This window comes from Balaenoptera ricei, chromosome 4, assembly GCF_028023285.1.
Source record: "Balaenoptera ricei isolate mBalRic1 chromosome 4, mBalRic1.hap2, whole genome shotgun sequence".
Classification (NCBI taxonomy): domain Eukaryota; kingdom Metazoa; phylum Chordata; class Mammalia; order Artiodactyla; family Balaenopteridae; genus Balaenoptera; species Balaenoptera ricei.
The window spans coordinates 33,347,518-33,419,606 of record NC_082642.1 but is presented as its reverse complement, the minus strand read 5'-3'; the positions used below and the strand labels follow the sequence as shown (position 1 = coordinate 33,419,606).

At 38.9% G+C, this 72,089-nt stretch overlaps 1 protein-coding gene and 1 pseudogene across 1 annotated transcript; both read left to right on the top strand.

Annotated features, from left to right (window-relative positions):
* Positions 1-40,362: 40,362 nt before the first annotated feature.
* Positions 40,363-41,829, top strand: LOC132364330 (nuclear receptor subfamily 2 group C member 2-like; annotated as a pseudogene).
* An 18,321-nt stretch (positions 41,830-60,150) lies between these two features.
* SGO1 (shugoshin 1) lies at positions 60,151-70,221 on the top strand. The gene is given in 8 exon segments (XM_059921947.1): positions 60,151-60,292; positions 60,378-60,574; positions 64,167-64,243; positions 66,289-66,347; positions 66,857-67,672; positions 69,705-69,894; positions 70,102-70,192; positions 70,195-70,221. Coding segments are annotated over 8 exon segments (1,599 nt in total).
* The last annotated feature ends 1,868 nt before the right edge of the window (positions 70,222-72,089 follow it).

The window sequence follows — 72,089 nt, the reverse complement described above, 5'->3', positions numbered from 1 at the left end:
AACCTCAATGTGATGCAAAACAGTCAGGATGGAATCGAATTTGACCTAATTACAAGAGTGGCTTTTCATCATGTTGGCGCTGATTAAGGGCTTAGTTTACATTTAGGGAATGCCCCCCCTTTAAATGGCATGTGCATTAATCCATCCTATGTTGCTGATAGGAAAGCTCAGTCGTAATGCATTGTCAGGTATTTTTATCTCATGCAAGAGCTTGCTCTCATGAGCAATTATAACCTAATTAAAGTCATTAACGTTTACTCTTCTGGGAAATACAGTTATCCATAGGTATCAGAATCTTTCATGCTTTTCTATCTACTATACAATTTATATTTTGTTTCTCACTTCTGAGACTCTTCAGGAGTTATTTTCCTGTCACCCTAAAATAGAAATGTACCCTGTGGCAATGTTTTCAATATAGCTATTTGCAGTTAAATTGAATAAAAAATGAATAATGTGTTTATTAAAAGTATCAGGAGCGGAGATGCAACTTTTCTCATTATGTTGTATTATTGTTTCTGCTGAGATACAAAATATTAATAATTTTATAACATAAATAGTAGATTAAGCTTTGAAAAGTCATAACATCTACTGGAACATATCTGGACTGGAAACTCTTTCAGCCAGTGGCAATATCCTTTAAATCAAAGTAAAATATAAATAAGGTACAAACTTTTAAAATTTTATTTTCCTGGGAAGTGTTTTCTTTTTTAAAACTAGAATACATTCTTATACCGATATTATAATATTGCTATAAATATTATATAAATGCACTCTCCAATATACCTGCAGGGTCCTTTACCAAATAATATACATATTATAAAAGTAAGAAAGATAAAGAAATCATTTTATACTATTTGCTTAGCATTGTTCATGCTACATACTCTATTTCAAAAGACAAATAAGCTTAAATATTAATGGACAATAATGACTTATACAGATTTTTTAAGGTTTACCATACCAGACACTGGTTTAAAATCTTTGCATCGCCTCAGTAACTCCTCACACCTTATTCATATTATCCTCTTTTAACAGAAGGGGAAACTAAGGCCCAGAAAGGTTAAGTAATGTGCCAAGAGTCAACCAGCCAGTAAATGATGGGGCCAAGGTACAAACCCACACAGTTTGACTCTAGTGCTCAACTTCTACTGGCTTTTCCTTGCTATTCTCTCTCTTAAATTTAGGGCTTCTCCCTTTTCAAAGTTGTGGTCATTCACGTGCTATCTACAAGTTTCGAACGCCCCTGCTACTCCTTCCCTGCTTCTGGGACAATATTGCAAGGTAGATTTTTTAAGTCTATATTCAGACACCAAGCCTGCCACTTACATTTCATGGATCTAAGCATGTCTTTTAAACTCTCTAAGCCTCAGTCTCCTCATCTGTAAAGCAGTAGCTACTTCATAGAACTGTCTGGAGGATTAAACATGGAATGCATGTAAAGCACTTCACTAAGTGCCCGGCTGATAGCAAGCACTTGATAAACATTGACTATTATGATTACCATGGCTTTATGTTCAACAAAGGGCAGTCATGCATAGGGTCCTCTGTTAAGGAGGTTAGAGATTTTCCTACATCATCAAACCAAACACAATTTCATATTTGATACAAAGCTGTGTTGGTTTTGGTTTGGGTTTTTTTTTATTTGATCACTAAAAGGGAGGGTCTTTCAATAACGTGGATAAGCTCCGTGAAATAACCTATGATCTTCCTGTTGGAGTTGCAGATCTTTCTGATAGGTAAAGAATACAAATTAAGCAATAGGAAAGTATCTGTGCCTTTGAAGCCAATTTTTTTTTCCATTTTTATTTATTTTTTTAACATCTTTATTGGAGTATAATTGCTTTACAATGTTGTGTTAGTTTCTGCTGTATAAAAAAGTGAATCAGGGGCTTCCCTGGTGGCGCAGTGGTTGAGAATCTGCCTGCCAGTGAAGGGGACACGGGTTCGAGCCCTGGTCTGGGAAGATCCCACATGCCGCGGAGCAACTGGGCCCGTGAGCCACAACTACTGAGCCTGCGCGTCTGGAGCCTGTGCTCCGCAACAAGAGAGGCCGGGATAGTGAGAGGCCTGCGCATCGCAATGAAGAGTGGCCCCCGCTCTCCGCAACTAGAGAAAGCCCTCGCACAGAAACGAAGACCCAACACAGCTAAAAATAAATAAATAAAAAATTTTAAAAAATCTATTAAAACAATTCTTTAAAAAAAAAAAAAAAAAAAGTGAATCAGCTATACATATACAAATATCCCCATATCTCCTCCCTCTTGCATCTCCCTCCCACCCTCCCTATCCCACCCCTCTAGGTGGTCACAAAGCACCTAGCTGATCTCCCTGTGTTGTGCAGCTGCTTCCCACTAACTATCTATTTTACATTTGGTAGTATATATATGTCCATGCCACTCTCTCACTTCATCTCAGCTTATCCTTCCCCCTCCCCATGTCCTCAAGTCCATTCTCTATGTCTGCGTCTTTATTCCTGTCCTGCCCCTAGGTTCTTCATAACCTTTTTTTTGTTGTTGTTAGATTCCATATATATGTGTTAGCATATGGTATTTGTTTTTCTCTTTCTGACTTACTTCACTCTGTATGATAGACTCTAGGTCCATCCACCTCACTACAAATACCTTAATTTCGTTTCTCTTTATGTAAGCCAAATTTTTTAAATGAAATTTTCTAATGGTATATCGAAATAATGACAGTGAATCACAAAAATAAGTAAGAATTAAAGTCCTACTGCCTTTATTTACTTCAGCACTCTTTATTAAAGCCAACAAACAATTCTTAGACAACAGTGTCTTGAAATTAACACCCTTATGTGTATGTTCTCATTTATACAATATTTTTAAGAATATTTTTACCCAAACTTACTATCCCTTGATTTGTGAGTGTTGTTAGCAATAGTGGTTTCCAGATTTTTAATAACCCTAAAGACAATGACAATTTTAACCATGTGAGGTGCATTATGATAGGATGATATTTTAAAGGTAGAATTACTGTGGAGCTAATGAAGTTTACATTACAGGCTCCCTGTTTGTCTGGGGCCCTTACAGAACCTCTGGGGTGTTGAGTTGGAGATACATTTAGTTTGAGTTTAGTGGGAATTATTTATGTGGTTTGCAGTCACCTCCCTGCACAGTTATAATTGGCGTTCCTGATGTACAAATTGATTCCAAAATACTCCTACGGCCCACTGTAGTGAATTATCCAGCATCATTTTGCTAAGGTGAGAGACAGAAGTCATATAGTGATATGAACATGGGTATGGTATCCAGGACTGCACAGCAGAGAAAAAGCGAGATTTTAAATATATGGAGCCAGAAGATAGTCTGTGGAAAATTATTATACGGATGTACTGGCAGTTAATTAGCAAAAATATTATTTCTCTAGGTCTTGTGATGTTTTAGGGGTTTTTTTCAGCTTTTCTACATTTTCAATTTGTTATTTTTTCCGAATTTTAAATAAATGTGGACTTCCATGCCCAATTTAGCATTTATAATTGTGTGTCCTTTCATAAAAAAGAGCTCTAAACTGTATAGGGCTTCAAGGTCAAATCCCACAAAACCTGGACCTACCCTGAGAATAATAGAAGGCTAATTATCCTATTTCCACACTTCTCCCAGAGAGGGTCACCTACAGGGTCAAATGAAATATTTCTCACGGCAAAAAAAAAAAAAAAAAAAAAAAGGAAAACAAGTCTTCTATTAAAAAAAAGAAAAGAAAAAATACAGGTATGAGAGTAGCAGAACCAAGGCAAATTAAGAAATCTTCAAAAACCCTCAATTATTCTTTTTCACATGTCATTATAATCATCCACATCTACATTAATTTCATTATTCCATTCATACAAAGTATACAATGATTTTATCTTGGCTAAGACATCTTAAGTATGAAAGATACTGATGTTATTTTAGAACCAATTTTTGGAATGTATCCACTACCTGAGAGGAAAGGTTGGCAAAATGTAACCTTGATAAAGGCACAAAACTGACCTACCCACACAGTAATATAAATATAAAAATCTGTCTTTGATTTTTCAATTTAAGGAAGATCAAAGTAAGAAAGACTGTGATCCAGAATTTTCCAAAAGAGTTCAGTTCGTTCCTGGCAAGGAGCTCCCAAGTCTACAGTAGTCTTTATTTAGTGGCCACCTGAAAATGTTATCTTAAAGGTGTTGGTCAATATTTGAAGTAGCCCTAAAATCTCCAACCTGCTCAGAGAATCCCCAAGGCTGGTATCTATCAACAAACACTTGTGTAACATCTACCAGGCATTTTGTTCTTAGCATCATAAGCTACCTAAAAGCCCATCTTGATCTTACAATAACTGACATGGCAAGTGAAATAAGCATGGACTTTTAGGTGCCATACGAAATGTGCTAAGATATCATCCAATCAGTAGATATTATACCCATTTATCAGACTCCTGGGGTGGGAGGAATTACAGTGTTGAATTCAGCTTGATAAAAAGACTATAGTGAATATAGTTCCCTGTGCTATACAGTAGGTCTTTGTTGTTTATTTATCTGAAAAAGAATATATATATGTATGTATGCATGTATGTATTGGGTTAGCCAAAAAGTGTCTTCAGTTTTTAAGTAAAAATAAAAGACACATCTTTCATTTTCACCAAGAACTTTACTGAACAACGCATTCACACTTTTGTTCCACTACCTTCTGCCATTTCTCAGGCAACTTCATAATTCCATCTTTCCAAAACTTTTTATCTTTTTGAGCAAAGAACTGTTCCAGGTGCATTTTACAGTCTTCCAGGGAATTGAAATTTTTTCCATTAAGAGAATTTTGTAAAGACCTAAACAAATGGAAATCCAAAGGTGCAATGTCTGATGAATAGGGTGGGTGAATCAGAACTTCCCAGCCAAGCTGTAACAGTTTTTGTCTGGTCATCAAAAAACATGAGGTCTTGCGGTATCCTGATGGAAGACTATGCATTTTCTGTTCACTAATTCTGGACACTTTTCGTCGAGTGCTGCCTTCAGTTGGTCTAACTGGGAGCAGCACTTGTTGCAATTGTTTCATTTTCCAGAAGGAGCTCATAATAGAGGACTCCTTTCCAATCCCACCATATACACAACATCACCTTCTTTGGATGAAGACCGGCCTTTGGTGTGGTTGGTGGTGGTTCATTTCCCTTGCTCCAAGATCTCTTCTGTTCCACATTATTGTACAGTATCCACTTTTCATCGCCCGTCACAATTTGGTTTTTTGGGGGTTTTTTTTGTTGTTGTTTTTTAACATCTTTATTGGAGTATAATTGCTTTACAATGGTGTGTTAGTTTGTGCTTTATAACAAAGTGAGTCAGTTATACATATACATATGTTTTCATATCTCTTCCCTTTTGCATCTCCCTCCCTCCCACCCTCCCTATCCCACCCCTCTAGGTGATCACAAAGCACCGAGCTGATATCCCTGTGCTATGCAGCTGCTTCCCACTAGCTATCTATTTTACATTTGGTAGTGTATATATGTCCATGCCACTCTAAAACTTTGTCCACAATTTGTTTTAAAAATGGAACGTTTTCATTACGTTTGAGTAGAGAATTGCATGTGGAAATACAGTCAAGAAGGTTTTTTTCTCTTAACTTATGTGGAACTCAAATGTCAAAGCGATTCACATAACCAAGCTGGTGCAAATGATTTTCAGCACTCGATTTGGGTATTTTGAGTATGTCGGCTATCTCCTGCGTGGTATAACGTTGATTGTTCTCAGTTATTGTTTCGATTTGATCGCTACCAACTTCAACGGGTCTACCTGGCTGTGGAGCATGGTCCAGAGAGAAATCTCCAGCACGAAACTTCACAAAGTACTTTTGACATGTTCCGTCAGTCACAGCGCCTTCTCCATACACTGCACAAATCTTTTTTTGCATTTCAGTTGCATTTTCACCTTTCTTGAAATAATAAAGCATAATATGCCAAAAATGTTGCTTTTACTCTTCTATCTTCAATATTAAAATGGTTACACAAAAATTCACCAATTTTGATATGTCTTTTTTTAAATGGATGCTGATATGACAGCTGTCACATACAATCTAACAAAATTGTTTCCAATGAAGTTAAAGACAACTAAGCGCTACTAGAGCCATCTTATGGAAAAAAACCAAACAAACCTTTTGGCCAACCCAATATAACTGAACCACTTTGCTGTACACCTGAAGCTAACACAACATTGTAAACTAACTATATGTTCATTTTCTTTTAATGGTTATTAAAAAAAAAAAGACTAATGTATTGACTGCAACAAGCAAAAGACTTTTGTGCCCAATAAAGTTGACGTTTACTTAAACTCTGGCACAATAATAAAGAATCATAAAAACAGGCTTCCCCAAAGGCTATGTATCCCAATATTTGGCAACTGGGGGCATTAGTCTTAAATTTTGCCATTAAGCCATTTTTCCCAAGAAATCGGCTGAAAGAGCATATTGGAATTTCATAGTATTCTAGCTCCACCAAGTGACGGTTTCATCTTGTTGCTGTGTTCCTGCTCATTTGATAACCTCTGAAGAGGATGCTAACAAAATAATACTTTCTACATAAAATATACTCATCCAGCTGATCAAACTTGAGGGTATTTTTCTCTATTCATTCATGGTTTGAAAAAAATCTTGCATTTGAACTTCTGAAATTCTATCCTTCACTCTGCCTTTCTAAAATATCAATATATCAGCTTGAAATACAAAATCATATAATAACAGGATTTCTAAAATTCATTATTTCACTTTCCATTCTGAGTTTATCATTACTTTTGTTGAGGAAAAAAAATGAATGCAAGTTTCTTATTTCCCCCAGATATTTGTGTTTTAGAAATTAAAGTTTATATAACACAAATTAGTCACCTTATTCTTAAAAAAACTATCCCCATGGAGGAAAGCATCATGGACACTTTTAAAATATAATTTTTGAAAAGCAAGGGTTTCTCTAGCTCAAAATTCCTGTTTCTCTAGCTCAAAAACTACAGAATAATGGGAGAGGCCTTTTTTGTCAAATAAAAAGCTATATTGTATTTCTATTAATAAAAAGTAATATGTTCATTATTCAAAAGAAGTAATTAACTCCTGACATGGAAACATATTTTTAAAAGAGAAAAAAAATTAGAAACTATTTATAATTCCTCCAGCCAAAAGCAGCCAATATTACATTCTTGGTAGATAATATCAGGCTATTTGTTATACATACATTCACATATGTATCTGAGGGGTACAAAAATAGTATCAATATAGTACAAGTAATTTTCTAGTTTTCTTTTTTCTTTATGGAGGTTATAATGTATAACATTATTTTATATAAATGCACAGTCTTCCAAATATGAAAAATATTAACCTTTGTATATCAATGTCTCATTAAACATTTTTGTTGCTGCCAATTTTTCCCTATAACAGACAGCTGTAAATATACAACTTTGCAGAGTATAGTTATATTAATATCAAAAATAATCTTTAAAGCAAAAAGCATTATTAGAAAAAAAGAATTACTACTTCATGAGTAGAGGGGTCATTTCACCAAAATGATATAAAGATTTTAAACGTGTACACACCTAAAGCATAGTTTTAAAATAAAAGCAAAAATTGCCAGAACTAAAATTTGTTGACATTATATAAAGAGTTTTTATATTAGGAATTTTACATTATATAAAATGTATGTTATATATGGAAGTTTTACACACTTTTAGCTATTGCTATATTAGATTCTTATATACTTACCAAAAAACAGTAAGAATATAGAAAATTTTAACAACTTAATTAATAAGCATGTTTAAAAGACATATAAAGAATACTAAACCCAAAAATGAAAGAATACCTAGCCTTTCTGAGAACATAATAATGTATATAAAATTGACCATTTGTTATTAATAAAGAAAAATTCAATAATTTTTAATAATTGTTTCCATGTGAATCATAATGCAATTTTTTTTCTTTTTTTTTAACATCTTTATTGGAGTATAATTGCTTTACAGTGGTGTATTAGTTTCTGCTTTATAACAAAGTGAATCAGTTATACATATACATATGTTCCCATATCTCTTCCCTCTTGCATCTCCCTCCCTCCCACCCTCCCTATCCTACCCCTCTAGGTGGTCACAGAGCACCGACCTGATCTCCCTGTGCTATGCGGTTGCTTCCCGCTAGCTATCTATTTTACGTTTGGTAGTGGATATATGTCCATGCCACTCTCTCACTTTGTCACATCTTACCCTTCCCCCTCCCCATATCCTCAAGTCCATTCTCTAGTAGGTCTGTGTCTTTATTCCCGTCTTGCCACTAGGTTTTTCATGACCTTTTATTTTTCATAATGCAATTTTAAAATGACATTACAAAGAATTTTTTTAATGCATTTGGAAATTAAGAAATTTTCTAAATAATTCAGACTAAAAGAAAGCATCAACATGAAAATTAGAGAATACATAGAATTGAATTTTAAGTAAAATAATATCTATTAAAATGCTATTATTTAGCTTGTTAGAAAAGAAGAAAAGCTTAAAATTAATTCATTGAGCTTTAACTTAAGATGCTAGAAAAAGAACAAAATAAAATGGTTAAAAAGATAGAAAGAAAATAAACAGAAGTTAATTTAATAGGTTAAAAAAATCTGAGAAAGAGGATCAGTGAACTAAAAGTTGGCTCTTGGAAAATGCTGATAAAATTGACAAACTTCTAGCAAGACTGATCAAGAATAAAATAGATAACCCTTCTCTAAAAATGTTAAAAATAAAAAAGTGGAAATTATTACAGATGCATCATTATAGAGATTAAAAAGAGACTATTATGAATAATTTTATTCCAATAAATGTAAACACTTAGGTGAAGTGAACAAATTCCATACATACATATATATTTATATATGCATATATACACATACACACACACACACACACACACACACACACAATCACACATTTTACCCAAACTGAGTCAAGGAGGAATTTTTTTTAACTAATTAATCAAACTAGTTAATTAAAGAAATGGAGTCAATAATCCAAAATATTTACACACACACACGTGCGCACACACACACACAAACACACACAGGCCTATACATTTTAACAGGTGAGTTTTAACCAAAAATTTAAGAATTTCCTGGTCCAATCTCACATAAATTCTTACAGAGACTAGAAAAACAAGGTATACTCTCATTTTATGAGGCTAGTACAACATTTTTTTTTTTAAGAAACATTTCTTTGGTTTTTTTTTAATTTATTTATTTATTTATTTATTTATGGCTGTGTTGGGTCTTCGTTTCTGTGCGAGGGCTTTCTCTGGTTGCAGCAAGCGGGGGCCACTCTTCATCACGGTGCGTGGGCCTCTCACTATCGCGGCTTCTCTTGTTGCGGAGCACAGGCTCCAGACGCGCAGGCTCAGTAGTTGTGGCTCACGGGCCTAGTTGCTCCATGGCATGTGGGATCTTCCCAGACCAGGGCTCGAACCCGTGTCCCCTGCATTGGCAGGCAGATTCTCAACCACTGCGTCACCAGGGAAGCCCAGAGGCTAGTACAACTTTGATACCAAAGATAGTATAGCAGAAAAGGTAATATCACTAGTGAACATAAATAAAAATATCCTAAATAAAACATTAGCAACCTGAATCCCGCAAGTAACTAATTTAAAAGATAACACAACATGACTATGCTGTGTTTCCTCCCAAGAAATAAGGTTGGTTTCACATTAGAAAACCTATGAATACAATTCACTATATTGACATTGAAGGAGGAAAGGACATATGATTATCTCAATAGAATCATAAAAAGTATTTCATTCATTCATTCACTTAAGTATTTATTAGTGCTTACTATGTACCAGGCACTATTCCAGCGGCTGGAAAAAAATCCCTGCCTCCATGAAATTTGTATTTCAATGAAAATACAATGAGATACAGCAGATGGAGAAAAATTAAGCAAGGGAGAGGATTGTAGGATGCCCAAAAGGGGCAGGATCTTGAAATTTTATGTAAGATTGTCAGGTAAAGCCTCACTGAAAAGGTTACATCTGAGAAAACCTGAAGGAGGTGAGAGACTATGCCCCAGAGATATGTGGGGGTCTGAGAATTCTGACAGAAGGCCCAGCCAGGGCAATGGCTCTGGAGAGGAGGGTGCCTGAAGGATCTGAAGAACTTCGTGTCTGGGCAGAGTGGAGGGACATTTGAAGGAGTTGATAGAGCATACATCAGAGAGTAGGAAATGAGATCAGATTGCATAGAGCTTTGTAAGGACTTTGGCTTTTACTGCCACAGAGATAGGATGCCACTGAAAGAGTTGAAGCAAAAAAAAAAAAAAAAAAAAGTGACAAGATGTTATTATACTTTAACTGGATCACTCAGATGACCAGGATCACTCAAACAACCGTATCAGAATAGATTGTAGGTGGGAAGGATGAACCAGGGTGACTAGTGAAGATGCTACAGCAATAATCCTGGCAAGAGATGACAGTGGCTTAAACCAGGATGAGAACACTGAGAAGTCAGTGAATTCTGAATATATTTTGAATGTAGAGACAACATTCTTTGCTGACAGATTGGTTATGGGGTCTAAGAGAAAGAAGAGTCAAGGGGAATTCCAAAAGTTTGACCTGTGCAACTAAGAAAATGCAGCATTTATTCATTATTTAATCATTTAAATCAAAAAAAAACCTTTCACCAAACTACAAAAATAAAATATCATTGCATTCAAAAAGAAAGTTTTAGGGCAACCACAGACAGGGGATAAATGGAAAATAAACTTTTTCACCTGAATAGAGAATTGCATACATTCAAACTCCTAAAGCAAGCAGAGAAATGGGGAGTTATCAAGACACTTAGAGCTACAAGACTGAAATTTGCAAGCAAAGTGAGTGCCAACTGGGACCACATTTCCTCAACGCTCCATTATGGCTGTCTCACATCAGTCCCCCAGTGAGAAATGGTCTGCCTTCCAAACATTTTTAAGTCCATTTTTTTTTGGAACTCAGGATATATTATTCTCATAAAAACAATGTTACAGGCAGGGTAGAACAGCCCTCAGAAGTCCACTTAACTCATACCATAGATGAATTATATCGTTACTAATAGGCCCAAAGAACCCAACCATCATTGACAGTATTGTTCCTCAAGGAAAACCAGGGCCAACTTCTACCCCAGACACCATAGTGCTAGTTTCCTCTTGATGTACACCTAGGAGTGGGAAGGTAAATTGTCCCCACCTGCTATCCAAAGCCACAGCAGGGGAGATTCCAGTGGTTCCATAAGCATCAGGAAGAAAAATTAGGAAATAAAAAAGCATCCCCCAATCCTAGACCTCCGCACCCTCTTACCCCAACAAAATCTCCAGCTAGACAGTCTCACCGTAACCAGTGGCAGCCAGGAAGAGTCCCAAGCACACCTGGATGCCTCCAGGATCAGAACTTTTGGTCCAGTCCCAGTGAAATGGAGCAGGACCCTATGGTCCTTCCTCCCCATGTCCTCAGCCCGCCTTTTGTCTGTGGAAAAACTACCCAAACAATAAGTTTAATCAGAGAAATGAGAAAATGCAGAAACAAAGGAAAACAGGCAAGCCAGACCAAATAATAATAGTTCAGTCATTAAGCAAAGTCAAGGACCTTTAGTTCTCTTCAAGGGCTATAGATAATATTCTAAGCCGTATCCTGTGAGCTGTCTTGTAGATACTAAAACCCTCATCAGGTGGAAGAAGTTAACTACATGATGACCAGACTGTAGCCACGACATAAGCTGCCACAATTCCGACAGCTGGCCTCAAAAAATGGGAACAAACTGACCCTGGAACTGAAGACTAACTGTACTTAAAACACTCAAGATGACGCTAATCAGACCACTGATGACCAATTTCAAGATGACCGTCAGAGCGGCCTGTGCTGTTTCTGCACATAGCCCCCTCCCTCTGCCTATAAAAGCTCTTGCCCCTGATTGTCAGCGGGGGGAGTGAGCCTTTGGACAGGAGTCCGCCACCCTCACCCCCAAGTTGTGGCCTCTGAAATAAAGCAAACTTTCCTTTCCACCAACCTTGCCTCTTTATTGGCTTTTGAGCAGCGAGCAGCAGGACCCCACTTTCTGTTACACCAGCTTGCTCTGTGAAGAGGACTTCTGGCAACTAGGCCTGGAGATGAGTCGTCAGGTCAAGATTCCTGTCTAAGATAAGTTTTTGGGTTCTGTATTCAATCAAGAGCTATCTGAACTGTAGCATATAAATATTATCAATAGGAGATTAGGGGATAATAAGGTATTCCCTTTGCTGATGCAGAAGAAACCAAGAACACATTATTGGGCCAGAGAGGCCCACTGGCCTGTCCTTCACAGCACAGGACAGTGGGTAAATGGACTTCCTGCAGACGCTCTACAGCGCCCTTGGGAGACAAATGGGTAACAGTCACAGTTTCCCCATTTTTCATGAAGAGGAAATGAAGCCCAGAAAGTATAAGTGGCGGACTTCCAGAAAGGTTTTCAAAAAATAAGAAGCGAAACTTCCAAAGTCAGACTCGCCTCTCTCTAGGTGAAAAGTCCTGCATCAAGTGCAAGTATTTCCTCTTGAGACTTACTGAAAATTCTTTTGGGATTTGTTGATGAGAGCTAAGCATTGCTCAGGTCTCATGGGGTGGGGGAAAAATGATAATTTATAACTGTGACATTTTGCAAATGTTTCAACCTCTGCAGAGCTAATTATGTTTCCTAGGGCTTTTCCTAGATTTTTCTTGACTGTTTGAATTAGTGATGAATTACTTGGCATAGCTCTTCTGATTACATATGAAATTAAATCTTCTTACTTCTAGTGGGTTTTACTCCCTTTACTTCTTTTCTCATTATCTGGACTACTCAGAAAGAATACTGATATCTACTCTCATTTCACACAAATGTGTTAGATAATTTTTATGCATACATGTCAGACTTACCAAATTCATCTTCCAACTCTAGAAAAAATAACCTTGTAGTCTACTTTATGCTCAAGTTATCGTTATATATCTTTATATATATAGATACAAAATATCTTTACATTTTATTAGGTAACTCCACCTTTCCGTCACAAACAGGACTTCTCAGAAATCTTTTTGGGGCTGTAAGACGTAATACAGTTTTCAAAAGAACTACGACAAATACACAATGTAGAAAAGATAAAGAGAAAAATGGACATGATAGTGACAATAGATGCCTCTTATTCTTCAGTTATTTAATCTATAAGAAATTCTTGTTACACTTTCATCTGGCATCTCAGTTGAAGTTCTTCTTTAAGGCATTCAGCAGGCGTGCCTTCTAGAAACTTTTCCTCATTCTAGTAAAAAGAGTAATGTACACTTTAGGAGGGTTCATTTTTTTTTTTTCAATTCACTTCTGAAAAGAGATGCCAGCCTTCTCTGACTTCATATGTAATCAGATGGAAGGCCCTTAATCCGCTGTCTCCCAGTGTTAAGCAGGCAGTTAGCTAGGCAGGAGCAGAGAAGGGGGTGGGGACACAGGCCAAATGGCTGGAAACCACGCATCTTGTAAACAGCGGGGGTCCTTGGGCAAACAAAGAAAAGCGGGAACCTCCAGACTGACAGGAAACCACATATTTTGGGGTGATAGCTGTCCTGCAGGCAGACAAAGAAAGGGGAGAAAAGGCAGGAATCTCTGGCATTCGAATGTAACTTTTTGCTCATTATGACTTCATTACAATAAAATTAGCCTTGCAGATAAGAAGTTCCCATCATGCACCACGGCAATGACACTTCCCTTCAAGGCTAAATAAGGACACAAATCCCTCCTCCCCTCGGGAAGGTGGAGCTGGGCTGAAACTCAGGGAATACGACCCCCCACACCCCTCCCTCCCCAGTGACTATTCTGCCTCTTCCTTTCTGTGCTCCACATAACCGGCTTGCCAAAGACACTCTGGCCAACTACTCACCTGAGCCTGCCCACTCTCCCCTTGAAAGCGTATTATGGCTTAAATAAACCCTCACTTTGCTTTCTTGACTCCTCCTGTCTCATCTCCAGATACTTTCTGCAATGAGACAGGAACTTTTCACCAGGAACATCTTGGCAGAGGCAGCCAGGAGAACTCCATGAGCCTCAGCCTCTCGCCTCCCTTGTGCTTGAGGCACTGCCTGACTTCCCACTTGTCTCTCTCTCCCCCCCCCCACCCCGCCCCCCCCGATTCTCTGTCGCATTTTGGGACCTACTGCAACTACGTGGCCACAGGTGGAGCCATAAAATCCCCTAGGGCGCTTGTCCCAGGAAATCTCCCACCAGAGGAGTGGGGTCGTGGAAGGGACTAGAGAGAGGATAAGTCTGTCTGCCCACCTCAAGGCGAGTTCCACGCGACGTTTTAGGCACACAGTTAAAAGCATAACACCGCCTCCTCCCCAGGGCTACCCTTATAGGCTTATTATTGGTCTACCTATGCCTGACTATCCTTCTCTCCTCGCTGCACCCCTACCTCACTCTTACTTTCGTGCCTTACTGTGCTGGAAACGGGAGAAAAGAAATCTGCCAGGCATTTTCCAACCTCGCCCTAGGTTTTGCACTTCTCACTGTACAGGGCACGTCAGGAAAAGTTTCCAGACATCTTCACAGGCAGCTAGGGACCTGAACCATAGGAGCTTTGCCCTCTGGGTTTGCCTTATCCACCAGTTAATTAACTGTCATCAGGTCCAATTGTGTGGGAATATAAAATGCAACCTTACTTAGAGTTTGTCCCGTGGTTGCTGCCTCTTCAGTCCCTTCAGGAGCTCCCTGGCGCCGCGGGCAGTCTGTGCGTGTACCCCCAGGCGTTGGGAAAGGGGACGGTCCCCTGCTGCACAGTTGGGACCCATGGTGGTGGGACCGTGAGGGTGCCACTCTTCATCCCCCAGCGCTGGGCCGCAGTCCATGGACCGCCAGGCAACGGGAATCTGTCCCTGCCCCCATCTCCACCCCCGCCTCGCCCTGCAGGGCGGGGCAACTCACCGCAGGGAGCGGGGCGCACATGGCCACTCTCTGGGGATACATGCCCAGGCGGTGACCTGCCCTGCGTCTGCCTCAACTATAACACCATCCTACAGGGACTTCCCTGGCGGTCCAGTGGTTAAGACTCTGCGCTTCCACTGCAGGGGGCTGGAGTGGGTTGGATCTCTGGTCAGAGGACTAAGATCCCACATGCTGCGCAGCAAGGTCACAAAAAAAAGAAAAACGAAAATACCATCCTACAGTTATAAAATACCATCCTCTTTTGCAAAAGGCAGGGAAAATGGACAGAAGTTCCTTATGTTCAGGCTCTTACGGCACTAAGAAAGAACCCAGAACTATGCAAGTCCTATGTTAGGGAAACCTTGCTGGCTGGGACTCATTCAGGCTCCACAAATGCCCTCTCTAGTGATATCCCTGGAGGAACCCAAGCCCCATCTTCAGCCTCTCCCCCTTCCGTACCAGAAGGGCAGCCAGAGCTTCTTTGCCCCCTTCAGGAAGTAGTAGGTGGGCCTCAGGCCAAAGTCCACACCCCTTGTTCTTTGTCTGACCTCAACCACTGCTGCACTTGCTTAGACAGTTTCTCAGAGGACCCTAGCCGGTTCGCCGAAGAATTCCAGGGACTGACTCTCTCCTTTGACCTTACCTGGAAGGACCTAAATATTCTTCTTTTCCACTGCTGCACCACTGAGGAAAAGACGCTTATTTGGCTCAAACACATGCTGATGGATTACACGTTGCCCAACCTCATCAATACCCTGTGTGCCTTACCCCAGTGCCTCTAATGGATCCCAGCTGGGACTAACGGCCAGGCCAACCTGGTATCACTGGTAGGGATCACATGATCCTTTGCCTCATTGAAGGGATGAAATGATGCATAATTAAACCTGTTAACTATCATAAGGTTAAAGAGATCACCCAAGGCCAAAATGAAAATCCAGCCCTATTCAGGCCCAAATGCCCTCAGAAAGTATAGGAATGTAGACCTAAACATTTTAGAGGGACACACTGTATTTGTAACTCACTTCATTAACCAGTCTGCCCCTGACATCACTGGAAGCTTCAAAAGCTTGTCATGGGACCCCAAGACCCCCTCAACCTTCTTACTGATACGGTCTTTAAAAATAGAGACTAGGCTGAAGAGGAAAGGAAGGAACAGCGTGACTTAAGAAAGCAAAGATGGAAAGCCAGGCTTCTGGCAGCCATCATGACAAGACCTAAAACACCTCCTGGGAGGAGCTTCAAGAGGCTGAAGAGTAAGACGCGGAGATCACCTTCCTCCCCACAAATACATCGGAAATACATCTACATCTACAAATACATCTATGTGGAACAACTCCTACAGAACACCTACTGAACGCTGGCAGAAGACCTCAGACCTCCCAAAAGGTAAGAAACTCCCCACGTACCTGAGTAGGGCAAAAGAAAAAAGAAAAACCAGTGACAAAAGAATAGGGATGGGACCTGCACCAGTGGGAGGGAGCTGTGAAGGAGGAAAGGTTTCCACGCATTAGGAAGCCCCTTCACGGGCGGAGACTGCTGGTGGCAGAGGGGGGAGCTTCGGAGCCAAGGAGGAGAGCGCAGCAACAAGGGTGCGGAGGGCAAAGCGGAGAGAGTCCCGCACAGAGGATCGGTGCCAACCAGCACTCACCAGCCCGAGAGGCTTGTCTGCTCACCCGCTGGGGCAGGCAGGGGCTGGGAGCTGAGGCTTGGGCTTCGGAGGGCAGATCCCAGGGAGAGGACTGGGGTTGGCGGCGTGAACACAGCCTGAAGGGGCTAGTCCACCACAGCTAGCCAGGAGGGAGTCCGGGAAAAAGTCTGGAGCTGCCGAACAGGCAAAAGACTTTTTCTTGCCTCTCTGTTTCCTGGTGCACGAGGAGAGGGAATTAAGAGCACTGCTTAAAGGAGCTCCAGAGACGGGGGCAATCCACGGCGATCAGCGCGGACCCCAGAGACAGGCATGAGACGCTAAGGCTGCTGCTGCCGCCACCAAGAAGCCTGTGTGCAATCACAGGTCACTATACACACCTCCCCTCCTGGGAGCCTGGGCCGCACTGTCAGGGTCCCGTGATCCAAGGACAACTTCCACAGGAGAACGCAAGGCGCGCCTCAGGCTGTTGCAACGTCACACCGGCCGCCGCAGGCTTGCCCCGCATCCGTACCCTTCCCTTCCCGCGGCCTGAGTGAGCCAGAGCCCCCAAAGCAGCTGCTCCTTTAACCACGTCCTGTCTGAGCAAAGAACAAACACCCTCAGGCGACCTACATGCAGAGGCGGGGCCAAATCCAAAGCTGAACCCCAGGAGCTGTGCGAACAAAGAAGAGAAAGGGAAATCTCTCCCAGCAGCCTCAGGAGCAGCGGACTAAATTTCCACAATCAACTTGATGTGCCCTGCATCTGTGGAATAACTGAATAGACAACGAGTCATCCCAAAATTGAGGCAGTGGACTTTGGGAGCAAAGATATATATATATTTTTTTCCCTTTTGCTCTTTCTGTGAATGTGTATGTGTATGCTTCTGTGTGTAATTTTGTCTGTATAGCTTTGCTTTTACCATTTGGCCTAGGGTTCTGTCTGTCCGTTTTTTTTGTTTGTTTTTTGTTTTTTCTTAGTATAGTTTTTAGTGCTTGTTGTCATTGGTGGATTTCTTATTGGGTTTGGTTGCTCACTTCTTTCTTTCTTTTTTTTATTACTTTAAAAAATGTTTAATAATTATTTTTTATTTTAATAACTTTTTAATTTAATTTTACTTTATTTTATCTTCTTCTTTCTTTCTTTCTTTTTTTTCTCCCTTTTATTCTGAGCTGTGTGGATGACAGGCTCTTGGTGCTCCAGCCAGGCATCAGGGCTGTGCCTCTGTGGTGAGAGAGCCAACTTCAGGACACTGGTCCACAAGAGACCTCCCAGCTCCATGTAATACCAAATGGCGAAAATCTCCCAGAGATCTCCATCTCAATGCCAAGACCCAGCTCCACTCAACGAACAGCAAGCTGCAGTGCTGGACACCCTATGCCAAGCAACTAGCAAGGCAGGAACAGAACCCCACCCATTAGCAGAGAGGCTGCCTAAAATCATAATAAGGCAACTGACACCCGAAAACGCACCACCAGACGTGGACCTGCCCACTAGAAAGACAACATCCAGCCTCATTCACCAGAACACAGGCACTAGTCCCCTCCACTAGGAAGCCTACACAACCCACTGAACCAAATGTAGCCACTGGGGGCAGACAGCAAAAATGACGGGGCCTACAAACCTGCAGCCTGAGGAAAGGAGACCCCAAACACAGCAAGATAAGCCAAATGAGAAGACAGAGAAACACACAGCAGATGAAGGAGCAAGATAAAAACCCACCAGACCTAACAAATGAGGAGGAAATAGGCAGTCTACCTGAAAAAGAATTCAGAATAATGATAGTACAGATGAACCAAAATCTTGGAAATAAAACGTAGAAAATACAAGAAACGTGTAACAAGGACCCAGAAGAACTAAAGAAAACATAAACAGTGATGAACACACAATAAATGAAATTAAAAATTCTCTAGAAGGGATCAATAGCAGAATAACTGAGGCAGAAGAATGAAAAATTGACCTGGAAGATAAAATAGTGGAAATGACTACTGCAGAGCAGAATAAAGAAAAAAGAATGAAAGAAATGAGGACAGTGTCAGAGACCTCTGGGACGACATTAAACACACCAACATTCGAATTATAGGGATCCCAGAAGAAGAAGAGAAAAAGAAAGGGACTGAGAAAATATTTGAAGAGATTATAGTTGAGAACTTCCCTAATATGGGAAAGGAAATAGTTAATCAAGTCCAGGAAGCACAGAGAGTCCCATACAGGATAAATCCAAGGAGAAACATGCCAAGACACATATTAATCAAGTTATCAAAAGTTAATTACAAAGAAAAAATATTAAAAGCAGCAAGGGAAAAACAACAAATAACATACAAGGGAATCCCCATTAGGTTAACAGCTGATCTTTCAGCAGAAACTCTGCAAGCCACAAGGGAGTGCCAGGACACATTTAAAGTGATGAAGGAGAAAAACCTACAACCAAGATTACTCTACCCAGCAAGGATCTCATTCAGATTTGATGGAGAAAGTAAAACCTTTACAGACAAGCAAAAGCTAAGAGAATTCAGCACCACCAAACCAGCTTTACAACAAATGATAAGGGAACTTCTCTAGGCAGGAAACACAAGAGAAGGAAAAGACCTACAATAACAAACCCAAAACAATTAAGAAAATGGTAATAAGAACATACATATCGATAATCACCTTAAATGTAAATGGATTAATTGCTCCAACCAAAAAACGTAGACTGGCTGAATAGATACAAAAACAAGACCTGTATATATGCTGTCTACAAGACACCCACCTCAGACCTAGGGACACATGCAGACTGAAAGTGAGGGAATGGAAAAAGATATTCCATGCAAATGGAAATCAAAGGAAAGCTGGAGTAGCAATTCTCATATCAGACAAAATAGACTTTAAAACAAAGACTATTACGAGAGACAAAGAAGGTCACTAAATAATGATCAAGGGATCAATCCAAGAAGAAGATATAACAATTGTAAATACTTATGCACCCAACATAGGAGCACCTCAATACATAAGGCAAATACTAAGAGCCATAAAAGGGGAAATCGACAGTAACACAATCATAGTAGGGGATTTTAACACCCCACTTTCACGAATGGACAGATCATCCAAAATGAAAATAAATAAGGAAACACAAGTTTTAAATGATACATTAAACAAGATGGACTTAATTGATATTTATAGGACATTCCATCCAAAAACAACAGAATACACTTTCTTCTCAAGTGCTCATGGAACAATCTCCAGGATAGATCATATCTTGGGTCACAAATCAAGCCTTGGTAAATTTAAGAAAATTGAAATCATATCAAGTATCTTTTCCAACCACAGCACTATGGACTAGATATCAATTACAGGAAAAAATCTGTAAAAAATACAAACACATGGAAGCTAAACAATACACTGCTTAATAACCAAGAGATCACTGAAGAAATCAAAGAAGAAATCAAAAAATACCAAGAAACAAATGACAATGAAATCACGATGACCCAAAACCTATGGGATGCAGCAAAAGCAGTTCTAAGAGGGAAGTTTATAGCAATACAATCCTACCTTAAGAAACAAGAAACATCTCAAATAAACAACCTAACCTTACACCTAAAGCAGTTAGAGAAAGAAGAACAAAAAAACCCCAAAGTTAGCAGAAGGAAAGAAATCATAAAGATCAGATCAGAAATAAATGGAAAAAAAATGAAGGAAATGATAGCAGAGATCAATGAAACTAAAACCTGGTTCTTTCAGAAGATAAACAAAATTGATACACCATTAGCCAGACTTACCAAGAAAAACAGGGAGAAGACTCAAATCAATAGAATTAGAAATGAAAAAGGAGAAATATCACCTGACACGGCAGAAATACAAAGGATCATGAGAGATTACTACAAGCCACTATATGCCAATAAAATGGACAACCTGGAAGAAATGGACAGATTTGTAGAAATGCACAATCTTCCAAGACTGAACCAGGAAGAAATAGAAAATATGAACAGACCAATCAGAAGCACTGAAATTGAAATTGTGATTAAAAATCTTCCAACAAACAAAAGCCAAGGACCTGATGGCTTCACAGGCAAATTCTATCAAACATTTAGAGAAGAGCTAACACCTATCCTTCTCACACTCTTCCAAAATATAACAGAGGGAGGAACACTCCCAAACTCATTGTACGAGGTCACCATCACCCTGATACCAAAACCAGACAAGGATGTCACAAAGAAAGAAAACTACAAGCCAATATCACTGATGAACATAGACGCAAAAATCCTCAACCAAATACTAGCAAACAAAATACAACAGCACATTAAAAGGATCATACACCATGATCAAGTGGGGTTTATCCCAGGAATGCAAGGATTCTTCAATATATGCAAATATATCAATGTGATACACCATATTAACAAACTGAAGGAGAAAAACCATATGATCATCTCAATAGATGCAGAGAAAGCTTTCAACAAAATTCAACACCCATTTATGATAAAAACCCTCCAGAAAGCAGGCATAGAGGGAACTTACCTCAACATAATAAAGGCCATATATGACAAACCCACAGCCAACATCATCCTCAATGTTGAAAAACTGAAACCATTTACACTAAGATCATGAACAAGACAAGGTTGTCCACTCTCACCACTATTATTCAACATAGTTTTGGAAGTTTTAGCCACAGCAATCAGAGAAGAAAAATAATTAAAAGGAATCCAAATTGGAAAAGAAGAAGTAAAGCTGTCACTGTTAACAGATGACATGATACTATACACAGAGAATCCTAAAGATGCTACCAGAAAACTACTAGAGCTAATCAATGAATTTGGTAAACTAGCAGGATACAAACTTAATGCACAGAAATCTCTTGCATTCCTATACACTAATGATGAAAAATCTGAAAGTGAAATTAAGAAAACACTCCCATTTACCATTGCAACAAAAAGAATAAAATATCTAGGAATAAACCTACCTAAGGAGACAAAGACCTGTATGCAGAAAATTATAAGACACTGATGAAAGAAATTAAAGATGATACAAATAGATGGAGAGATATACCGTGTTCTTGGATTGGAAGAATCAACATTGTAAAAATGACTCTACTACCCAAAGCAATCTACAGATTCAATGCAATCCCTATCAAACTACCACTGGCATTTTTCACAGAACTAGAACAAAATATTTCACAATTTGTATGGAAACACAAAAGACTCCGAATAGCCAAAGCAATCTTGAGAAAATAAAACGGAGCTGGAGGAATCAGGCTCCCGGACTTCAGACTATACTACAAAGCTACAGTAATCAAGACAGTATGGTACTGGCACAAAAACAGAAATATAGATCAATGGAACAGGATAGAAAGCCCAGAGATAAACCCACAAACATATAGTCACCTTATCTTTGATAAAGGAGGCAAGGATATACAGTGGAGAAAAGACAGCCTCTTCAATAAGTGGTGCTGGGAAAACTGGACAGCTACATGTAAAAGAATGAAATTAGAACAATCCCTAATACCATACACAAAAATAAACTCAAAATGGATTAAAGACCTAAATGTAAGGCCAGGCACCATCAAACTCTTAGAGGAAAACATAGGCAGAACACTCTATGACATAAATCACAGCAAGATCCTTTTTGACCCAGCTCCTAGAGAAATGGAAATAAAAACAAAAATAAACAAATGGGACCTAATGAAACTTAAAAGCTTTTGCACAACAAAGGAAACCATAAGTAAGACAAAAAGACAACCCTTAGAATGGGAGAAAATATTTGCAAATGAAGCAACTGACAAAGGTTTAATCTCCAAAATTTACAAGCAACTCATGCAACTCAATATCAAAAAAACAAACAACCCAATCCAAAAATGGGCAGAAGACCTAAATAGACATTTCTCCAAAGAAGATATACAGATTGCCAACAAACACATGAAAGAATGCTGAACATCCTTAATCATTAGAGAAATGCAAATCAAAACTACAATGAGATATCATCTCACACTGCTCAGAATGGCCATCATCAAAAAATCTACAAACACTAAATGCTGGAGAGGGTGTGGAAAAAAGGGAACCCTCTTGCACTGTTGGTGGGAATGTAAATTGATACAGCCACTATGGAGAACAGTATGAAGGTTCCTTAAAAAACTAAAAATAGAACTACCATGTGACCCAGCAATCCCACTACTGGGCATATAACCTGAGAAACCCATAATTCAAAAAGAGTCATGTACCACAATGTTCATTGCAGCACTATTTACAATAGCCAGGACATGGAATTAACCTAAGTGTCCATCGACAGATGAATGGATAAAGAAGATGTGGCATATATATACAATGGAATATTATTCAGCCATAAAAGGAAACGAAATTGAGTTATTTGTAGTGAGGTGGGTGGACCTAGAGTCTGTCATACAGAGTGAAGTAAGTCAGAAAGAGAAAAACAAATATTGTATGCTAACACTTATATATGGAATCTAAAAAAAAGAAAAAAATGGTCATGAAGAACCTGGGGCAAGATGGGAATAAAGACACAGACCTACTAGAGAATGGACTTGAGGATACGGGGAGGGGGAAGGGTAACCTGGGACAAAGTGAGAGAGTGGCATGGACATATATACACTTCCAAATGTAAAATATATAGCTAGTGGGAAGCAGCCACTTAGCACAGGGAGATCAGCTCGGTGCTTTGTGACCACCTAGAAGGGTGGGATAGGGAGGGAGACGCAAGAGGGAAGAGATATGGGGATATATGTATATGTATAACTGATTCACTTTGTTATAAAGCAGAAACTAACACACCATTGTAAAGCAATTATACTCCAATAAAGATGTTTTTAAAAAATCCAAACACCTCCTTGTCACCCCAAAAGTACTCCCTGAAGACTCCTGCCAGGAAAGAGAGGCTGTTTTAGCTGTGAGAGCCCCAAACACTGGAGCAAGGAATGCTCAGGAAGCAGGTCCCAGCCTGTTAGGGAAACCACTGACTGAAACCGCCCACCCTGGCCAGGCACCACAGTAACCATCTGCATGAGTTATTTTACGACAGGAAATCCTGGTGAGGAACACGGAACTAACAAGCCACCACCAACCAGAAGAATTCGGCAAAGGTCAAAAGGAGAGAGACGACACCAGTCCATAAGTCAATATGTCCTAGCAACCTCCCAGAATCCTCCTTGCTGGAATCCATCTTGGCTGAGCAATGCGCACGCCACCAGGAAGGACCCTGAGTCTGAATGATAGGCCAGAGACAACCCAGAAACTAACCCCATCACCATAAAACCCGAGACTGTGAGCCACGTGGCAGAGCAGTTCTCCTGCGTTCCCTTACCCTCCTGCTCTCTGCTTGGGTGCCCCTTCCCAATAACATTTCCTGCTTTGTCAGCACATGTGTCTCCTCAGACAATTCATTTCCGAGTGTTAGACAAGAGCCCACTCTCGGGCCCTGGAAGGGTCCCTCTTCCTGCAACAAGCCTACACCCAAGACGCCATGCCCACTCTGCAAGAATATGGGCCACTGAAGGAGGGAATGCCCCCAGCTCTGAAGGGAGTGAGGAAGCTCCCCGACGCCAGTCATGGCAATGGTTGACTGGGGGACCTGAGACGTCCCAAGGCTCCCAAGAAGACAGTCATCATCACACAGGAGGAACCACGGGTGACCATTGACATGGCAGGTAAACTTGTCCAGTTTCTAGTGGACATGGGAGCCACTTACTCTGTCCTGACTTCTCATGCTGGACCCCTTGCCCCTGAAACCTCTATTGTTGGGGTAGAAGGAAAACGAAAGCTAAAACATTTCACCACCCCTCTAACCTGCACCTGGGGAAAGACCCTTATAACTCACGAGTTTCTTGTCGTGCCTAATGCCCCAGCCCATTATTGGAAAGGGATTTTCTCCCAGCCTTGGGGGGCAACTCTTACTCCCCCTGAAAACCAAAACCAAGGAATATTTTTTTCTGCTCTATGTATTATACAGGACACAAAATATTCCCCCAGAAATTTAAAAAACTTATAGATCCACAGGTCTGGGATCAGGGAATCCCAGGAAAACAAAGTTTGTCACTCCTATAAAAATCACTTAAAGGAGGCTAATAACCTCCCTTCCAGGCATCAATACCCTCTATTTCCAGTAAACTCTCTATTTCTCTGCTCTTTTGCTTCTCGTGAAGTCACGTCTCCTTTAACCACACCCATCCTAAGGGTCCTCCTTGTTGTTCACATCAGCACAGCTCCAGTTGACAAGCATCCACTATGCCAGGGGTCCCCAAGAGCAGAAAGTGAGCGGCGGACGAACGAGTGAAGCTTCATCTGTATTTACAGCCTCTCCCCATCGCTCGCAGTACCGCCTGAGCTCCGCCTCCTGTCAGCATTATGGTGAGTTGTATAATTATTACATTATATATTACAATGTAATAATAATAGAAATAAAGTGCACAATAAATGTAATGTGCTTGAATCATCCCCAAATCATTCCCCCACTCCCCAGTCCATGAAAAAATTATCTTCCATGAAACCGGTCCCTGGTGGCAAAAAGGTTGGGGACCGCTGCTCTGTCCAACTCCATGAATGCCATTGCTAAAGTTACTAAGTCATCTGACTGTTGGATCTGCCCCGGCAACCACACCTCCCCAGAGGACTTATATCTTTTAGGACTCCCCGCCTCCTTGGGCGACCTGATGGACTAACAGCAAAATATGCTGGGTTCTCATTTACCACCCAGTAAGGAAGGAAGGACTGGGGCAGGAACCAACTGGGGGCCAAATTCTCTGGAACAGACACCCGCCTCCAAATCAGAAGAAAGGGTATTTCAGCTTTCAGGCAAAGCTAGCCTCTGTTTTTCTGGTATTAGCATCCAGAGACAAAAATTAAGATGGCTTAATGAAACATACTACAATCACACTCTAATTTTTAGTAATCACAGGTGGGTGACAGACACCAACTAGACTGCCAATATCCAACATGTGGGGGATGTCACTATCTGGTGGAAGAACCTAGTGACTGGAATAAACAAAACTAAAGCTCACAATAAAAACATGATAATGGTTAACAATACACAAGAGAAAGCCAACACAGGGAGTAGACAATATTCCAAACTAATGTTTAATATAACTAATAACTATATTCAGATGTACTCCAATTTCTCCCTGTTACAGCTGCTGTATCAAAACTTGAGGTGCCAAGGGAGAAAAAAAAAAAACACCACGGCTTCAAAAATCTCCAACTTTAAATGACGATGCGTCAGGATTTCAACACATCCCACCTGAAGATGGGGACCATCAACACCCACTGGGCAAGGTTGCTGCTTCCTTCTACTCCCCACTAACCATCTCCGCCACTATAAACAACCCCGAGACCCCTCTCTCTGACAGAAAAGCAAAGAGATCTGGACCCTCAGGTAAGGAAAATGCCCATGCTCAGCTGGAAGCAGTTACAGAAGAGGGACTATTGACCCTTGACCCTTAAAAGATTTTAAGGGTCCAGACTCCTTGGGGGTGGAATGTTACAGCAGGCAGGTAGCTAGATACAAGCAGAGAAAGGGGGGAATGGGCCAGGTGTCAGGAAACTACATATCTTGTAAACAACAGGGGTCCTTGGGCAGACAAAGGAAAGCAGGAACCTCCAGACTGACAGGAAACCACACATTTGGGGGTGATAAGTGTCCTGGAGGCAAAGGAAGGTTGGAAAAGACAGGAATCTCCAGCATCTGAATGTAACCTTTTGCTTACTATGCCCTCAATACAATAAAATAAGCCTTGCAGATAAGAAGTTCCCATCGTGCACCACTGCTATGACACTTCCCATCAAGGCTAAATAAGGACACAAATCCCTCCTCCCCTCGGGAAGGTGGAGCTGACATGAAAATCAGGGAATACAACCCCCAAACTCCTCCCTTCCCAATGAATGTTCTGTCCCTTCATTTCTGCCCCCCACATAACCAGCTTGCCAAAGAAACTCAGCACAGCTACTCACTTGAGCCTGCCTGCTCTCCCTTTGAGAGCATACTATCACTGTCAATGAGAAGGTTGAGGGACTTCCCTGATTGTCCAGTGGTTAGGACTCTGTGCTTCCACTGAAGGGGGCACGGGTTTGATCCCTGGTCAGGGAACTAAGATCCCACAAACTACACGGTGCAGGCAAAAAAAAAAAAAAAAGAAGCAGCAGAAGTTTGAGAGGGGTTTGGGGCCCCATGGCAAGTTTTTGTAGCTTCCAACGAATGTCACCAGGATAAGTAGCAAGAAAGAGTCATTAAAAACAACACAAATGCCAAAGAAGAACAATAAGAAAGGCTGGCCATTTTCCCAGTCTGAGGTACAGTTCCTTATGCTCCTGCTGTTGTTTGGAATGTGTGGACCACACTGGCAAATAGATGAAAAAGCCATAGGAGGTCACACAATCACAACAGTCAGCAGAACAATGGAGAGGGGAGAATAAGCCTAACCAAGGAACACAGGAAGGGACCAGAGGCAAAATGGAATTCCTTCCATTAATCACAAGAGTCTTTGCTTCTTTCTTCCCCATGACACACCATTCCCCCCCAAATCTGAAAATGATATCTAAGAATAAAATGTGCATTTTAGTCTGGAGTCATTTTGTCTTCCACCAGAGGACCGGCCACCCATGGACACGGGGGCAGAGGCAGGGGGAAGGGAAGCTGCTGTGTTTGCTCTCCTACGGGAGAGGGGCAGCTGCTGTCACAGACACCTCCACTTCAGTGAGAAAGGGATGACCCCAATCAGAGCTGGAGAGAGCTTCTGCTATAGCCAATGACTGGTGAGAAAAAAGTTAAGTCCCATATGTCTCCTACCTGCAAGAATATTATTTCAATATATAATTCAATTCTTTATTCCCTCAGCTTCTCCACTACCAGTTTTTCATAAGATATATATATACCAACATATATAATAATGAATAGGTATGTCCTATGATTTGAAGCATATAAAGTATAATATTTATTAAAATATTTCATATTTATACAATAAAGTATATATTCATTTATTCAACAAATAAATATGAATACATGTAATGAATGGGGTGTGGTCAGCTCTTCCCCAGTCTTGCTTCAAATCTTTACTGATGTTTGTGCTTAACAAAGCAAACAGAAACAGTTTGAAATAAATCATGAAACCTTTCAGGGATATAGCCATGTCAAAGAATACTGATTTATGGGACGAGATGGACACAGTATATGGCTAAGTTTAAAACAACAGTTTATCACTAAGGCTACAAAACAGCATGTCACAGTGTGTGACTTTTAGTTACAGTTATCTATTCATTCATCCCTTCAACAAATGTGAATTGACCATCTACCAGCTGCCAATCACTGTTATACTCACAAAGATCCTTTGGCCTTGAAGAGTTACATTCTAGAAGGGGGTCTGGGGGAAGTAAGCCTGGCAATAAACAATAGATGGAATTAAATAAGTATGTTCTCCAGTATGTTAGAAAATCCTGAATTCTGTGAAGGAAAGCAGAGTGGAGCAGACTAAGGAGGCCCAGAAGTGGTGGGTTTAAGGAAGTGTGGAGTGGGTTTTGGATTTAAATAGGGTTGTCATGCTGGGCTCTTTTGAGAATGTGAGATCTGAGCAAAGACTAGAAGGTGAGGGGTATTTAAGGAGATGGTCCTGAGGCAGGAGATAGTTGGGCTCCAGGCTAGACATTTACAACCAGCCCCCTGTTTACACTTCCAGATAGAAATAACAACAGAAACAAGGTAAATAGCTGGACTTTGTCTCCAGTGGACACTTTAAAATAACAGTCATGGCAGGGGCAGAGAGGAGCTAAACCCTGCTTGGGTAAAAGATCAAGAGGTCACGTATTTCTCATTCTCGGGGCCACGGAGGCCTTGACTGCACATGCACAGAAAGGCTCCTCGGGGTCAAAAGGGGGGGCCCTGAGTCAAAGAACAAAGCAAGACAATTAGCCAGATGGAAACAAAGACCGGGAAGACAACCCCTCTATAAATGATTTAAACTTCCCAAAGGCACGACTTTTCTCCGAGCTCACCTGTGCATCTGTCGGCAGGTACTCTGCTTTTGTAATAAACACCTTTCGTTCCTCTCTACCTTCCGTCTCCTTGTCAGAATTCTTTTTTTCAAGGCAGACAAGGGCAGGAGCCCAGACTCTAGCCACTGGCCCTCGTGGTCCAGTGGTTAGGATTTGGCACCCTCGCTGCCACGACCAGGGTTCAATCCCGGGTCAGGGAACTAAGGTCTCGCTTCCAGCTGCTACTCACTGGTGTCTCTCGGAAATCAGTCCTACTTGCGAAAGAGCCAGGACAAGGGCCTGAAGATACAGTGTGCCTGGAGTGCATAAGTGACAGCAATGGGGCCAGGGGGCGCTCATGCTGGAAGAACCAAGAGCAGAAAACATGTCAGAAATGGATGGGGAGGGCAGATCCTGGGAGTTTTATAAGACACTGTGTAGTATTATTATCTCCATATAAACACTAGAAAAGTGTAAGCCAAAAAGGTTGATGTTTTTTTTTTGAGTGACAGGATGACAAATACTTCATACTTTCTACATACTTTGCTTTCCAGCTATACTGAAATATCGTTGATATACATCACTGTATAAGTTTAAGGTGTACAGCATAAAGGTTTGACTTACACATATTGTAAAATAATTACCACAACAAGTTTAGTTAGCATGCATCATCTCATACTGATACCATAAAAAGGGAAAGCAAATAAATTCATTTGTACTGTTTTTTTAGATTCCACATATAAGCAATATAATATGATATTTGTCTTTCTCTGTTTGACTTACTTCACTTAGTGTGATAATCTCTAGGTTCATCCATGTTGCTGCAAATGGCATTATTTCATTCTTTTTTATGGCTGAGTAGTATTCCACGGTATATATGTACCACATCTTCTTTATCCATTCCTCTGTCAACAGACATTTAGGTTGCTTCCATGTCCTGGCTACTGTAAATAATGCTGCTATGACCATTGGGGTGCATGTATCTTTTTGAATTATGGTTTTCTCCGGAATATGCCCAGTGGGATTGACATATACACACTGCTGTATATAAAATAGATAACTAATAAAGACCTACTGTATAGCACAGGGCACTCTACTCAATACTCTGTAATGACCTATATGGGAAAAGAATCTAAATAAGAGTGGATACATCTACATGTATAACTGATTCACTGTGCTGTACAGCAGAAACTAACAGAACATTGTAAACCAGCTATACTCTAATAAAAAAAAAAAATTTTTAAGGGAAAGCAAAAAAAGACAAGAAAGATTTTTTCCTTGTGATGAGAACTCTTCGGATCTACTCATTTAACTTCCCTGTACAGTTGACCCGTGAACGACATGGGTTTGAACTGTATGGTCCACTTATAAGCAGATATTTTTCAATAAATATACAAAAATAAACATGTAGAATATCATGCACAAGACTTGAAGTGAATAGCCTGTCTTACATAGGCATATTTATGTAAGTGATAAATATGAGGTGAGTGATATTTAATATAAAATGAATAATGTGTTAGTTTTCTTACTGTTTTATAACTTTGTTTTCAAAGAATTACATTACCGTACAGTATGTCTCTCTCTTGTAATTGGAGATATTGCATTATCAGCCTATCATCACAGGTAAGTGGGTTTTTTTAATGTAACAATGTTTCCATTACTATATTATGAATATGACTATAATACTGTACACCATAAAAATTTTATAACGATTCATTCATTAGTGTACAAGCGAGGCTACTGTGAAACAACTGATTACACTAGGCTACCATAAAGCAATCATGTTGCTACTGCTTCAATATCAATGCATGAATTGATATACCTGTAAATAAACATAAATTTCTCTTTCACATTATCTTTTCACTTTGAAGTTTAGTGTTAGTCATAAGCATAACATCTACAGTGTATTGCATCACATAAGACAATATTGCTGTAGGTACTGACAGACAGATGATCTATCTTGTAGACAGACACAAATCTAACAGTATCGATAAACACAGTGCAGTACTGTAAATGTATTTTGTCTACCTTATGATTTTCTTAATAACATTTTCTTTTCTCTAGCTTACCTTATTATAAGAATACAGGATAATACATATAACATACAAAATATGTGTTAATCAACTGCTTATGTGATTGGTTAAGCTTCAGGTGAATAGTAGGCTATTAGTAGTTAAGTTTTTTTTTTTTAATTTATGTATTTATTTATTTATTTATTTTTGGCTGTGTTGGGTCTTCGTTACTGCTCATGGGCTTTCTCTAGCTGTGGTGAGCGGGAGCTACTCTTCATTGTGGTGCGCAGGCTTCTCATTGCAGTGGCTTCTCTTGTTGTGGAGCACAGGCTCTAAGTGTACGGGCTTCAGTAGTTGTGGCTTGCAGGCTCAGTAGTTGTGGTGTGCAGGCTCTAGAGCACAGGCTCTGCAGCTGTGGTGCACGAGCTTAGTTGCTCCACAGCATGTGGGATCTTCCCAGACCAGGGATCGAACCTGTGTCCCCTGCATTGGCAGGCGGATTCTTAACCACTGCACCACCAGCAAAGTCCTGTAGTTAAGTTTTTAAGGAGTCAAAAGTTACAGTTAGATTTTCCACTGTGTGTGGGAGGTAGGCGCCCCTAACCCCTGCATTGTTCAAGGGTCAACTGTATATTATATAGCAGTGTTAACCATAGTCATCACACTGTACATGACATCCTAGTGCTTATTTATCTTATAACTGGAAGTCTGTACCTTTTGACCACCTTCCTCCAATTATGCTTCTTTGTGTACTGGTTTCACAATTAGGAAAAGAAGGAAAAGATATATATCTGATAAGGGGTTAATATCCAAAATATATAAAGAACTCATACAACTCAATAGTTAAAAAAAAATAACCCAATTAAAAATGGGCAAAGAACCTAAACAGACATTTTTCCAAAGGTATATAAAAGGCTAACAGGTACATAAAAAGATGTTTAACATCACTAGTCATTTGGGAAATGCAACGAGCTTAAAACCACAATGAGATATCATCAAAAAGACAAGAAATAACAAATGCTGGTGTGGATGTGGAGAAAAGGGAACCCTTGTGCACTGTTGGTGGGAATGTAAATTGGTGCAGCCACTGTGGAAAACAGTATAGCGTTTCCTCAAAAAATTAAAAATTGGACTACCATATGATCTGGCAGTTTCACTTCTGGGAATATATCCAAAGGAAATGAAAACACTAAATCAAAAAGATATATGCACCCCCATATTCATAGCAGCATTATTTACAATAGCTAAAATACTTAGGAAGCAACCTAAGTGTCCATCAATGGATGAATGGATAAAGAAGTTGTGGTATATATATAATGGAATGTTATTCAGCCATAAAAAAAATGAGGAAATCCTATCGTTTGTGACAACATGTATGAAACTTGAAGTTGTTATTGTAGGTGAAGTAAGTCAGAGAAAGACAAATACTGTATGATCTCATTTATATGTGGAATCTAAAAACAAAAGAAAGAAAAACAGAGCAAAACAAACAACAACAACAAAAAACTCATAGAAAAAAATCAGACATGTGGTTACCTGAGGCAGAGGGAGGAGGGGGAAGGATTGGAGGAAGGTGGTCAAAATGTACAAATTTCCAGTTATAAGATAAATAAGTACTAGGAGGCAATGTACCAGATGATGACTCTGGTTAACACTGCTGTATGATATACATGATATTTGTTGAGAGTAAATCCTAGGAATTCTCACCACAAGAATTTTCTTTCCCTTTTTCTTTTCTTCTTTCTTTTCTTTATAGTGTATCTATATGAGATGATGGATGTTAGATGAACGTATTGCAATAATCATTTTACAACATATGTAAATCAAGCCATCATGCTGTACACCTTAAACTTATGCAATGATATGTGTCAATTATTTCTCAATAAAACTGGAAAAAAAAAAGTTTTTTAAAGTATTGATGCCTGGCTCCACTCCCCAGACATGCTGATAAATATAATAGGACACAACCCAGGCATCAGGATTTTTTAAATCTCCCCCAGGTAGTTTTATATGCAACAATTGAGAGTCCCTGACATTTGAAGGGCCAAAAGAGGGCCCGATGCCTGTGGGGAATTGGAAGGAAATGTAATGGGAGGAGTCAACAGATGCCAATTATATGCCAAATTTCCATACTAGGAAGTCTGGATATATATACATAGATAGATATAGAAAGAGTTAGAGATAGCTGATAGGTAAATGGATGGATGGATAGATAGGTAAAGAGATAGATAGATAGATGATAGATAGATAGATAGATAGATCTAGCTGCCTGTAAAGGTCTCATTTCTTGAATAGCTAATAGATATCTCAAAACTATGATGTAAAAATCCAAACTCCTGATTTCTACCCCCACCCCTACCAAAAAAATCTCCTTTCCTCCTTAAGTCTTTCCCATCTCAGTAAGTCTCAGCTCCATCCTTCCTAAAGCTCTAGGAGCCATCCTTGAAGCTCACTATTTTAGGCATCCTTATTTAATCCTTACTCTTCAGTAGTTCTCTTACCTAAAGCTCTTGAGAGTATACTGCTGCTTATTGAGCACGCTGACTCACAATGGTGGTACAGGGTTTCCTTATGTGCTTTGTAATTTTGTATTGTGAGCCCTTCAGCACTCTTTGGGACTGTCTTGGTGGGTATCTCGTGCTATCTGGATTGAGGGTACTCCTCCTGAGAGGCTTTACATTTACTTTGCCAAAAGCCTACGTTTTTCACATTAATTTATTGACTTGAGGTTTCCAGAACCATACAGCTAGAAAGATTTTGATCCCAACTCTGGGTGAGGATAGGGATATAGTTGTGAATTTTCAGGAAAGACTTTTTCTATCTAAAATCTAAATGAAGACGTACAAATGTCCTTCAGACACCATTCTGCACCACTGGATAAGTTTTCTAGTGTGCATCTTCAAAGGCCCCAGCTTTCTGTGGGGGTCTCAAATGCAACCTTTAAACTCATAGAATCCCAAGTCATTATCACCTATGCTTGTGTAGGTCCTGAGATGAACCTCTATGTGACTGAAACAAGGATTCCATGTTACCCTCTCCTGATCCCATTCCCAGGCTTGCAGTGTGGTTTGGCTCTGGATTTCAGTTTATACTTCATTTTTAGCCCATTGAAAATGTCCTTACATGCTTTCTGGCTCGGTTACACATTTTAAAATGATATCTTTTTATATTTCCTCTAACATGTGCAAGTGTTTTCTAGCAGGAAGCTTTCTGGGTAATCTAGTTTGCCGTATTGCCAGAAATAGACATAGCAAGTGGTAGCATGATGCCATAAACATTAATAGGCTATGTTAAAATGAAGCATCTCAAACCTGAAGAAAAACCATTACGATTTTTCAGGGATTTATAAAATCATGCAACACTACATATGGAATTTTACAAAGTGTCATGAAATGTGGTAATAAATATTTAGAAGTTTCTTTTGAGGTTTCTCATTTTAAAGCAAAGGTATTTTACAAATCAAAGCCACATTCATTGGGGAAACACTTGTTCTGTCACAGTTAAAGGCTGAAATAATACCAAAAAAAGCATATGGTGAAACCCAAAATGTATGTCTTTGTCAGCCAAATATTGTTGGATGATACATGGAAAGCATTACAGAAGAGTAAAGAAACAAATGTTGGAACAAATTACATAGTGTTGAAGGTTTGCTATATATTTGGATGAAGCATTGATGTTTCTAACACATTTCAGCTTATGGTATTTTCTGGATTCTGTTTCCAATAACAAAATACATGAAGAACTATTTTTTGTGAGCCATGACAATAGAGGATGAAATAATATTTTCCCTCAGTTATAAATAACTTCTTTTAGAAAGATTACAATACATGGAAAAGAGCAGGAAACTACTTGAATTGGAATTTTAGAAATTCCCAAGCAAAGGTACAGATAAAGTACCCCACATGAACTGCATTCCCTCTATCATTCAAAGGCTAGCTATTGGCAGCAAAGATGGTGAAGCCATAAGACAGCAAAGTGCTACAGGATGTCGTGGGTGAGGTTAGACTTATAAAAACAAGACATTTTAAAATGTAGGGGACTCTTTGCATTCTTGTAGAGAGGGTAACTTTCTTAGATCAGGTTCCCTGGGAAGCAGATTCTGAGAAAGAGTATCACATAGAAATTTTATTGGAGAATGCCCTTGGGACCAACTGTGGGGAAGTGAAGGAGGCAGGATTAGGCAGAAGGAGAAATTGAACTGAGATGCAGTTCCCACAAGGTCCTCAACCCATCCCCTGCGTAGCTCTGGAGCTGGGATGGCCCCTCAATGTGGTCCCATCTCGCCGCAAGCTGGCCCAGCCCTTAATCCAGACCCGACCAGTTATTGAATGAGAGCTGCCCCTGGGAGGGGATGTGACCTTGGGTGAGGTGTCTTTCTTCCACTGAGAGCTGTACCTAGAGGATGACCTGCCAGCCACCAACATGACTTGAAGGGCTGGGAGAAGTGCCCTACAGCGTCCACCAAAGCCACCACGCAGAGGATTGAAGGAGAGACTGTGGCAAAGTGCCTGAAAGAACTGGCCAACTGAAAGACGAGTTCTTCATTTGCCTCTTACAAAGAAATCAAGTGATCCAAATGTGCTGACCTTGGCTATAGTGACAACTAGAAGACACAAGGATGTGACACACCACAAAAAATTCAGTCTAACAATAGACAAAAACATAACTACTTTTTTTTTTAACATCTTTATTGGAGTATAATTGCTTTACAATGGTGTGTTAGTTTCTGCTGTATAACAAAGTGAATCAGCTATACGTATACATATATCCCCATATCCCCTCCCTCTTGTATCTCCCTCCCACCCTCCCTATCCCACCCCTCTAGGTGGCCACAAAGCACCGAGCTGATCTCTCTATGCTGTGCAGCTGCTTCCCACTAGCTATCAGTTTTACATTTCGTAGTGTATATATGTCCATGCTACTCTCTCACTTCATCCCAGCATACCCTTCCCCCTCCCCGTGTCCTCAAGTCCATTCTCTACATCTGTGTCTTTATTCCTGTCCTGCCCCTAGGTTCATCTGAACCATTTTTTTTTACATGTTGTTTCCAAAAATTATGTAGCCTAAAAAACTCTAATGCATGCACACTTAAGAAACCTGGAAAATTGTTTCAACTTGTGCAAAAGCTTCAATAGTTTCAGTGCATGTTAAACCTAGATGTTAAACTATTTCAAAAAGATACATGCACCTCAGTGTTCAGAGCAGCATTATTTACAGTTGACAAGGTATGGAAGCAACCTAAATGTCCATCAACAGATGAATGGATAAAGATAATGTGATATATATATATATATATATATATATATATATATATATCGTGGAATACTACTCAGCCATTAAAAAAGAATGAATTTTTGCCATTTGCAGCAACATGGATGGACTTGGAGGGCATTATGCTAAGTGAAATAAGTCAGACAGAGAAAGACAAATATTGTATGATATCACATATATGTGGAATCTAAAAAATACAACAAACTAGTAAATATAACAGAAAAGAAGCAGACTCACAGATATAGAGACCAAACCAGTGGTTATCAGTGGGGAGAGGGAAGGGGGAGGGGCAATATAAGGGTAGGAGATTAATAGATGCAAACTATTAAGTATAAAATAAGCTACAAGGACATATTGTACAACACAAAGCATATAGCCAATATTTTATAATAACTGTAAATAGAGTATAACCTTTAAAAATTGTGAATCACTATATTGTACACTTATAACATATAATATTGTACAGCAACTACATTTCAATTTTTAAAAAAAAGAAAAAAAGACCTAGATGTTAAAACTTTTAAAATTATAAACCTTCACTAGATAAAAATTTCCTAGTTATTTTTTAACAATAATATTTAAGTAATTTTGAATTAGCTTTAAACAATGACAATTACAATTTGGAAAGCGTAGTCAAAGATATGCTTTTTCCATTTGGATTAACATATTGTTGGAAGAACTTTTTCAACCATGACAGCCAATAAAATCAAGTATCTAAATAAATTGAAAACATAGGCTTTTGAATTTCTACATCACAAAATGTTAAACCAGGTTTTTTAATTAAAGTATCTGATCATGCAATGATGCGAGGCTTAAATTGCATACTTATTCAGAACCAGGATAATTCAGCAGCTCAAAGCTCCTGGGCTCCCACAGTTCCCCAGTTGAAATGCCCATTCTCTTCTTTCTAGGCTCCAGCTCCTAGACTGTGTCTGGTTATCCACCTTAACACTTAGTATAGCAGCCTCCAAGCCTTTATCTCCATGTATCACCATCAGTAAAAAAATGTTTAAGCATGTAGCTCCTTTTATTTGTTCATAAATTATACACATGTTCTACACTACTGACAAATTATCTATCTTATGTAACATATACAAAAATAGAAATTTAAACAGATAAGACAATTCTTGTCCAAAATGCATAAATTATGAAGAAACATCAAGCAACTCGAAATGAAGAAAGAGTCTCTAATGTAACTGGTATTTACTCTTCAAAAATGTCATGGTCCAGCTACATGTAAAAGAATGAAATTAGAACACTTCCTAACACCATACACAAAAATAAACTCAAAATAGATTAAAGACCTAAATGTAAGGCCAGACCCTATAAAATTCTTAGAGGAAAACGTAGGCAGAACACTCTACGACGTAAATCACAGCAAGATCCTTTTTGACCCACCTCCTAGAGTAAGGGAAATAAAAACAAAAATAAACAAATGGGACCTAATGAAACTTAAAAGCTTTTTGCACAGCAAAGGAAACCATAAACAAGACAAAAAGACAACCCTCAGAATAGAAAAAAATATTTGCAAATGAAGCAACTGACAGAGGATTAATCTCTAAAATATACAAGCAGTTCATGCAGCTCAATATCACAAAAACAAACAACCCAATCCAAAAATGGGCAGAAGACCTAAATAGACGTTTCTCCAAAGAAGACACACAGATGGCCAACAAATGCGTGAAAAGATGCTCAACATCACAAATCATCAGAGAAATGCAAATCAAAACCACAATAAGGTATCGCCTCACACCGGTCAGAATGGCTATCATCAAAAAATCTACAAACAATAAATGCAGGAGAAGGTGTGGAGAAAAAGGAACCCTCCTGCACTGTTGGTGGGAATGTAAATTGATACAGCCACTATGGAGAACAGTATGGAGGTTCCTTAAAAAAGTAAAAATAGAATTACCATATGATGCAACAATCTCACTACTGGGCATATACCCTGAGAAAACCCTAATTCAAAAAGAGACGTGTACCACAGTGTTCATTGCAGCACTATTTACAATAGCCAGGACATGGAAGCAACCTAAATGTCCATCAACAGATGATTGGATAAAGAAGATGTGCCACGTATATGCAATGGAATATTACTCAGCCATAAAAAGGAACAAAATTGAGTTATTTGTAGTGAGTTTGATGGACCTAGAGTCTGTCATACAGAGTGAAGTAAGTCAGAAAGAGAAAAACAAATACCATATGCTAATGCATATGTATGGAATTTAAAAAAGCAGTACTGTTGAACCTAGTGGCAGGGCAGGAATAAAGACACAGATGTAGAGAACAGACTTGAGGGCACGGGGGTGGGGGGGAAGGGAAAGCTGGGATGAAGTAAGAGAGTAGCATTGACGTATATACACTACAAAATGTAAAATGGATGGCTAGTGGGAAGCTGCTGCATAGCACAGGGAGATCAGCTAGGTGCTTTGTGACCACTTAGAGGGGTGGGATAGGGAGGGTGGGAGGGAGACACAAGAGGGAGGGGATATGGGGATATATGTATATGTATAGCTGATTCACTTTGTTGTACAGCAGAAACTAACACAACATTGTAACGCATTTATACTCCAATAAAGATATGAAAACAATTATATTTTGGACAAACAATATGGGAAAAAGTACTTTTTATAATAACAAAATAGAAAATTAAAAATTTTTTTTTAAATGTCATAGTCATGAAAGACAAAGATTTAGAAACTGTTCCAAGTTGGAGTGACAACTAAATGCAATGCGTGATCCAGGGTTGGATCTTGAACTCATAAAGGAAATTTTGGAGAAAATAGGCAAACTTTGAGTGGGATCTGTGGATTATATGGTCATGTTAGATGAATGTCAATTTCATAGTTTTGATTTTTGCATTGTAAATACACTCTAAATATTAAGGGTTACAGGGCATTATGTATGCAACTTATTTTCAAGTAGTTCAGGAAAAAATAAAACCCACAGTCAATGTATGTGTATGTATTCGTGTGTGTGTGTGTATGTGTGTGTGTGTATGTGTGTGTGTAGAGAGACAGAGAGTAAAAGAACACAAATATGAACAATATCAACACTTTGAAAATCTGGCTGAAGGATATACAGAACTCTATAGATCTTTGCACTACTTTTGCAACTTTTCTGTAAATCTGAAATTGTTTCAAAGCAAGAAAGGTTAAAAATTTAATACAAACCAAACCAAACAAAAAATCCTTTGAAAAGATGACACAAAAAATAGAAACTAGTTTTAAAGTTTCCAGTTATTATTAGTACAATACAATGTATTGATTTTATTAAATTACTAATAACTTTAACTAGTTTTAAAATATTATAGTTATTATTAGCACAAAACAATGTATCGATTTTATTAAAATACTAATAACTTTTTCAGTATGAGACCGTTAATAGTTATAGATATTTGTCCTGTCCTCTTCTTTATGAAACTGTTCCAGAGGAAAACCTTCAGTGAACTTTTCATTCATAAAAAATTAAATGAAATTTCCAGATCATAAAACCAACCCCTCTCTTAAAACATTAGATTTAGTCATTTAAAAGTAACTTTTTATGGGTTAACATTTAATATTTGAGAATTAATGAATCATAAACAATTTAACAAATACATTTAACATCTATTTCCAACTGTTTGAAAGGTTTAAATTATTTTATTTAAGATAATGTTTATATTTTCCCAAGAAATAAAATAGAAATGATTTCCTATAAGACACTTAAAGTCATGTTCTAATCCTTTTCCACATTTCTGGTTCTCTCTTCCCTGTTAGTTTCAAAATAGGGTGACATCCTCAGAGTAGTCAGGATTTGGAATATCATGTAGGAGGAAGTGGCAATAGTTTTAACTGCAAAAAGTTGTTCTTCCTGAGACCTTCCCCTCTACCCCCTCCTTTTTCGGATCCCCAAAGAATGGTAAAATGATACAGTCGAGGGCTTCCCTGGTGGCGCAGTGGTTAAGAATCCGCCTGCCAATGCAGGGGACACCGGTTCAAGCCCTGGTCCGGGAAGATCCCACATGCCACAGAGCAGCTAAGCCCGTGCGCCACAACTACTGAGCCCGCGAGCCACAACTACTGAAGCCTGCTCACCTAGAGCTCGTGCTCTGCAACAAGGGAAGCCACCGCAATGAGAAGCCCGTGCACCGCAACGAAGAGTAGCCCCTGCTTGCCACAACTAGAGAAAGCCCGCACACAGCAACAAAGACCCAATGCAGCCAAAAATTAATAACTTAAAAAATAAATTTAAAAAAAAGATACATTCGAGTTATTAGCGTCATAGAATAATCCCTCGCTGTCTCCTTACTTCAGCTCTTCTGACCTTTCTTGACCGGCTGACTCATGAAAAGGAAAGCCTGCCATCCCAAAATTCAGAGGGTTGGGGACTGTGCACTGACTTCAGAATAGCATGTGAGGGATTAATGCACAATCGCTTTAATTACACAAACAGACCACAAAATGCATATCAACATAGATTATGTCTTATTTGAGTATTTGTATTTCATTAGTGTGTAATACAAGTTATAGTGAGGGTTTGTGTACTTCTGAAATAAGGTTCTTGAATAACATTGTGGCATGTCTCCCCAGAGCAACAGCCCTCAAACACTAAGAGCCGTTTAATGAAGGTACCTACCAACAGCCCAAGTGCCCCAAAAACTCTGTCACAAATCTACTGTGTACACAACATTACTGGGTACTCTGTTCTACACGTGGAATTTGACAAAGAAGAGAGCCATGTGCAAGAAATCACACTTCAGCAGTCTGCCCACGTACAGGTGTGTACACTCCTCCACAGATGTACAAGATCAAAGTTCCCAGACTCACAGACATAGAAAACAAACTTACTAAAAGGGGAAGGGTGGGGGGAGGGATAAATTAGGAGTTTGGGATTAGTGAACAGAAGCCCGTTGATGTGCAAAGGGAAAAACCAAGCAATTGTGCTGCTTCAACTGAGAAAAATCTTTATCCAGAAGGATCCAGAAATCCTCTGATGGCCACTCCCACATTTGTGGCAGATAAAGTAGATCAAGACAAATAGGTCTTGATCCGGGATGCTTGTGAACTGGATGCAGCCTTTCATACATGAGGATGGTACCCTTCTCCTGACCACGGATTCCGAGGCTGAAACAAGCAGCTCTGGGCACACTGGCAAATGGAGTAACCTCCTTTGTCAACCTAAGTGAATCTCTTAACAGTGGTGATGCTTCAGAAATACAGCAGGAGGACCAATCTGCAAGTGAGATTACTCGGGCATGTGATACCTTCGCTAAAGCACCTAATACGACAGACAGCTCCGCGCCTCCAAGCCTGGTAGGTGGGATAGACACCAGTGGAGGAGGGAACATCTATGTCATCAGTAGAGACCAGTCCACACTCATCGTTCAGGTCCAATCCCTCCTCCTTTTAAACACTCACATCACATGACCAGCCCAATTCTAGAGTACCTCAACCTGTACTACCTCTGCAAGTCTACGTTCTGCCTGCTTTTCCTCTCCATGCAATGGGCCAGGTCAATCCCAGCCCTTCAGGCACTTGGGCAGGACTGCAAAACCAGCCTGTTGCAAGCCTGCTGAAATGAGCTCTTCACCCTTGGACTGGCCCAGATCATGAGTCTTTCCATTACCTTGTGGCCATAGTCAATCAGCTGCAGAAGATATCCAGGAAGATAAACTTTCTGGCAAGCAGATAAAGCAAGTCATGGAACACATCTGGAAGCTTCAGGAGTTGTGTAAAAGTGTGGCAAAGCTGGGTATAGAAGACATCTATGAGTCTGCATACCTTAAAGCTATAGTTTTCTTTACCCCCCATCATCCAGGTTTGGCCAGCACAAGTCAGATTTTAAAATTCCAAGAAAGGCACAGATGGAGTTACAGGATTATTTTCAGAAAACCTACTCAGAAGACACCTACTGATTGGTCCAGATTCTCAACTGCCTGCTGGCCCTCAGGCTGATGAGCTCTAACATAACCAAAGAACTTGTTTTTACTGATCTCATTGGCAATGTTTCCATAGACAGCATAATCCCCTACCTCCTCAAGAAGAAGATGGCAGAGTATAATGGCCAGAACACTGATGCCAATCTATAGAGCACACCACACACCTGCTGAGAAGCACAAGGATCCTCCCAGGACCGCTCAGATACAAAGAAAATGAAGTCGTGGTATTTTGGTATGTGCAAATATTTCCAGTATGTTAGTCATTTCCTACCTGGTTTCTTCTTACCTGTTAATATCAGACACAAGCAACTAAAAGACTAATAGGCTCTTTTCCTGCCATAAGAAATGTTTTAATGCCTTTTGATGAAGCAGCAGATTTTGGAACAATCTTTTAACTCAATCTGTATTTAGAAATTGTCAAAACGCAAAAAACAAAAGCAATGTTTTATAATGTCAGAGACTAGTATTAAAGAAAACTAAGAGAAAACTCTTGAAAAACAAAGAAGCCTTATATTCCATGGTAAATTCTAATTCATTTAAAAAAACCTTAAGCTAGACATTTGCAAACAATTTGCCATTAACATTCCACTGAATGCTCAACTTAACTTGTCACCTAAGAAGTTTTATGAACAGTGTTTTTAAGAACACAGTAAAGTAAGTAGGTAGGATGACAGAATTCAAGCCAATATTCTCCTGACCTCTTCCAAAGAAGAATAAAGCCACAAAGGATTACTATGCCCTTTTGCCTTGTACTTATTATAGTAATTTGCATTAATATGGTTTGTGATGGTTTTCTCATTATATTCAAGAAAGCAGCTAATTGCCTATGAACAACAGTTGTCCTTTTAAAAGAAAAAGAGATTAAAGCTTAGCAAAAATAAAATTGTTTAGACAAGATCTGATTTTAAAATTTCAAAAAGTGGTTAGATAACCTGTGCTTTTATTTACTTATTATGTGTTAAGTAGACTATATTCCAAAGTGTAGATAGACACATTTTTAAAAGTATTGCCCCCCTAAAATTATTCCTACTCACCGAATTTTCACTTACCTATGCCCTTATGATTAAGCATTCGGTGTAAATCAAAATCAATACTACATGTTGAAATAAGGAATGTATGTAAAATTACACTAAAACTCTTACATGCCTACTGCTTATTTTTAAAGACAAGAATTAACTATACCCACATAAATGCTGTTAATTCACCTGGCAATAATTGCTATTATGTTGCCCTTCTTTTAGATGCAAAAAGAAAAGAAAATTAAAAGTTGACTACCATTAACTGGGCAAGAAATGAAAAAGTAGCAACTTCTATGGATTATTATTTTTAATTGAAATTTTATTGAGGTAATTTTAGATTCACATGTAGTCATAAGAAATTATACGGAGATACCTTGTACACTTTGGACAGTTTACCCCAATGATAACATTTTGCAAAACTGTAGTATAATATCACATCCAGAATATTGACATTGATACAATCCACCAAACTTAATAAGATTTCCTCATTTTTCTTGTACTACTCATCTGTTGAGTGTGTGTATGTATGAAGTTCTATATTATTACCTGTGTAGGTTTACATATCCACCACCACATTCAAGATAAATCATAAAAGCTAAAACTATAGAACTCTTAGAAGAAAACAAAGGTGTAAATCTTTGTGACCTTGGACTAAGCAATGGTTTCTTAGATATGACACCAAAAGCGCAGGCAATAGCAATAAAGAAATAAATAAGACTTTAACAAAATTAAAAACTTTTGTGCTTCAGTGTACACCATTAAGAAAGTGAAAAGACAACTTACTGAATGGGAGAACATTTTTACAAATCATATATCTGATAAGAGTTTTTTATTTAGTTATTTACCATTGCTTTGCAATGGTGTGTTAGTTTCTGCTGTATAACAAAGTGAGTCAGCTATACGTATACATATATCCCCATATCCCCTCCCTCTTGCATCTCCCTCCCACCCTCCCTATCCCACCCCTCTAGGTGGTCACAAAGCACGGAGTTGATCTCCCTGTGCTATGCGGCTGCTTCCCACTGGCTATCTATTTTACATTTGGTAGTGTATATATGTCCATGCCACTCTCTCACTTCATCCCAGCTTACCCTTCCCCCTCTCTGTGTCCTCAAGTCCATTTTCGACGTCTGTGTCTTTATTCCTGTTCTGCTCCTAGGTTCTTCAAACTTTTTTTTTTTTTTTTAGATTCCACATATATGTGTTAGCATATGGTATTTGTTTTTTTTTTTTTTTTCAGTATTTGTTTTTATCTTTCTGACTTAACTTCACTCTGTATGACAGACTCTAGGTCCATCCACCTCACTACAAATAACTCAATTTCATTTCTTTTTATGGCTGAGTAATATTCCATTGTATATATGTGCCACATCTTCTTTATCCATTCATCTGTCGATGGACACTTAGGTTGCTTCCATGTCCTGGCTATTGTAAATAGTGCTGCAATGAACATTGTGGTACATGACTCTTTTTGAAGTATGATTTTCTCAGGGTATATGTCCAGTAGTGGGTTTGCTGGGTCACATGGTAGTTCTATTTTTAGTTTTTTAAGGAACCTCCATACTGTTCTCCATAGTGGCTGTATCAATTTACATTCCCACCAACAGTGATAAGAATTTTTTGTCTAAAATATATAAAGACCTTAAAGAACTCTTATAACTAAATAATAGAGAAAAAAAACCCAATTTTTTTAAATGGGCAAATTATCTCAATAGACATTTTTCCAAGGAAGAGATACAAATGGCCCAAAAACCTGAAAAATTGCTCAGTATCATTAGCACATCAGAGAAATGCATATCAAAACTAGAGTGAGACACCACTTTACACCCATAGGATGGCTAGAATCAAAAAGAAGGATAGGGCTTCCCTGGTGGCGCAGTGGTTGGGAGTCTGCCTGCCGGTGCAGGGAACACGGGCTCGAGCCCTAGTCTGGGAAGATCCCACATGCCGTGGAGCAACTGGGCCCGTGAGCCACAATTACTGAGCCTGCGCATCTGGGCCTGTGCTCCGCAACAAGAGAGGCCGCGATAGTGAGAGGCATGGCGCACACACCACGATGAAGAGTGGCCCCCGCTTGCCGCAACTGGAGAGGGCCCTCGCACAGAGGCGAAGACCCAACACAGCCATAAATAAATAAATAAATTAATTAATTAAAAAAAAAAAAAGAAGGATAGTAAGTGTTGATGAAAATGTAGAGCCATTTGAACCCTCACATTCTGCTAATAGGAATGTAAAATCATGCAGCTGCTTTGAAAAGCACTCTGGCAGTTCTCAAAGGGTTATATGTGGAGTTACCATATGACTTAGCAATTCTACTCTTAGGGATATATCCAAGAGAAATGAAAACATATGCTCACACACAAAAAAATTTATACAAATATTTATAGCAGAATTATTCATAATGGCCAAAAATCAGAAAGAATCTAAATGTCTACCAACATATGGATGGATAAATAAAATGTGGCATATCCGTACAATGACATATTATTTGGCAGTAAAAAGAAATGTTATGTATACATATGCTACATCATAGATGAACCTTGAAATTACTGTGCTAAGTGGAAGAAGCTAGTCACAAAAAATCACATATTGCATGATTTCGCTTATATGAAATATACAAAATTAGCAAATCTATAGAGACAGAAAATCGATTAGTGTTTGCCTAGGGCTGTTGGGGGGAGTTGGAGAGAAGTAGGGAATGACTTCTAGTAGTTATGGGGGTTCTTTTTAGAGTGATGAAAATGCTCTAAAACTGATGGTGAGGATGGTTGCAAATATTTGTGAATATACTAAAAACCATTGATTTGTATTCACTTCAAATGGGTGAATTGTATGGTATATGAATTATAACTCAATAAAGTTATTATTTATTTTTTTAATGTTAGAAAAAAGGCAAATCATGAGGGCCCTTCATGTTGTGCTTTTATAACCATACCCACCTTTTCCCACCCCTTCCTATCCTCATTTCTATTCAGGGGCAATTATTAATCTGCCCTCTATTTCTAACAGTTTTTTATTTAGAAAATGTTACATAAATGAAATCATACACAGTGTAACCTTTTGGGATTGACCTTTTTTGTTCAACAGAATTTCTTGGAGATTCATCCAAATTGTTGCATGTATCAATAGTTTGTTTCTTTCTATTTGTTACCCTTGGTTTGGATGCACCATAACTTGTTTAACCATTCACCTGTTGAAAGACATCTGGGATGGTTCCTGTTTGGGGCTGTTAGAAATATAGCTTCTAGGAACATTCATGTACAAGTTTTTGCGTCAAAATAAGTTTTTATTTCTCCGTGGAGTGGGGCGGGGTGTTGGTGGGGGAATGCCCAATAGGGCAATAGCTGGATTATATGGTAATCTGGTATACAGTTTTTTAAGAAACTGCCTGTTTTCCAGAGTAGCTGTATCATTTTACATTCCCACCAGCTATGTATGAGTGACCCAGTTTTTCCACATCCTCATCAGAATTTGGTGTTAGTATTTATTGTGTTAGTCATTCTGATAGGTGTGTAGTGAGATCTCATTGTGGTTTTAATTTGCATTTCCTTGATGGCTAGTCCTGTTAAACGTTTTTTTTTTCTGTGCTTCTCTGCCATCTGTTTATCCTCTTCAGTGAAATGTCTGTGCCTACTTTTTGCTCATTTTCTAACTGTATGGTGTTTTACTGTTGAGTTTGTGATGTTCTTTATTTGTTTAAAATGCTAGTCCTTTTTGGATAGGTGTTGTATTAGTTTCCCAGCGCTGCTGGAACAAATTACCGCAAACTGTGTGTCTCAAAACAATGGAAATTTATTCTCTCACCATTCTAGAGACTAGAAGTTCAAAATAAAGGTATCAGCAGGGTTGCACTGCCTCTGGAAGAAAAGCCGTCCTTTGCCTCTTGCAGCTTCTAGTGGCTGTCAGCATTCCTGGGCTTGTGGCCACTGCCCTCTCTCTGCTCTGTCTTCACATCACCTTCTCCTCTGTCTGTTTGCCTGGTAACTGCATCACTCCAGTCTCTGCCTCCATCGCACTGACTTCTCTTCTCTGTGTACTTGTCCAATTTCCCTCTGCCTTTTCCTTACAAGGACACTTGTGATAGCATTTAAGGCCCACTTGGATAACCTCAAATAATCTTATCTCAAAATCCTTAGCTTAATTACATCTACAAAAACCCTTTTTCCAAATAAAAATAACATTTACAAGTCCCAGGGATCAGGACTTGATAGTTTTAAGCAGCCGTTATTCACCCTATTACGAGTGGTTTGCAAACATTTTTCTCCCAGGCAGTAGCTTGTCTTTTAATCTTTTTAACAGGATCTTTCACAGGGCAAAAGTTTTTTATTTCGATGAGGTACACTTTATCAATATTTCCTTTTATGGATCGTGCTTTTGGCATCCAGTGGATTACATTTTTTAAGACGGGCTATTTGAGAAGCAAATAAGTGAGACCCGTCTATTTCAGCACTGGCTGAAGAGTCATGTCTGCAACCCAAAACAGTCATTACAGGAGGAAATGTGGGCTGCAATAGAAGTTAAAGAAAATTTATTTGTGCCCTCTGTAATGTGTGAAGGCCTTGATAGCAAGTGGACAGAATAACACAGATAAAGCTATATTTTAAAAGGCAAAAAAAAAAAAAAAAAAGTTAACTTTGTCTTTTGCAACTTTGGGAAGTGAACTCAGCCATCCTGCCCTAGCATTATAGTAGCAAAGGATTAGAATCAAACTGAATCCTGAGGAACAAACTAACAGAGTAATTCTAGATTGATTATGAACCTGAGAAAAAATATAGCTATAAAAAACATTATTGTACGAATCAAAATTTGAATATAAATTGTAGATGAAGTAATAGCATTGTATCAATGTAAAATTTTCTGATTTTGATCATTGTGCTGAGGCTGTGTAAGAGAATGTCTTTTTTTCCTAGGAGAATGTCTTTTTTTCCTAGGAGGCTGTGTAAGAGAATGTCTTTTTTTCCTAGGAATGTCTTTTTTTCCTAGCATGATAAGGTTTTTTTTTAAATTTTATTAAAGTATAGTTGATTTACAATGTTGTTGCATTGCAACATTTACAATGTTGTTAATTTCTACTGTACAGCAAAGTGACAGTTATACATATATATATTCTTCTTCACATTCTTTTCCATTACGGTTGATCACAGGATACTGAATATAGTTCCCTGTGCTATACAGTAGGACCATGTTGTTTATCCATTCTGTATATAATAGTTTGCATCTGCTAATCCCAAACTCCCAATCCTTCCCTCCTCCACCACCCCCTTCCCCATGGCAACAAGTCTGTGTCTGTGAGTCTGTTTCTGTTTCATAGATATGTTCATTTGTGTTGTATTTTAGATTCCACATATAAGCGATATCATATGGTATTTGTCTTTCTCTTTCTGACTTACTTCACTTAGTATGTTAATCTCTAGGTCCATCCATGTTGCTGCAAATGGCATTATTTTGTCCTTTTTTATGGCTGAGTAGTATTCCATTGCATATATGTACCACATCTTCTTTATCCATTCATCTATCAATGGACATTTAGGTTGTTTCCATGTCCTGGCTATTGTGAATAGTGCTGCTATGAACACAGGGGTGCATGTATCTCTTTGAATTATAGTTTTGTCTGGGTATATGCCCAGGAGTGGGATCATAATAAGGTTTTTCATAATGGCGGAACCGTGTCTCCAACTTGCTTTCAAATGGAATACATCTGTTTCCAGGTGGAGACAGGAACATAGATCACTCTCCAAAAAGGGGTTTAGAACCTAAGTGTCAAGAGGGTGGGTAGCCAAAGACACCAGGTGCCCTAGAGTTTGTCGCTTACCACAGTGGTTCTCAGATTTGGCTGAATCCTCTGGAAGCTTTTAAGAACCCTTAGTGCCTTAGCATCTCTCCATCTCTCTAGTCACCAAATCAAGATATCTGGGGGTGGGCACTAGATGGTAATTTTTACTATCCCCAGGTGATTCCAGTGCGGTGTTTGAGAATCACGCTCTTAGTTTTTTTGTTTTATTTTTTAAAGATTTATTTATTGATTGATTGCTATGTTGGGTCTTCGTTTCTGTGCTAGGCCTTTCTCTAGTTGCGGCAAGCGGGGGCCACTCTTCATCGCGGTGCGCGGGCCTCTCACTATCACGGTCTCTCTTGTTGCGCAGCACAGGCTCCAGACGCGCAGGCTCAGCAGTTGTGGCTCACGGGCCTAATTGCTCCGCAGCATGTGGGATCTTCCCAGACCAGGACTCGAACCCGTGTCCCCTGCATTAGCAGGCAGATTCTCAACCACTGCGCCACCAGGGAAGCCCACTGTCTTAGTTTTGCTCCTCAAAATGTGCTCCATAGACTGGCAGCATCAGCAACACCTGGGAACTTGTTAGAAATACAGACTCTCAGGCCCAACCTCAAGTCTACTGAATCAGAAGCTGCATTTTAACAAGATCCCCTAGTGATTTATGTGCACACAAAAATCTGATGAATATATATCTGGAGAACTCATAAAGAAGAGAAAGGCCCAGAGTCATGAAGGTAGAATAAGGCCCATGCCTCCGTGTTTTTACCAAGTTCCCCAGTGAAAGAGTTTCAATACTTGACTGTCCCAGTCTGTCTCTTAGATAAGGCAAAACTTACCTTCCCTCAGTGCATTGTCCCAGTCTGACAGAGTTCACTAACCACTGTTAAAAGGAATAATCCACTATTGAATGTCCTGCCACTGAGGCAATTTAATAGGATAATCCACAAGTGTCTCAAGTCAACCATATTTTATTTTTATTATAACTCTATAGTAAGTCATGACCAAAGTCTGAGGCTATGAATAAACACTGCATTTCTATTTGAACAAAATAATATCTAAAACACAAAAATGCTGGAAAATAGTGTTAGCACTTTTTCCTGTTGTTTCACATTGCACATGAAGCTGAGACATTTCAAGTGTAGCTAGCCATGCTCATATAATAGCAGTGCCATAGGTAATCTAAGAAATAGTGTGGGGTTTTGCAAGTGTGTGGGCGTCTCTTGCCTATCCTAGAAACCATATTCTGGTTGCCATGCCTCCTTTGCCGTTTGCCTCTTTCTCATTGTCAGCCCCTCCCTCATTGACACATGGTGCCATCTTAGGTAAAACTGACCTTTTCTTGCGGGGGGGGGGGGATTAAGTTAGGAGATTGGCATTAACATACACACTACTATATATAAAATAGATAAACAACAAGGACCTATTGTATAGCACAGGGAACTCTACTCAATATTCTGCAATAACCTAAATGGGAAAAGAATCTGAAAAGGAATAGATATATGTATAACTGAATCACTTTGCTGTACACCTGAAACTAACACAACATTATCAATCGACTATACTTCCATTAAAAAAAAAGAAAAGAAAGAAAAAAAAAACATGAGCTTCTCTCAACCCACATTTCCTTTCTAGTCTTTCAGCAGTTTGTAAGGCAAAGAAAGATTCTGTTTACTGGAAGAAAGGTCTTCCAAAAGAAATTATAAAATAACATTAAATGGAATTAAGATTTCTAAGGATAAACCACAATGTAGATACTTTATAATATTTTGTATAACAGCAATGAATGTTGAATAAACATGTTTCTCATCAAAAGTGGACAGAATTAAGGGTGTGTGATTCAGAAAGTTTTAAAAAACTAAAAAGAAAAACTGTATCAGTTTCCATCGTTGTGCACTTAACTATTAATTTCACTTTACAAAAATTGGAGTGAGAGGGTATTGGAAAGAGGAGAGCAACAAAAATTTCAGAGTTTCAGTGTTTCAGGACTTTTCATGAAATTTCAAAATAATCTCTGACACTGTTTTTTCCGCTTCTCCTTGTGCTAGAATAATTGCCATACCACTCTGTAATGGGTGGTTAAATTAGGGGAGATGAAGTGGTTAATAAGGTGAGGCAGGAACATGTGGGGGAAAAAATACAAGAAATCACTTCAAGAAACTGTGAGACTTTCCATAAAGCACTCAACTTGCAAAATCTATAACTTGAAGGAGATTGAACTAAACAAAATGGTTTCATTCCCACTTTAATGTTCTGATTATTCCTTTAATGCTTATTACATCAACACATAACACAAAATCAAACTTCACAATAAAAGAGTATAAAGTTAGTGATTTGTGTTTATAACATAAAGCTGAAATGAAAATGACACTTCTCCAATATATGTGTGTCACCTCCCCTATGGCATGCCTATGACAGTCATAACAAATTGGCAATGGCATTATTTCCCCTGAGTAAAATAATAACTCAGAATCCTTCCCAACACAAAGTTCAGATAGCCATTGCTTCATTCATTCATTCACATTCATTCATTTATTCATGCAACAAATATTTATTCTGTGCCTCTTCTGAGGTCCACTGTACACAGCCCCTGGCCTCAGAGAGCTTACACATTTTAGGACAGACACTGAAACAAGTAATTACAGCATGATGACATGTGGCATGAGAGATGAAACCTTTTTTGCTCTACCTGGTTTAGGATTTAGACTCTTCTTAAGACAGAAGCTTAAGAAAATAAATAGGTCACAGAATTTACATAGTTTCCCATATAAGGACTTCCATTCACACTAGGTATTTCTGTGACAGGGAACTTTGAAATGCTCTTTATAGCTGGTCGCGTTGCTGCTTCAACGATGCTGAGGGTCTACCATTAAGAGAGAAGACAAGAAAGAATATCAGGTAGGCAAGAGCACTCTCTGCCTTTGTGTTTAAAATTACATTTGTTCTGGAAATGAATGAAATCAATTAGAGTCATTACATTGCTTCCATTTCCTCAACTAATAACATTCATTTTCTAATTCTCACCTGGCAATATTCAGTTCCTTATCATCTTATAAGTTCATTAGCTTTCTTAGTTATGAAATAACTGTTACCTAATTTTCCACAGGATTCTGTATCTTTTTCCCAACTAGATTAAATCCTATATACACCTTTTCCTTTTTATTTATAGAATACTATCAGTGTACCATAAATTATTTCACTTAATAAGTGTGTTAGTCCAATCAAGCTGCTATAACAAAATATCATGTTCTTGGGGGCTTATAAACAACAGAAATTTATTTTTCATAGTTCTGGAGGCTGGGAAGCCCAGGATCATGGCAGATTCAGTGTTTAGTGAGAGCTTCCTGGTTCATAGACAGAGACTTCTCGCTGTGTCCTCACATGGTGGAAAGGGCTAGGGATCTCTGTGGGGTCTCTTTTGGAAGCTCATTAATCTCATAAGGGCTCCGTCTTCTTGACCTAAGCACCTCCCAAAGACCCCCACCTCCTAATACCATCACATTGGGCATTGGGATTTCAACTATGAATTTGGGGGGAACACCATAGCAATAAGTAATTCCCGATATGTGAAGGAATAATATACTTTAGAAAAGAGATAAGGGTAATAACCACTTTCTAGTATGATGATTAATTACTGCATGACTCGATTTGTTTTAAGGGTGCTCCTACTGTGGATTTTTTAAAGTATATCAGCATTGGAGAGGGTGTGGAGAACAGGGAATGCTCTTACACTGTTGCTGGGAATGTAAATTGGTGCAGTCACTATGGAGAACAGTATGGAGGTTCCTCAAAAAACTAAAAATAGAATTGCCATATGATCCAGAAATCCCACTCCTGGGTATATACCTAGACAAAACTCTAATTTGAAAAGATATATGCACCCCCATGTTCATAGCAGCACTATTTACAATAGCCAAGACATGGAAGCAACATAAATGTCCATTGAGAGATGAATGCATAAAGAAAATGTGGTGTATATATACAATGGAACATTACTCAGCCATAAAAAATAATGAAATCATACCATTTGCAGCAACATGGATGGACCTAGAGATTGTCATACTGAGTGAAGTAAGTCAGACAGAGAAAGACAAATATCATATGATATTGCTTATATGTGGAATCTAAAAAAAATGGTACAAATGAACTTATTTACAAAACAGAAATAGAGTCACAGATGTAGAAAACAAACTTATGGTTACCAAGGGGGGAAGGGATAAATTGGGAGATTGGGATTGACATATACACACCACTATATATAAATTAGATAACTAATAAGAACCTACTGTATAGCACAGGGAACTCTACTCAATACCCTGTAATGACCTATATGGGAAAAGAATCTAAAAAAGAGTGGGTATATGTATATGTATAACTGATTCACTTTGCTGTACAGCAGAAACTAACACAACATTGTAAATCAACAATACTCCAATAAAAATTAATTAAAAAAATAAAAATGATGGGAAACAAGGACCTCCTGTATAGCTCAGGAAACTATATTCAATATCTTGTAATACCCTATAATGGAAAAGAATCTGCAGAAGAATAGATTATATATAATATAGATGTATAACTGAATCACTTTGCTGTACACCTGAAACTAACACAACATTGTAAATCAACTATACTTCAATTAAAATATGGTTTAAAAAAAAAAAGAATGAGATAATGCCTTTTGCAGCAACATGGATGGACCTAGAGATTATCATACTCAGTGAAGTAAGTCAGACAAAGACAAATATCATATGATATCATTTACATGTGGAATCTAAAATATGATACAAATCAACATATCTAGGAAAAAAAAAACCAGATTCACAGACATAGAGAACAGACTTGTGGCTGCCAAGAGGGCGGGGGGTAGGGGAGGGATGGATTGGGAGTTTGGTATTAGCAGATGCAAACTATTATATACAGAATGGATAAACAACAAGGTCCTACTGCATAGCACAGGGAACTATATTCAGTATCCTGTGACAAACCATAATGGAAAAGAATATGAAAAAGAATATATGTATATATATGTATAACTGAGTTATTTTGCTGTACGGAAGAAATTAACAGAACATTATAAATCAACTATACTTCAATTAAAATTTTTAAAAAATTAGCAATACATAGACATGTTAAAAACCTAAAAAAAAAAAAAGTATATCAGCATTACTGAAAAGAATCAGGAAGTTCTAGTTAAATCTAGCCAAACATAATTCCAATTAAACATATTTTAAGAGGGTGAAATTTGAATACATGACAAAGTAAAGGGATGGAAAAAGATATTCCATGCAAATGAAAGCCAAAAGAGAGTCAGGATAGCTATACTTATATCAGACAAAATAAACTTTAAGCAAAAACTGTAACAAAAGACAAAGAGGACTTTTTCACACCATATACAAAAATAAACTCAAAATGGTTTAAAAACTTAAATGTAAGAACTGAAACCATAAAACTCCTAGAAGAAAACATAGGCAGTACACTCTTTGACATCAGTCTTAGCAATATTTTTTTAATATGTCCCCTCAGGCAAGGAAAACAAAAGCAAAAATAAACAAATGGGACTACATCAAACTAAAAAGCTTTTGCATAACAAAGGAAACTAAACAAAATGAAAAGGCAGCCTACTGAATGGGAGAAGATATTTGCAAACAATATATCTCATAAGGAATAAATATCCAAAACATACAAAGAACTCAGACAACTCAATATCAAAAAAACAAACAACCCAATTGTAAAAATGGGCAGAAGACCTGAATAGACATTTTATCAAAGAAGACATACAGATGGTCAACAGACACATGAAAAGATGATCAACACCACTAATCATCAGGGAAATGCAAATCAAAACTGCAATGTGATAGCACCTTATACCTGTCAGAATGGCTATCATCAAAAAGACAACAAATAACAAGTGTTAGTGAGGATGTGGAAAAAAGGGAACCTTAGTACACTGCTGGTGGGAATGCAAATTGGTGCAGCCACTGTGGAAAACAGCATGGAGATTCCTCAAAAAATTAAAAATATAACTACCGTATGATCCAGCAATTCCACTTCTGGGTAATTTTTTGAGGAAAAAACACTAATTAAAAAAGATATATGAACCCCTAGGATCATTGTAGCATTATATATACATACATACATAATTTGCAAAAAGAAAATTATAGATTTTGCCTTTCTTCCACAGTATCCGTCTCAACTTGTCAATGTGTATTTTCATTTGACATTTAATGTCATTCTAAGTGAAGGAAAATTTAAAATTTCAAGCATTAGCATGAATTTTACCATTCATCTTTATATTGGTCAATGCTAGTTTTAAATGCAAATATAAGAGCATTTAACTTGCATGTGCAGAATCACCAAAATCACATAATTCATATTTCGTAGCTCTTACATGCATATGTATTTCATTCTTACCAGAACAGTAGAAATGCTGCACAAGACTAACTGTACTGTTTATATTTCTTTATATGTACACATTCTACCAACACTTTACCTTCAGCTTACTAATGAGATGGACTGAAAAGAAATTATGAATTGTCCTATCATTCATTTTCCTTCTATGTCATCCTTTTTAGAGTGAGTGGTTAGAAAGTACAGTTAGAAAATAATAACGTTCCTCAGTTATTCATATTTCATAGAACACCATTGCCATTCTAGGTCCAAAGCAAGTTCTGGCTCAAAAGGAACCAGAAAGGCCTCTCAGCGCTGTCAGCACCCCTGTGTCCCCAGTTATAGAGGTACTGATATGGAACCTGCTCACAGAACTCCAGTGGACCCACAGAACATTCTCAAAAGTAAATTCAGAGAGCATTACTTGATGTGAACATTTTATTAGGCGAATCAAACTGCGAGTCAAGAGACTTCAAACTAGAAGTGGTTAGAAGCTCAGCTTTCAGCAGTTACAGCTCAGTTCATAAAGCATGAATGAAGGAGTTAACTTTTTTTTTAATTTATTTATTTCTTTATTTTTGGGTGCGTTGAGTCTTCATTGCTGTGCACGGGCTTTCTCTAGTTGGGGCGAGCGGGGGCTACTCTTTGTTGCGGTGCGCGGGCTTCTCATTGCCGTGGCTTCTCTAGTTGTAGAGCACGGGCTCTAGGCTCGCAGGCTTCAGTAGTTGTGGCACGCGGGCTCAGTAGTTGTGGCTCACGGGCTGAGTAGCTGTGGCTCACGGGCTCTAGAGTGCAGGCTCAGTAGTTGTGGCGCACAGGCTTAGCTGCTCCGTGGCATGTGGGATCTTCCCAGACCAGGGCTTGAACCCATATCCCCTGCATTGGCAGGCGGATTCTTAACCACTGCGCCACCAGGGAAGTCCCAAGGATTTAACTTTTTAAAATGTGATTAGTTACTAAAAACTTCCATTTTTTAGAGTAGTAGAATTATTAAACTTACTAGTTTGTAGCTGATGGGCTACAAACCAGTCACTAACATTAACATGTTAGTGGTAAGGTCACACTAACATGAAGAAAGCTTAAATTTTCTTTAAGGTCAGAGCCAGCATTTTGGGTAAATCACTCTGACAACATAACGGGATGGACTCTGCAGTCAGAGCAGGTACTAACGCACTTCGTAGAAAGGGATTAGGTAGGTGCCTGGATTAGAAGATGGAAATTAGTGGAATCTGGACCTGAATCATACTTAGAAAGTAGAAGTGACTGGACTGGGTAACTGACTGGACGTGGAGAAGCTATGGGAGAATAAAAAATCCGGAAGATTCCCCAGTCTTCTGGGCAGGTAACTGGATGGATGCTGGTGTCACTGCCTGAGGGGAAAAGAGCCAGAGGTAGTCGGGCAAAGAGAAAGAACCTGGATCTGAATATTTCAGATATGTGCAACCTCCCTAACAAAATCCCGTTAATCCAAAAGCTGCTCCCTATTTTGGTTTGAATATCCCTTTAACCGCCTCCGTGCGGCAGGTTGACTGCTTGGGCGGGCAAACAACCGAGAAGATTCGTCTCACAAGAGGGAGCCCTTGCGCATAACCTCGAAGACGGGCAGCTGTAAGACTAGACAAACAGGAAGCTTTTGAACTCCCTAAAATACCCGCCCTGAAAGGTGTCGGAGAGGTTCCACCCCTAAAAACCAACAACTCCTAGCCGAAAAGCGCCGGGCAACTGGCTCCGCCCCCGCGGGAGGGGGCGACGGATGCCCGGATGCGGATTCTCGGCGGGATTGCGTCACATGAGGCCGCCCGGCGGGGCGGGGCTCTGCCTGCGCCGTGGGCTGCGGCGCAGCATCACGTGACCGCGTCCAGCCAGCCAATGGGTGAGCGCGGCGGAGAATTTCGAATGTGGTTGAAGCGGTCAGCGGCGTTGAGAGAGGGTCCCTGAGACTAAGGGGTCTCGGAGCTCGGGACGCGCACGGCCGGACAACCTCGCGGAGCCTTGGAATGTGAGGAGGAGGGCGACAGCTGTGGCAGAAGCCGTTGCCAAGGTACCGTGGTGGACGTCCCTGCGGGAGGCGGGTCTCCGGGCCTCTTCCGGGAGCCCCCACCCCCGTCCCGCTTTCTCAAGAGGAGGCTGCAGGTTTTTCGGGTGTGACACAGGGGCATCTTGACCCCTGTCCCCCTTCTCTCTGGGTCTCTCTGTTCTGAGTTCGGTGGCCAAAAGCTCAGGCTGTGGCGTCTGCCTGACCGGGTGCCTCTCTCTCCTCAACCCCCCGACCTGCGCTTTGCGATGCTCTTATTTCCTCTTCTGTTCAGTGGGCCCGTAACCTCGCGCCTCGCGGAACTGTGTGACTTAAGTGATGTGAAAGTAAAGCGTTTACAGTAGTTTAAAGCGAGGCTCAACGTGAGGGCACACAAACTGGCAGATATTTTTTGTGTGGCGCGATGCCTTTGACGTCCTTTTCTTTTGCTGCTTCTCTTACCCTGGAAAAGCCGGCATTGGCCAGTGTCCTACAGCAAGAGTGATGAAAGAATTATGATGGAGATCAAATATTCTAGGTTCTCTTGAACCCAGGCCCCTTGCCCGAGTACTGTACAGATTGAGACTGCCGTCCGCGCTGTGACTGTTTTCATTCCTTCTCTCCACCACACCCCCTTTTAAGACCATCAGCCTAGACGGGAATGAAACTCCTGCTAGGGCATATTTCTTTTGTAATTTTAAGTTGATTAAATGTAAGAACGAAAGTTTTTTACATAAACTCTGCTTTTCAAGTAACCAAACCAACTTGCTCAGTTACCTAATCTGCCTGGCTCTCAAACATCTCCAGGTTTGAACTCCAAAAACTCCATTGTGGTAGGGTATTTTATACAACCCACTTAACGTTAGTGTTTAAAAATAATAGTTGTGCTTGCTCTACTGGAAACATCACAGTATATATCGTATCTGTATTGGCAGAAAGAAAATATTTAATGAAATCTACAATATCTATATTTAAGACCCCAGAGGAAAATAAGGAAGGCCTGGAGAAAACGCTCAAGAAAATGTAAGATTCAGGAAAATATTTGACTAAGAGGAGATGAAGGTGTCCTTTTGTAGTGAAAATTGTATACGTAGATTGTGGTAGGAAACAAGAATCATTTTTTGCAATTTTAAGAGCTGCAGAGTACAGTCTAGGGCAAAAGAGGTTCATGAAAAGTAGTTTGACATGCTTAGTAGCAAAATACTAAAGCCATCTGATTTGCAGCATTGAAAGATTTACATATACTTATGTACTAATACACTCAATGGCATGGTCTCCTGGCAGTGCATGTTTTGCTACTTTCAACTGTATGTAGAACAATAATTATATAATGTCTGCTGTGTGCATGATCTGAGTTTTAAAAATAACTGAGAAAATTGGCATGTTCCTCCACCCCAGTTCCTGCTTTTTCTAGCTCTGTGATTGTTATAACAGCCTAGTGAAATTGTATATAGTGTTACATAGTATGACTAAACCTCTCAAGATCACCTGACTTTCTTGAGCATGTGTGCATATCTTAAGTAACTGGAAAGCAAAGCCCAGATACGTGTTTGCCTCTGAACTAATGCTGTAAGCCTAATAAACATTAAAAGTTGGTCATAAATATTGTCATAGGAAACATAAATAATCATAACATCAAAATATATTAAGCATTTCCCTTAATGCCTCGTATTGGGTTGGCCAAAAAGTGCCTTCGATTTTTTAAGTAAAAATAAAAGACACGTTTTTCATTTTCACCAAGAACTTTATTGAACAATGTATTCACCCTTTTGTTCCACTACCTTCTGCCATTTTTCAGGTAACTTCATAATTCCATCTTCCCAAAACTTTTTATCTTTTTGAGCAAAGAACTGTTCCAAGTGCCTTTTACAGTCTTACAGGGAATTGAAATTTTTTCCATTAAGAGAATTTTGTAAAGACTGAAATAAATGGAAATCCGAAGGTGCAATGTCCGGTGAATTTAGCGGATGAATCAGAACTTCCCAGCCAAGCTGTAACAGTTTTTGCCTGGTCACCAAAGAAACATGAGATCTTACATTATTCTGATGGAAGATTATGCATTTTCTGTTCACTAATTCTGGACACATTTCGTCGCATGCTGCTTTCAGTTGGTCTAATTGGGAGCAGTACTTGTTGGAATTAATCATGGTTTTCCGGAAGGAGCTCATAATAGAGGACTCCCTTCCAATCCCACCATATACACAACATCACCTTCTTTGGATGAAGACTGGCCTTTGGTATGGTTGGTGGTGGTTCATTTCACTTGCCCCATGATCCCTTCCTTTCCACATTGTTGTACAGTATCCAGTTTTCATCGCCCGTCACAATTTGTTTTAAAAATGGAACGTTTTCATGACGTTTAAGTAAAGAATCACATGTGGAAATACGGTCAAGACGGTTTTTTTCACTTAACTTATGTGGAACCCAAAAATCAAAGTGATTCACATAACCAGGCCGGTGCAAATGATTTTCAACGTTTGTTTTGGATATTTTGAGTATGTCAGCTATCTCCTGTGTGGTATAACGTTGATTGTTCTCAACTATCGTTTCGATTTAATCGTTATCAACTTCAACTGGTCTACCGACCGTGAAGCATCGTCCAGCGAGAAATCTCCAGCAGGAAACTTTGCAAACCACTTTTGACACGTTCGATCAGTCACAGCACCTTCTCAATACACTGCACAAATCTTTTTTTGAGTTTTGGTTGCATTTTTACCTTTCTTGACATAATAAAGCATAATATGCTGAAAATGTTGCTTTTTTTCTTCCATCTTCAGTATTAAGATAGCTACATAAAAATTCACCAATTTTGATGTATTTTTTTAAATGCATGCTGATATGACGGTTGTCACATACGATCTAACAAAATTGTTTCCAATGAAGTTAAAGACAACTAAGTGCTACTAGAGCCATCTTATGGAAAAACTGAATGAACCTTTTGGCCAACCCAATGTATAGTAAGCCCCCAATGAGTATTTGTTAAAGAATAAATAAGTGGCATATTATAGAGCCTTTGTGTTGGAAATCCATATTTATTAAGCCTTCCCTATAAAGTACCCGAGGAGGATAAAATTATGCCACAAATATTAATGTAATTTAAAAGCTGGAAATGTAGGTTATTACCAGATTGACTATCTACTTTGGGCTAATTCTACAGTTACAAAGTCTCTATTTAATCCGTTTTTTATGAATAGCCTGTGTTTTCAGTTTTGTTTTATATTTGATATCACCCCTTGAAAAATTAAATATTTTCTATTGTTTTAAAGTCCTAGCAGAAGATGGCCAAGGAACGATGCCTCAAAAAGTCCTTTCAAGATAGTCTTGAAGACATAAAGAAACGAATGAAAGAGAAAAGGAGTAAAAACTTGGCAGAGATTGGCAAACGAAAGTCTTTGATAGCTGCGCCATGCCAAATAATCAGTAAGAGATTTTCATGTTGTCCTTTACATCACTGTTTAAGATTAGATTTAATAACTGATAAAAAAAACTTTTTATTCTCTTTTAGCCAACACTTCTACACTGCTAAAAAACTACCAAGACAACAACAGAATGTTAGTCTTAGCTTTGGAAAATGAAAAGTCCAAAGTGAGAGAAGCCCAGGATATCATCTTACAGCTGAGGAAAGAATGTTACTACCTCATGTGTCAGCTGTACACACTGAAAGAAAAACTTACTTCACAACAGACAGAAGAACCTGCTCAGGTATTTTGATCACAAAGGCTCGTTTCTTGGGAAAAATGTTAAAGCCATGAATTAGTAGTTTAGATCAGTTATGTTTTTTAAATTAATTACTGATAGCTCTGTTATTAGTGAAGTGATGAGAACATCTTTCTTCAGTGCTGCAGCCCAGTTGTGTGTGGGCCAGTTAAGAAAGCTTCAAGCATATACCTGTAGCTGATTGAGGCTTATACTCATATAACTTGCTTCTGAAAGCAGGTAGCAAGACAACGTATAAAAGAAATAGTTTAGCCTCTTGCACGGCCAGACCCTTTGAATGGCAGCGATGTGAGTCAAAGGTACGGGCAACCAAGCCAAAGGTCTAAAAGTGGTTGTGGAAGCAGACTAGTCCAAAAGTTTTAATCAGTGCTATTAATCTTAGCTTTTCTATGTAGTTTTGCTACACCAGTGGGGTTCTGAAAGGACTACCTTGACTGGGGAGATGGGAAGTATTTAAGTGCTTTATGGAGAATCATTTTTACCTACTAGTTGGCTAAATAAGGACAACTATATATTAACTCCCAAACAAGAAATATCGTGAACATTTTGCTGTCTGCTTTTCAGTCTGATTCTGTTTGTGTCCAGGAATGTATAGAAAGGCCAGCCGAAACTTAACAGATGTGGAGAAATTTTGATTTAGGATCTTATCTGGGTCTCGTCACACATTAATCCCTAGAAGAGAGAGGACGAGCCAGTTTCACCTCTCCTTTTCCCAGAGGCCACTGCCAGGGAAACTGCATGGGGCAGAGAAAGAAAAGAGCAGTGGTGAGTGTCAGGTGTTAACACTTGGGTGTCCATCTGTTTGCCGCGCCAGTGAAGACAGTTGTGTTGGCACGTAGGGCAGGAGAAGAAGCCAGAGCCTAGTGACTAGGGTAGGGGTCTGGACTCGAGAAAGGAATTAAGTCACCTCTCCGTTGAGAGGAAGAGTCAGTGAAAGAGTTCTTGCTTCCCTGCAACGAAGGTGATTCCATATTTTTTCTGTGTATGATATATATAGAACCTGTGTGTGTATACACATACATATGTACACATATAGCAACATATACATACATAATATAGTAGAAAATTGTCTATAAAGATTAGATACGATTTTTGTTTTTTCACCTTCCTGTGAGGGTTATTTAAAATATTTTTCCTTCAGAATGTAATCTTTCCTAATTTTTTTCTTTTCCTTGTTTGGTCAACTAGTGAGGAAAAAAATTTCTCCAAAGACATTTGAATCTTCCTTTTCCCTGTCCAGATTTTTGCTGAAATCACACAGAGTAGTGTCAAGTGAGTACTCAATGAGATAATCACAAAAACAGTGGTGAAAAAATTCTGTTATTGTAGGCCTTTTGACATTTATCAGTGATTTTTGAATATTTATTAAAAGATATTGTTAGTTGCTGGGTGAAAGTATTCCTAGCATTTAAAACATCAGAGTTTGTTTTCTGCCACGTACTCGCGGTATGTATCACTCATTCTCAACCATCGTTGTATACGTGTGCATCCTTGTTTATCAAGTCAATTTTGCAGTGCTGGAGAACTTAAAATGCTTTAATAAGAATGTTTTTCTTGCCTACCAATAATTAACTTACCTTGTAAGTATTAATCAGAAAGTAATTTCTAATAGCATTTTGTTCCCTAAGTTTTATCATGGATCTTTTAAATAATTTTTATATCACTCTGTAGTTAAATATCCTCCTTTACTTATCTTCAGTAATAATACTAGCTTTAGAACATTAGCTATATTGATAATAAATTTAAAACTTTTAACAGGATTAAATTTCTAGTTGTTTCTGATGAACAGTTTTAACCTGTTCATTATAATGTCTTCATGTTATATGTACATCAAATTTCATAAAACAACTGCACTGAATTGGAGTGACTTTTAAGGAATCAGACTGGGCCACTCGTCTTCCTAACAGAGATCTACGCACCTTCCTGTATCTACAGTGTGTTCTCCTTCTTCCTTCCTGTGCCACTGGCAGAAGTGTCTCTGCTCTTATCCAAGGCCAGTCCCTCCCCTTGTGCATCAGATTCCCTTCTTTTCATCTCCTCTAGGACTTTGCTCCTGAAAGTTTGCACCCTCCTCCAACATTTATCTCCCTCTACTGAATCGTTCTAGCTACATACAAATGTGCTTCAGTATCTCTCATCTTAAGAGGAAAAGAAAATAAATGGAACCTCTCCTGATCTCATTCCTCCATCTCCTCATCTCTCTGTTTCCATTCACAGCAGAACTTTTCCAGAGAGAACAGAGCACTTACTGTCTTCCCTTGCTCAGCGTCCCCTCACATTCGAACTCACTCTTATCAGGCTTTCATCCCCACCGTTTTGTTGTCACTGTGTGTCAAGGTTACCAAAACCTCCGTGTTACCAAATTCAGGGGTCACGTCTCTTTTTTGTTGGCCTTGAAGTAATACATAGTACAGGGATGACTCTTTGCTGGAAACACTTTGATCTCTTAGCTTTCTTACCATCATACTCTCCTTGTTTATCTTTCTGACTGTTCTTTGTCCATCTCTTCTGCTGGCTTCTTTACTTTTAAGCATCAGTTGTCCTAGGCCCAACTCATCCGCTCCTATAGCTTTAAATATTGTCTGCCTGCTGGTGGCTTCCAAATTTGTAGCTCAAGACCTACACAAACACACACACAGTTACTACTTGATATATTCACTTAAATATTTATAAAGGATCTCAAATATATTTTGTACAAAGCACAACTCTTTATTTCCCCCCTCCCAAGACATTGGACTTCTGCCTCCCTCTGTAAGTCTTACTCAGCTCAGTAAGGCAACCCACCCGTTTGCTCAAGTCAGAAGCATAAGAAGCTTCCTTCTCACTCTGTGTCCCTACCTCCACCCCTATTCAATGTGAGTGCACTGTTATCGCAAAGCCTTCCCCTGGGCTTCACCTCCACAGCCACAGGATTCCTGTCCAAGCTGATATGTCTTGCTTAATTTACTACGATGACTTCCTTACAGCCTGTGCCCTTGGCCCTTTTCAATCCATGTTTCACACAGTGGCCAGACTGATCTCTTTAAAACTCAGATCATTTTACTTCCCTGCTTAATATTCAAATGACTTCCCATCACACATAGACTAAAATCCAAACTCATGGTTCTCAAGGTCCTACCTTATCTGGCCTCTGTGTGCCCACCTCTCACTGGTCTTCTCAGTGACTATGTTCCAGCCCCAGTGGCCTTTCTTTTCTGAGCACAGCAAGGTTTTCCTACATCATGACTTTTGTATCTGCTGTTTCCACTTCTTCCTCCTTCAGTGGCTGGCTCTTTGCGTTCTTCAGGTTTCAGATGAAAGTCATCCCATCTAAAGGAGACCTCCAACATCAGTTACTCTCTGTCATTTCAACCTGAGTTGCATTTATCACCGTCAGCTTTTTTACACTTCATCTCCCTACACTAGCATGTAAGCTTTAAGAGAGTAGTACTTAATCTATTTTGTAGCTATAGATTCAGTTCCTAGAACAGTCCCTGGCACCATGGCAGACTGTCAATAAGTACTGTTGAATAAATGAATGCTTTGTTATGAATATTTCCATTGTACCAGTGTTTTCTTTGTTTTAATACATTGACAGGACCGGGAAGTATGTCCCCCTGGAATGGACTCCAGTAGCGACAGCAACTCCAGGAATTTACTCGTGGAGGATTTACCGTTAGTGTCAAATTCATTATTATGATTATTAATGCCGAGAAGTAGTTAATTCTGTGATCCATTTATGAAAGGAAATTAACATTATATTGACTCTTGTATTTGGGTCTGATGTTCTCTCTAAGAATGTATTTAAGAAATTTTATATGTTGAAATTCTGTGCTATATAGCCAAGCCAAAGCTTTCTTCTATTTAGTTACTTTTTTGATGTCTAGGAATAAAAAGCTTCTCCTGAATTTTTAAACTATTCCCTTCAGTTATATTTTTCTTGTATCGTGTTTTTATTCTAAGGATTGGTTATTCAAATGATGGTATTTTGCCAGTACTACAAATAGTCTGGCTTAGAAAAGAAATCTAATAAAATATCATATTTAACACAGCTTTCACACTGTCTTGCTAATCCAATTCATTCTTAAATACCATCAGACCTCATATACCTTCTTCTTCTCTTGGATTAAGGGTACTTTATTTGTTTGCTTATGAATTACTGAGCTATAATTAGATACAGTAAAATGCACAGATCTTAATTACACAGTTCAGTGAATTGGACTAATGTATACCCCCGTGAACCAAAACCTGAGTTAAGATGCGGAGCGTTGCTGTCACTCTGGCCCGGGGTTTCTCAGTCTAAGCGCCTCTGACATTTTGGGCTACATCATCCTTGCTTGTGGGGCTGCCCCAAACATGGTGGGATGTTTAGCAGCATCCCTGACCTCCACCCGCTAGAGGCCAATAGCAGCCCCCCTCGAACAGTTACAAGAATCAAAATGTCTCTCAACATTGCCAGATATCCCGGGGGCGTTGGGGGGAGGGGGAGGTTAACTGTCCCCAGGTGAGAGCTACTGCCATAAGCCATTCCCTCATGTCCCTTTCGAGTCTGTGCCCCCTCCTTGCAGAAGTAATCACTAATATGATTCCTATCCCCATATTAATTTTAATCATGAATAGTTTTTAAACTGTTGAATGTTAAGATGTGACGAAATATTTATGTGATGATCAAAAAGCAGGATGAGGTAATTGAGTTTTTATAAGGTTTCGAAAATTGTTATTAGTTGGTTGCCATAACTCTGTTACCTAAACTTGTACTTAAGTTTTGATGTCCAGAGGGGGAAATTCTCTACAGAAAATAGAGAATAAAATTATAATTAGAATGAAACGGCCATATTAAAGCATAAAGAATGGAAATTTCTTTCTTTTTTTTTTTTTTTGTGACTAGGTCGGTTCGTAGCTCAAGCACGCGTTCTTTTTTTTTACTTTTTTTTTTTTTGTATTGATTGGTTGATTGATTGATTGCTGGCTGTGTTGGGTCTTCGTTTCTGTGCAAGGGCTTTCTCTAGTTGTGGCGAGCAGGGGCCACTCTTCATCGCCCGTGCACAGGCCTCTCACTGTCGCGGCCTCTCTTGTTGCAGAGCACAGGCTCCAGACGCGCAGGCTCAGTAGTTGTGGCTCACGGGCCTAGTTGCTCCGTGGCATGTGGGATCTTCCCAAACCAGGGCTCGAACCCGTGTCCCCTGCAGATTCTCAACCACTGCGCCACCAGGGAAGCCCCAAGAATGGAAATTTCTTGTTCCATGAACCAAAGGGGGACAAAATTTTTAAAGAAAATGAACAGTATTAACTTCAGAGGAGTCAGTAGGTAAGCACCGTAGAAGTGTGCACTGTCCACAAATCACAGCTCGGCTAGTGATAACGCAGTCTCCTAAAGAAGGATCTAACTGAGTTTCTTTAATATATTTTATAAGTCGATCTGATTGGCTGTTTCTCCAGTTAAATGAAATGGTGAGTTATGGAATGTTTTCGGGAGGAACTGTCCAATTTGATATGTTAGTTCCTCCAGTGGCAGTTGAATGCCAGTCGTAACAAATCAGCCTCCACATAATCAGCATAAGTGTCTTTTGGTTTCCTTTGATATAGAACAGATGTACTGATTTAGAGTGGAATTATGAAATGATACTAAAGAAAAAAACTTACGTTGTAGAAAATCTTAAAATTTGTTCTTATTACATAATTGTTAAATAAATTTTTGTTTTTTATTGGTACTTTCTAAGGCAAGTTCCTCTTCAGGACGCTGACTTTCCAGGACAAGAAGAATTGTTCCAAATAGAAGGTAATACAAATGAAAATATAAAAATACTTCTAAAGGCAAGAGGAGATCTCTGGGAACAAGTAACATAATTAAATTTCTCTAATTTTTATTTGTTTACCTTTTTAAATCTTCTCGTCTGGTACTCGGCTGAAAGCAAATATCTGTTTATTTTACACAGAATAACAAGAGTTTTAAAATACATCCATTTATTTTTCCAAATCTGTAGTCAGAAACCTTGGCTATAACTGGCTGCAGTTTACTGAGCCTACTATGTGTTACACTCTGTGTTAGGCATTTAACATATGTTACCGTAGTTAACCCTCATAACAACCTTGGAATATATAGGTACAGACAGTCGGAAGGAAGTAAATATTATGCTCCCCAGATTTTTATTTATTTATAGTAAATGTGGGGAAACTACAGGATGAATTTTCATTAGTTCCATTTTTAACTTTGAATTCTAAGATTCCTGAAATTTAAATTTCCATAAAGTAAAACTATCTTTCTCATTTATTTTTTTAAATTCTCAGAGCCAACACCTACTATTTCTCAAGACAGACTGGGATTCGATTTGGATTCAGGTGAAGATAAGTCAACTGATAATGTCTTACCTAGAACTGTATCTCTCCGTCGCAGTTTAAAGAAACATGTCAACAATCCGTGTCAGTTCAATGCCTTGGATGATTTTGGAATCAGTCATTTGTCAGAGCAGTCTTTGGAATTGGAAAGAATTAGATTTGTAGACTCACCAGTAAACACGCACATACCTGAAAATGTAGAACAAAATTTTTATCAATGGAACAAGGATCAAATTTACTTATCAACAAGGCTAATTCACCCAGGACAATCTACTAAAACAAAAGAAGACATTTTAGAGTATAAATTAGACCAAACTAAAAGTAAGCACAGAGCTGCCCAAGGAAGAAAAAGAGAAGAGAAAAGAAAAGCTAACAAAAGGAAAAAATCAAAATCTGTCTCAAAATATAAAGGGAGCAAAAGTGAATATAAAAAAACTGTTTCCCAAAAAAAGTTGGATAAATCTGTCACCTCCAGTGATGCTTACAATTTTAATTTGGAAGAGGGTGTTCATCTCACTCCTTTCCGACAAAAAGTGAGCAATGATCCTAAAAGAGAAGAAAACAACAATGAATCTGAAGTGAGCATCTGTGAATCAAGTGGTTCAGGAGATGACTCTGATGACCTCTATCTGCCCACATGCAAGTACAGTCAAGATCTCACCAGTGAATCAGATAGGAGTCCAGTCACCAGGCCTCGATCTAAAAGAGCACTGAAACATAGGGGTGAAAAGGAGACAGAGGGTTCTGAGCCAACAAAAACTCCTCCTAGTAAGTGATTTACTTGTTTGCCTGCATTTTTAATGTTTATGTTAAATGATCACTCCTGGTGCTTATATACTATACTTACTATCTGTTTCTCTGGAGGAGGTTACAGACTTACCATCTCTCTCTTTGGGGAAAGTTACAGTCAGATTAAATAGTGGGGGGGCTGTGGGGTGGAAATCACAGTTGTGTTGCTTCGACATGCTTTAAGCTAATTTAAATCCTCTTTAAGAACAAATACTACTTGTTATGGAGAAAGCAATTTTACTTCCAGTAAATGAAATCTTCCAAGGCGAGGAAAAAACTTTTGTGGAGTTAAGTTGAATTAAAATGCCTATTACACACTCCCCTGAAACATCCCGTTGAAAATGAAATCAAACTTGAATCCAGTGACCTGTAATTTTAATGGCTTTGCTTTATATAGTCAACTTGACAGGAACCACAATTTAAAATAATTTTCTATTTAGGGAAGGTGGCCTAATTAGACCAAGAAAACCTTTTCCTCAGTTGATGGGCTTAGTATTCTTTTGTAAGACATTTGTAAAACATCTAAAAACTGTGGCTTAGAAAAATCTTGCTTTTATTGGTTAGATCAAAAAGTAGGCATGGTTCAAATGTTGATGATACAGCCTGCACCTGCCCACAGAGATTCTCATCTGGGAATTTTAGTCTGGGGAAACTAACATAAACAGGCAAGTTTTAGTCTCAAAATATTGTCATGCTAGTTCATTTGATCCTCAGAACAACTTTGACATGTAGGTGTGATCGTGCTTGTTTTGTTTATAAGGAAACTAAAGCCTAAAAAAGCTAAATGACTTTCCAAGGTCAACCAGTTAGGTGGTGGCAGCATGCAAACATCTTTTTAAAAAAATATGCTGTAATGCTTTTAGAGTAAATCAAACAAGATTGGCAAAATGTTGATAATTATTGAAGCTGGGTAACTGGGGGCTTATTATACTGTTGTCCCCGTCTTTGTGTATACTTGAAATATTTCATAATAAGTTTTTAAAAGGAAAAAAATACACTCTAAAATACTGTTACTCAGAATTTTGTCCCCAGACCATCAGTATCAGCATTACCTGGAAACTTCTTAGAAAAGCAGAATCTCAGGCCATACCCCACATCCTTGAATCAGAATCTGTATCTCTCTAACAAAATCCCCAGAAGATCTGTATATGCTTTGAAGTTTTAGAAGCTTTATTCCAGAATATAGCAAATGATCTGATGTTGTTGTTTAACCATATTTTCCAAACCAAAAGTTGGAATAATTAGTATAGTACAAGATGCTTATGTAGGGACAAGAAAGACAGAATATTTGAATCCCAAATAACCCTGGACAATGGTTAATAAGTATAACGTCACTTTACAGTTACAATTTAGTTTTTCTTGGGAAATGATTTGCTTTTTAAAACTATTTTAAGAGCTTGTTTTTCTTATAGTGTTCTTAACCTGTGTGCTGGGTAGCTGTCTCCCAATATAGATGTAGCTCCAGGTAGAATAACTTGGATGTTTATGACAGGAAAAACATTGGGTAACTTTTTAACTGACTAACTTTACTAGAGGGAACACCTTTTCTCCTGGTTTACCCAGAGAGTACGATTTAGAATTCTCACTTATTTAATAGAATGAGTTTGAGTGGCTTTATAAGACAATAAGAAGTCACTTGTTGATAAACTTAGAATTGAAAGAGATTGAGGCCTGGATGATTCTAAAGAGCAAGGTGTGACTAAATGAAATTGCATAGTTTTAAACTAACTCATTGTGCCCAAGCTATCCTAGAAGAATTTTAATTTTTTCTTTAAGTTTTAAGAATTTTAAGTTTTAGTAAACTATTGTTTTAGTCAGTTCTTCACAGCTACAATAATTAATATTTCAGTGTTATCTGGGAGGAAAAAATGGTGAACAAGTTTTTAAAAATCTGTGTTGTAAAATGCTGGATTTTGTATACTTTTAATATGTGTAATTGCATACAGTTTTAGTTCCTGTGTTTGCTTGTTTGTTTTTTGGAACCATATTCAATAAAACTTGTTTTCTGTAGGTGCACTACCTGAAACTCACCAGTCACCTCATTTTTGCCTGAAGGATATCACAAATGTCCCCTTGTATCCTGTAGTGAAAACCAGAAAACTTTCTCTTTCTCCAAAAAAGAATGTAGAAAGCCCACCAGTGTCTTTGCGTAAACGTAGGTGCACAGCCAGTGTGAACTATAAGGAACCCACGCTCGCTTCGTAAGTATTTGGCTTGTGGGAACTAACTTTTAATGATACACATGGGGGGAATTAAGGTTATGGAGCCTTATTTGAAATACACCATTTTGATGAAAATCTGAACCAGGAATATTAACAATGGCATACTCTGCAGTAAATTTATACTGAAGAGTAAGTTAGCATTGGGATGCTTATAATTATGCCTACGAGTTCTCTTTACTCTTACAGGAAACTGAGAAGAGGGGACCCTTTTACAGATTTGTGTTTCTTGAATTCGCCTATTTTTAAGCAGAAAAAGGATTCCAGACGCAGTTCTAAAAAAAAAAAAGCATGAAGCAAGTACAATGAAGTGTTTGTTGGATGTTGTTTAAATTCATCCTACACCCTCTTCTGTGGTGCCGAGAGAATCTGTAAGATAGTGTTCAAGTGGGTTGAACTACTGCCATAGAATATTCTCTTGACAGTACTCTAGATCGTGAACATTTCTTCAAAACTATGCTTCAAATGTGATGGTTTTTCTTAAACCTTTGATACATTTGGTTTATTTTTTCTTTTAGGTATAAATAATTGGACTTAAGCACTATAATAGTTTAGATTTTTTTATACTGCCTAATTTTAGTCAAAATGTATCTTATACCAACATTTGGAAATTAATGTTTCTTCAAATTAAGATGTTTTAATTATAAGGCATCTTTATTTTTCCCTTAAGTAGGTAATACTATGATTGAATGAATGATTTTGAATGAATGATTTTTGAAGACAGGCTGAGGATCTTTTGAAACTCTTTGTACAATATTTGAACAAAATAAATCCTTGTCATTCACAGTAGGGTGTACCCTAAGCTATTTGTGGATCCCTTATACTATTGTTGTATTTGGTTTTTCAGGTAAAATGTGTATTAGATCATGGTTAGAGAATTGATGGTTGCTTAGGCTCAGGGACCAGATAAGTGACTAGCTCTGAACCCCCAGCTCCAGGTGTACATTGTTCAAAGGGATACCTCAGCAAAATCACAAATTATTGTGTCATGGCCTTTCAGTATAGTTACTTGTTTAGTCAAAAATGTCAAATGTTAAATGTGTGAATGCCAAGGGCTTTTTTGTATTTTTGATCAGTTCCTAAGGCCATGGCCGGTGGCACCGCCAAGTGACAGAAGTGAGGGATGCTTGAACTTGCGGAAGCCATGAATTCACTCAAGCTAGGTCTTCAGACGAAGTGAAGCCAGTTTGCAACCAAACAAACCTGGGACCAGGCTGTAGAGAGCAGACTGTGGCCAGAGCTGGAGTGGGTCAGGCCTGGCTTAAACTCTGCTGCAGCCTAACAAGGAAAAGCCAGCTGGTTTTGGGTCTCTGCCTTTGCCTTTAAATCATGATGCGACTTCTTTTCCCCAAGGTTCCTAATTAAAGAGTAAAATTTTAATTAGTTTAAAAAAAAATTAATTCAGTGAGAGGGAATTAGTTCAGTTCTGAGAGTTTGAAGCCTACATTTGTATATACCTCTGTAAAATTTAAAGTTATTCATTTTTAAAGAGCAATAAAGTTTGTATAAGATAGTGCTTGTGTTTTTCTTCCGTTCTTTAAATATCAGAGGTAGCATATCTCCCTGGTCGTCTTTCTCTCCAGCCTTCACCACTCTCGCCCTTGTTGGACATTTCTCTCCCAAACCTTGGTTTTCTCTGTTTTCCTCGCCCCCATAGGTCTCCCATCCTCACACGTCACTTCTCTTTCAGCTTCTCGTTGTGGAACTGCCCTGTCCATGATCAACAATTTCTGTTTTACTGGGTGACTCTTCTAACCCTGACCTCAAGTTTTCTTGACTGCGTCTCCACATCTTCCTGCATTCCATGCCAGTCACACCCAAAATCCTTTCCATCAGCCCAAGTTTTCCTGTCCCTGAAGGAATCACTGGTTCGTATGCCCTACTCTCCCATCACAGTCTCTTATTTTTCTAGTTTGTTTGTTCAGCCACTGCCCTTACACCTGTTCTTTGAATTCATAGGAACTCTAGAATGGCTATCTTAATTAAGATTGAATACAATGTAAAGTTTAATTTCTCAGTCACAGTTGCTGCATTTCAAGTGCTCAGTAGTCACATGTGGCTCTAGTGGTTACCATACTGGGGACAATGCAGATGTACCACATTCCCGTCACCCCAGAAAGTTCTATTGCATGATGTTGCTCTAGGCCAGCAGTGTGCAAACTGCAGACTACGGACCG